At 42.6% G+C, this 72,089-nt stretch overlaps 3 protein-coding genes across 3 annotated transcripts; 2 read left to right on the plus strand and 1 right to left on the minus strand.

Annotated features, from left to right (window-relative positions):
• Window positions 1–10,886: 10,886 nt before the first annotated feature.
• On the minus strand, window positions 10,887–13,861 carry LOC311029445 (kelch-like protein 10; the record flags this gene model as incomplete). Its single annotated transcript, XM_084034586.1, has 5 exons — window positions 10,887–11,258; window positions 11,400–11,549; window positions 11,678–12,274; window positions 12,426–12,909; window positions 13,707–13,861. The coding sequence occupies 5 exons, from the start codon at window positions 13,859–13,861 to the stop codon at window positions 10,887–10,889; spliced, it is 1,758 nt and encodes a 585-aa protein (XP_083890712.1).
• A 547-nt stretch (window positions 13,862–14,408) lies between these two features.
• On the plus strand, window positions 14,409–17,374 carry LOC311029446 (kelch-like protein 10; the record flags this gene model as incomplete). The annotated part of the gene is made up of 5 exons (XM_084034587.1): window positions 14,409–14,563; window positions 15,361–15,844; window positions 15,996–16,592; window positions 16,721–16,870; window positions 17,001–17,374. The coding sequence occupies 5 exons, from the start codon at window positions 14,409–14,411 to the stop codon at window positions 17,370–17,372; spliced, it is 1,758 nt and encodes a 585-aa protein (XP_083890713.1). The 3' UTR covers window positions 17,373–17,374.
• Window positions 17,375–30,439: 13,065 nt separating this feature from the next.
• On the plus strand, window positions 30,440–56,329 carry LOC311029447 (AP-3 complex subunit beta-1-like; the record flags this gene model as incomplete). The annotated part of the gene is made up of 10 exons (XM_084034588.1): window positions 30,440–30,610; window positions 32,099–32,285; window positions 33,004–33,134; window positions 46,479–46,626; window positions 47,078–47,255; window positions 48,814–48,976; window positions 49,980–50,028; window positions 50,442–50,545; window positions 54,228–54,456; window positions 56,241–56,329. 10 exons carry the CDS (start codon window positions 30,440–30,442, stop codon window positions 56,327–56,329), a joined length of 1,449 nt encoding a protein of 482 aa, XP_083890714.1.
• Window positions 56,330–72,089: the final 15,760 nt, after the last annotated feature.

Consider the following 72,089-nt stretch of genomic DNA (forward strand, 5'->3'; position numbering starts at 1 on the left):
AGCAGCGTAACAACGCAGCGTAACAACACAACGTAACAACACAACGTGACAACGAAACGTAACAACGCAGCGTAACAACGCAGCATAACAACGAAACGTAACAACGAAACGTTACAACGCAACGTTACAACGCAACGTAACAAGGCAACATAACAACAAGTGAAAATAAACATCTACAACAGCGGTACAAGGTAGAAGTCAACGTTGACTTTTGGATTCAGGCGGGACACGAACACCGATCTCCAGGGTGAAAGTCCCGTGTTTCCACTCCATCACCTTCTTTAACTCTCCGGTAACTTTCAATAACTGTTCCTTGATGTGAGTCACTCGCTGACCGCGACCGAATGCAAAAAAAACCCTTGACATTTTAAAGAATCCGTATATTTGCCAAAACGTACAACGTTGTTTCCATGGCGACGGGGCTGAAGATCCAATTGTCGTTGTCTGGTGTTTTTGGAGGATTTAAACGATGAAGTGAAATTATAAGCCATGCTTAAAGGGCCAGTTCACCCAAACTACACAGAAACATATTTAGGAACACAATGTGGCGACAAGGGTTCGTCCTCTGGGAACCATGAATGTTTCACAGTAATCCATCTAATAGTCTAAAAGAGACTGTGACGTATTTTTGTAGATAATGGATAGAATAGTGTTTCTTTGTGATTTGGGTGGACAGACCCTTTAAAAACCTCTAACGAATGGATCTCTTGCTGCTACAATGCAAAAAAAAAATGCATTTGGAGAATTTGTAAAATAAAAACTGTAACGTGTTCTCTCCTGGTTTCGATCACACACAAAAAAACCACAAAGTACGGCACCGCTTCATTCCGTTGATTTAAAATCCGTTTCTACGCTGATGATATTTCGTGTCGGCGTGTGACGATCTGTCCATGCAGCTGTTTCCTCTTTGAGATTACGTTTGTTTTGGACGTTTCAAGATCCGGTTTCCTGTTTGATGCTTTCATCTCCGCCCGCCTGCTCGTCCGCATCGCCACCCGCGCCGAAACAAGCCCACCAAACATCACTGTTTCCTGCATGTTTGTTACTGAAGTACTTCTGTTATGTGTGTGTGTGTGTGTGTGTGTGTGTGTGAGTGTGTGCGTGTGTGCTTTTTTCCATTTTGGTGTCTTCGCTGTTCCTCCGCTGGGAGAGGAAACAGACATGTCAAAGGTCAAAGGTGAATGTATCATTCTCGTGAGTTTGTCAGAGTCGTCGTGGACAGGTGTTCAGTTTACCGAGCGGTGTAGTACATGATGTTGTCCAGCAGGGGGCGGCAGTCAGACCTGCCCATTGTGGAGGATTCCAGTTTGAGTCGGGGCTGAAACTGCTGTGACTTTGACATTTGAAAACAACATGTGTGTAAAAACCGATGACCTGTCCTCGATGTGATTTATTTTGATAAGAAAAGGCTTATGAAGAGTAAAAGGTGGATTCCTCCGAGTCCACGCATCGAATAAAGAGTTTCATTTGAACAGCTGTGGGGCAACTTTTTCTTTCTCATTGTGTTCAGTGTCCAGAAATGGTTTGCATCCACTTCCACCAGCAGGGGGCGCCATTCGTACAGAATGAACCAGAGTCTTTGTTTTGTTTTTATTTGACAAATCGGTGGTGGTTCTGGTCCCCGTGTAGACCTCAGTATCCGGTCTGAAGTGAAGCTGAAGTGACTGAAGTGATAAAAATTTTAAACAAAGTGACCCAACAATTTAATATCATCATGATGACAAAAGTCATGATATGATATTTTAAATATTTTGCTGAGTTTTTAAAAATAAAATGGCAAGAGAAACTAAAATCTCCAGCTTTTTTAGTAAACAAAACCTTTAAAACTGCGATAAATCATTAAAAAAATCTTAAATCTATAATTCTTCATACTTAATCTTCTTAATTATTCCAGAATCTTTAAGCTACAAATTAAAGAGTAGATGTCATGTTTTGTATTCAATTTTAAGGGGTTTCACATTAACACAAAATTATTAACTCTAATTAAGGTGAAATTTGTACATTTTAAGTGATAATAATAATTATTATAATAATAATCGCTGAACCAGTTTCGACTGAAAGGTCACATGATCAGCTTTAAAGACTAAAATACACATTTAAAGTGAAAACAAAAAATATTTTTTTCAAAACTTGCCCGTCAAGCTAGCTAGCTTGCTAAGCTAGCTAGCTCGACCCCTGGGCTCACATGAACTTACGTGGTCTTGGTGGTCTCTGCTTCCTCCTTGTTGGAAATTTGGAAATTCGCAAGTTGAAATTCAACGCAAGTGGCTTTATCGTGAACGCAACGGTTTGAAATTCGCAAAGCTCATCACATCACATGCACTCCTGTGTGGTGTACCTGGGGCGGGGATCGAATCCGCGGGGCCACATTGAAAGACGGCTTCCTGAACCACCAGACTAACTTCAGCGCTGCTGGACTCAGAGACCCAGAAGGAGGAAGCAACCTCTTCAGTTTACACACTTCAACCTGAATCCACCTGAACCAGGATCCACCTGAACCAGATTACATTTAAACAGAGTAATCTGAACCAGATTCGTGCTGATGAACTGACAGTCTAGTTCTTGTGTGTGAGACTCTCTCCATCTCTGGAAGTCCTGATGGCTCAGCTGGTAGAGAAACTTCTCCACATGTTGAAAGGTTGTTGGTTCTAAACCCTCTGAGGTATTTTGTCTTCTTTAAACCATTCTGTTTATCTTCTTTTTTTGTTAAATCTTACAGTCAAAGTAACAATTGACCGACTCACATCAAAGCTAAGGTTAAAGTTAAAGTTTATATTGTGTTGTTTTTTTACTCCAATGGGGCAGAAAACCAATCAAAACCCTTATATATCATCATGTGTTTATTTAAGCATCAAACTAGAAGAAAGCATGGTGGAGCAGCTGCTAGAGTAAATACCTCAGGATCTAAAGGTTGTGGGTTTAAGTCCCCTTTTTGTTCTGTTTTTCCTTCTGTTAACCCTTAAAAAGCCTTAAACTTACAGCTCAGTTACAAGTTAACTCTTAATAAGAAAACATTAATATTAATATTATTATTTAAAAAGAACTCCAATAGAGGAGATAACCAATCAAAACCCTTATACATCATTATATGGTTAATTCGGCGTTCACCAAGCTGAAAGCAGTGTGGTTGAGAGGTTAGTGGCTCAGCGGCTAGTCAATACTTTAGGATTTAATGGTTGTGGGTTCAAGTCCCCTCTGTCTTAAAAGGAGACACAGTGCATTAAAAGCCAGAAAAACATACTTTTTTTAAAAAAAAGGAACACAAAGGGAGTAGATAACCATTCACAATCCTTGAAAATAATATATAATATGTTTATTTCTCCATTAAATTCCCTGAAAGCTGACTTTGAACCAACATCTCAGAGGACTGAGGTGTCTCTTATTGTGAAAATCCTCTGGTGAACGAGCCGACCAATCAGTGCGTTTGATGAAGTGACTCAGCTGAAATGTATCAGAGCTGCTGGGGAGTCTGAACCTGCTGCTGGTGGAGGTAATGAGGTCAAACAATCAGCAAATACATGTCGTAGATTTCATGTGTTTGACAGGCGGGACTTGAAACAACAAGCTGACAGTAATGTTCACATTCTAGCAGTTTCTCTACCAGATGGTTATTTATTGGATAAATAACCGTATCACAATATATTGAAACCATTTATTTAATAAATCATCATATATTCATATATTCTTAATATTCTTCTGATTTTTTGCCCAAAAAGATCTGAATAAGTTTAATATTATCAAACTCTAAACTGCATCCGAGGGATTTGAACCAGCAACCTTCACACTGCAGAAGTGTCTCACTACCAGCAGAGCTGTCTCACATTCACCCTGAAAGCTGCTTCCAGGTGAAGATTCGGTCCTAGTCCTAGCTCCTAGGCTACGTTCACACCGCAGTTACAAGCAGGCCCGGTTCCAGAACAGAATGCCTTGGGGTGCATCTGAGATTACAGAGGGTGCACCAGTACTATACTAAAACCAGCTACCCAGCTTCAGTTCAGACTTCGCTTTTATACACACAGGCCTCTCTACCATAGACAAGCACTTCTGCGTAGTTCTACGTGACATGTTGGGACAACAAACATTTACTGTGCTTAAAAGATGGTATCATATCATTCAGCTGCAACATTAGCTTATTGATATCTTAGATAGCTTTGGATATGAGATAGGTTTTTGATATGTGTGATGTGTAAAAAAGAACAGAATTCTACACTAAAAAAAAACATGTGACTGCAATTCAAAAATAACATTTATTTTTTATAAATTGTGGCAGGATATTTGACATAACAAATAATTGAACATTGCCACTTAAAGATAAAACAGATTTTAGCTGAACAAGGAAAGAACACTTTCAAACTTTGAACTTTGAACAAAAAGTATCAGTAATACCTCTTAAAGTTAACACGATTGTAAATAAATACAATAAAAACAAATATGGCAAATATGGGTTCTTATGAACATAATACATTTAATACATTAATAAAATAAGCTGTTGTTGACATAGCTTTGTGAGAACAAATCATTTTACAATGTCATTCAAATTGTAACTTGTGCAGCCTACCAGTATGTAGACAACAGGCTGTCAGCAGCCATTTTCTCAAACTGTCCCAACTGTCCCTGTCCAGTATTCATGAACAACAAACTGGAGAGTGGAGATTGTAGGAGGTTCCAAGACATTGGCACACTTGATCCACCAGGGGGCACAGGATCCTTGTTGGACAGTCAAAAGTCAAAAGGTTAAACTATGTACATAACAAATTGTACATTATTATATTTTCAATACAAACGAGGTATTCCCCCCTCAGTAATGTCAATAATCATGTTAAAATAAACATAATACTTGATATAATAAAATCTGAAATGTGATTACAAAAAATATTTCTTACCTTCAGAAGAGCTGCAGCCTCCTTGAAGCTGTGCTGAATCTTCTAAGCAGCGTCTCTTTCCACTCTCCAGTTAACTTTTTGGTGAGGTCCTTCTCCACAGCAATCTGGATGAGACAGGCTTTTCTTTTGTGGAGCATGCTCCTTCTGTGTTCACTGAACACATTTTTTAGAGTTGAAAATGAATTTTCGCATGTTGCAGTTGATGCACCGAAGGTAAGGCTCAGCTTGAGTGTTTTTAGCACAGTAGGCATGGCTGCTAGAGGCTCACAGTATCTTATCAAAATGTCCTGTGTATTCCAGTTTTTATTTGATTTGGCCATTTCGTCCTGCAGAAACTGCTGTGCTACAGCAAACTCAGCTTCCTTCATCTCTGTGCCTGTGAGGTCAAGCAGTGGTCTCACTTTGTTTGCATCCAGGAAATCCTCACTCCCTGGGTGTAAGGTGCACAGGGCCTGCACCAGTTGGCTGTTTCTTACGCTGAATCTAGCTTTCATCTCTCCCACTACAGCATCCAGAGTACTGAAATACAGTATTTTGCACCCAGTCCTCTCATGCAGGCAATGAACAGGAAGCTGGGCTGGGTAACGGCCTTCAAAAGCCCTGTGGCCTCCATTCGCACCTCTGCTGCACTGGTTTGGGTGCTTTCGATCCCACGAAGCAAGTGGACAATGTTGTCAATTGATTTAAGGATCACTGTCACTGTGGCCAGGTGGCCTGTCCACCGTTGCTCAAGCAACCTCTTCAACTTCTCTCCCGTGTACACTGCAGCCACTGTAGGTTTCTTGAAATACTTGTAGAGTGAGGTGCATACACTGAAAAAGTTTTCCAGTGCGAAATCAGAAAACATGGCGTGCACCACTACCAAATGCAACTGATGATTAAAGCAGTGTACGTATGGCACCTCTCTCTGCAATTCTTCCTGCACGATTTTCTGCATCCCTCCGTGTACTCCAGACATGACACTTGCCCCATCGTAACACTGACTGAGCACCTTCGCTGTATTGAGCCCAATGTCTCTTAACTGTGCCAAAACCAGCTGAGTCAGAGACTTGGCATCACATTGTTTGGAAGTGGCCATTGAGACAAGTCGCTCCCTTACAGTGTTGCTTGTGTCCACGTAGCGAAGCACTATGGATATTTTCGCAGCCAGTGGGATCTTTGGTGCCATCAACCTTTAATGTGTACCAAGCCTCTCCTATATCTTTCACTATTTCCTCTGTGATGATTGTACTCATGATTTCAATAATTTCATTTTGTATGTGATGTGATGTGTATGTGACATTGGCAGGGATGGTGCTAAAAATCCTAGCAAGGTCCTTGTCCTTTTTAAGGGTGTAGTCCATCAATGCAAGAAAAATGCCACTGCCCACCTCACCTCTTGCATCCAAAGCATCATCTGAGCCACGAAAAGGCAGCTGGTTTAAAGCTATAAATTGAATGATGTCAACAATAGCTGCTACATAGGTGCGGTTCCTCTCCAGTTGTGCTGTATTTACAAGTGTGGAAATCTCTGTACCAGTCACACTCCTTGCACGCCTCTCCTTCCACAATGCCACTGACTTCATGTGCTCTTTGCTGGACTCGTGCCTTCCCAGCCCCTTTTCCACGTACAAGAGCATGGCGCCAGTTGTTGTAGCCAGCCGTGGTGAAAGCATCGGTGCTGTTTTATTTGACCCAAAGTTTCTGCAGGCATAGCAGAAAATGCTATCTTTTTCACATGAATACTCTAGCCATTCTCTAGCAGCAAACCACGAGCTGCAAAAGGACCGCTTTACCCCACTGTACAGGCGAGTCGGATATGTATTAAGAAATACCTGGGTAGGCTGTGTTGTTCCGAGATCCCCTGGCACTTGCGGGCCGCCAACGGGTGGCAGTGTCGAAGCCGAAGGCTGCTTGTCCGGGAGTGAGGGCGGCGCCGGCAAAGGCAGCGAGTCGGGCAGGATTGAGCTGGCGTTGCTAGTGCTAGCCTCCAAAACGGTTATAGCGCTGACGTTGACAGAAGCCGAAGTAATGTCAACTGTTCCGGCTGCCGCGTGACCCACATTGTCTCCATCCTCCTCCCTGCTCTGGTTAATGTCTTCTGCTGTGGGTTTTTTTAGCCATTTTCGGATATCCATTGCTAAATGGATATCCAACGTATATATAACTGTTGCTGCCGAAGAAGTTCAATGTCACTGCCGTGCGCGCCATAGATATACTAAGGGTGCGCGCATTTTGCACATGACACACGACGCGGCCGGCCACCGGCCGCCGAAGGCTATCACAGCAGCGCTGATATAGAGCGACAACATTGCGACCTCGAGCGTGATATTACTTTATACAACAGTTATATTTCGTAAAATGTACTGTTAATAATAATAATAATTGACAATAGATTGTGATTTGTTTGTTTATTTAATCATATAAACGGATGAAATTGCTTCCGCCAACAAAAATAGATCCCCACTGAGCGGACTGTTGCCAAGCAACATATAAACAAAACACCATACATAAATGCGGAGTGATTTTGACAGTTTGGTGAACAGTCAGAGTGATGTTGGAAGCTCATATCTCAACGGTATTTAATGGAAATTGTCACAAGTTTAACTACAATTTGTTTTGTGAGCAAGTATTTTATTATTTTTATCATATTTCTAAAAATGAAAATCTTTTTTTTTTTTTTTAATTGAGGGTGCAAACTATTTTTTTGGGGGTGCAATGCATGCTTATGCACCCCCGTAGAACCGGGCCTGGTTACAAGTGACCTGAATCTGATTTTTTCGCTCATATGTGACCCATATCTGATTTGCTTTTGACAATGTGAACAGCACAAGTCGCATTGAATCTGACATTTTCTAATCAGATTCAGGCCACATTTAAATGTGGTACTGAATCGGATACGTATCGGATTTTTTTGAATGCGACCGCAGTCTGAACAGCCAGGTCGCATTTAATGCGACTTTGACGTCATTCTGACCCGCGCTGCACTATTTTGTAAATGAATGACAAATAAAGTTGATTGAAAAGCGGGCGGGAGCCAAAACACCGCCACACACTGTTTTTAGCATGAAGCCATACAGTCCCACGTTACCGGTTGCCGTTGCCATGTTCGCTTCCGTAAACACCGCTGTGGCGTGATGTCATCAATGATCAACTGCGCATGCGGGTCACTTCAGGAGCGTGAGCTGTTCACACAGCAATCCGTAGACAGGCCGCATTTAAAGAGGTAATGTGAACAGCCAAACAAAAAATCGGATTTGAGCCATAAATCGGAATTGTGCATTAAGACCTGCGGTGTGAACGTAGCCCTAGTTACTGGATTCACTACAGGTTTCAGGTTGTCTGGTTAAGGTGGATCCGGTTAAGGTGGATCTGGTTCAGGTGGATCCGGTTCAGGTGGATTCAGGTTGAAGTGTGTAAACCAGGGATGCCAGGGTTACGGACCCGGCCCGACTGTACGTCACATCCGGCCCGCGGGGGATAAGTGGAGAATATTTTTTTTTATTAATAGGCGCGTTTCGAATCATGCATGCGCATGCATTTGCCTCGCAAAACCAGGCATTCTGGGAAAAAAAACGTCAGAAATGCTGGTGATAACTTCCCTTTGCGACATGTCACATGACTTTAAAAAGTCGCGTGATCTCCAGGGTACCTCCTCCGCATGCTTTTCTCTTCTGAAATAAGTGCGGACATAAGACACTCCCCTCAACGTTGCCCTAGTTGGTTAGCAAATGCATGCGATCCGAAATGCGCCCTGTGTTTCGAATCGCATGCATTTGCGCTGATACATGCACGAGACTTGAGAGTTTCCGCCGGAACTCGTCATAAACATGTCAAGTTCCCACCACGTCCAAGTCGGACACAGGTGCACTTCACGGACCGTTTTTTTTTTTATTTAAACTTTATTAATAATTGTATACATAACACAAAACTGTCGCTCCAGGGGAAACTTCACGGACTTTGGACAAAGAATATGGCCTGCTCAGTGACGCTGGCTTTCTTCGTCGCTGACGAACTCGAGCCGAGGCATTTGAACTCCCCTTGTTGACGGAGGCTGAGGAATTTTCTCACGTGGGAAATACCACGTGATAATTCTAACCAACTAGGGCAACGTTGAGGGGAGTGTCTTATGTCCGCACTTATTTCAGACCATCTGCAGAGAAAAGCATGCGAAGGGAGGTACCCTGGAGATCCCGCAAGTTTTTAAAGTCATGTGACATGTCGCAAAGGGAAGTTATCACCAGCATTTGTGACGTTTTTTTCCCAGAATGCCTGGTTTTGCCAGGCAAATGCATGCGCATGCTTGATTCGAAACAAGACAGTAGGCTTGTAAGATCTGCTACCTGATTTTGTTCAAACAAACTTTCAGCCAATCGTTGACGTCCATTATACTTTGGTCCCGCCCTCTGAGCTGTCAATCACATGACACTACCAAAATGCATTGCACGGCTTTTCACATAGACACTAGGCTCGTTCGGGATGGTCTTGGCTTGACTTGACTTGACTTATCACGCCGACGAGAGCTGCAGGTGTCTGAGGGGGCGGGCTCTAAAAGAGACGGCAGGCAAACGCCGTCAAGTCGGACAACAAAGTCAACGTGACTATGGTGCTCAAGCGATAGAATACAGCAGCAAACCAAAGAGGATATGTTTTATATATATATATAAAACATATATATTACACACACACACACACACACACACACACACACACACACACACATATATACATAAATACATACATACATACACACACACACACACACACGCAAGGCAACATGTGGAAGGCATTATTTTTCCCAGTATATTTGTATTATCATTCTATGTTTCTATTAACCAGACCTCACATATAATAGGCCTACTCACAACACAATGCACGGAACTTAAGATCAAGCCATGAGATCAAAGCGACCAAAATAAAAAGTATCATTTCACCACAAGGTGGCCGCCGAGTGCGGACCTGAACACACGTCATTGAACTTTTAACCAATGAGAACCATTCCGCTGTAGCGGAGGTGTGGACAAGCCAGTCGCAGCCACCGTGCACCGCGCTGCCAAGCGCTGCAAGAAGCGGCTCTGAAAAACTTGTTCTCGCGATGTTTTGGGTCACGTGATATGGTCGCGACCCTGTGACGTCTATGCAGTCGGCTGCTAAGTCGGACACAAATTCTAGCCATCATGCATCGCTTTCAACCCACAATACATCACGTTAGGTGGCGCGCTGCAGGCGGCTACATCAAGTCGAACGAGCCTACTGAATGGGAAGCGGGGAAACACTCCTCATTTGCATAAAGTTGAGGTTGAGTATACTTTATACACACGCTGGGTGGTGCATTTAATCACTCAATAATTAGATTTCTTTTAAAACATGCCAAGATACAGTAATGCTTACCATAACCATAATGCTGCTTAATTTGATTGCATTGTTAATTATTGTGTACATAAACTAAAAGCCACTGAGGTAAAGGTGAAGTGGCCAATTTTTTTTCTCCTAAAACTGACTTTGTTCCATTATCCAGAGTGAAGGTCATGTTGTTTGTTCTCCAACATTAGCCGTTCGTTAGTGTTCAACCGCTGTGGAGCTAAAATGTACAGGGATTATAAAAATGCTGGCTGCCATTTTTATATTGATTGACCTTTGAACTCATCACTCTATTGGTCTTTGAAAAAGCAAAAAATGAAAACCTTGGTGGCTTTTTAAATCTCAAACTGCCAAATACCATAGAAGCATATCACACTCTTAGATATTACATTTACATTTAGGTCATTTAGCAGACACTTTTGTCCAAAGCGACTTACAATAAGTAAGATAATAAGTAAGAATAAGATATGCTGGAATACACATTTAGCAGATAACAGCCAACAGTTTCATTTTTTAGTTTGACTACCTTATAAAAACCAACCTTCACATGGTATAAAACTAAAAGTTCACACAATCTTTCAGTAGCAGTTTGATACAGAAAGAATTTATTATTTATTATTTACATTTTTAAAAAAATCATATGAATAAACAGGGTGGATGGTGTTACACAGAACGTCCTGCCTCCACAGACTCCACAGGAACACTATCCAGATCTAAAAGAGGCAGTACATCACGTGGGACCAGATACTGGGCCATGTTGGGGAGTCCGGACACCACACAGCAGCTCAGAGCACTGCGGCTAATTTCCATGTCACAGACCTCGGACCACTCACCAGTGGTCACGTTGTAGCACTCCACGTTGGTGGAGGTGATGATGCCGTTGTAGCCCCCGGCAACGAAGATCCGGTCATCGATGACTCCGATGCCGAAGTTGCTGCGAGGGGTCAACATGTGGGACACCTGGTTCCAGGTGTTGTTCTGAGGGTCGTAGACCTCCGCGCTGCTGAGACGGCTGGCGCCATCAAAGCCGCCGACCTTTGGGAGGAAGAGGAAATGAAAAGGTCAAACGGAGATTGAACCAGTTTCTCTGAATCTACAAAAAACAACTGCTGATCAAATCTCTTCACCCTTCAGGTTATGTGTTATGTGAGGGTCAGCAGTGTTTCTTGGACTTACAGCATAGAGGCGGTCTGCATAACTAATGATGCCAATCCCACTGCGGGCGCAGGTCATGAGGCCGATGGTCGTCCACTGGTCGGTCTCTGGGTTGTAACACTCAGCCGTCTGCAGGCACTCGTTCCCATTGAAACCACCGCAAACGTAAACCTGGGAACAACAGGAAAGGACTTTAATAGGATTTAACGATTAAACACTTTTCTTGGCTTCTACTGGTAATAAATCATCTGAAATATCACTACACAACTGTGAGATAATGTGAGAATTATGAGACCCACCTTGTTGTGGAGCGTCGTGGAGCTGGCGTCACTTCTAACCTCCTGCATGGATGAAATGAGACTCCACTGGTTTGTCTCGGGGTTATAGCGCTCTGCAGTGGAGAGTCGTTGATGCCCGTCGTACCCTCCCATGGCATAGATGCACCCGTTGAGTGTAGTGACGCTCACACAGCAGCGGTGGAAAAACATGGGCGACACCTCATGCCAGGTGTTTGAGCCGAGGTCGAACCTGCACACGCTGTTGAAACGCTCCAACCTGTCGAAGCCCCCAAGGCAGTAGACGCTCCCGTTGAGGAAGGCGGTGCCATGGTAGGCGCGAGGACGCTCCAGATCCTGGGTCAAGCTGATCCAGTCTTTGGTGTGGACGTTGTAGGCCTCGATGCCGGCAGTCGTATTGCCGCCACTCCAGCCTCCGATGGCCAGCAGGACGGCGTTTGGAAGGCGAGGACGGGCGAGATGGTGGTAGACATCAGGCTGGTTTTGCGTGACTTCTATGGCTTCCCTGACCATGCGCTGGCAGTCTGTGTTGTTATTCACCAGCTCATTAGACATCACACTGATCCTCATGTACTCTGTACCCATGGAGGCCAGCCGCACCTACAGAGAAAACAGGACAGAATGTTTGAATAGAAGTTCATGGACGGCAGTACTTTAGGCTGGTCCTTGACTCTAGGGGTGGCCCTACAGACTACTGTTCAGTCAGGATGAAACCACAGAGAAGAAATCATGTGACAGGAAGTCATCCTACCTTAGATAAGAGCACAGCGATGTGGTCTCTCCTTTCCTCCAGTGAGTGGGCGATCCAGCGGAGGACGGCCTCATACACAGTCCTCTCGTCTCTCACTCTGAGGTCGTCTCGGTTCAGGATGGCGCTGAGTTGCTGCACAGAGAGCTGCGGGAACTCTTCAGAGGAAACGAGCTCCTCAAAGTGGTCGACGATGAAGCGGTAGGCCTGGCGGTGCAGTTCAGGGCAGAAGCAGACGGTGGTGAACTGGAAGATGCCGATGCAGTTCTCTGGGCAGAGCTGGCTCTCCAGGAAGTCGCAGCACTTTTTCACAACGCCCATCACATTAAACTGATCGGCTGCTAGAAGCAGCTCCTGAACGTTGTCCTCGGTCACTGAAACGGAGCCGGTGTATGCAAAGTCAATGAGAAGCTGCATCATGTCAGGAGTCAGGCCGGGGATGTTGAAGACCTTCTTGTCTGAAGAAGACCAGCGTTGGAAGAGAGCTCTGTGGGTCAGGATGAAAACACAAAGAAGAGGATGAGAAACTGACGTCAGCTGTTCCTTCTTTGCTTTACACTAATAACTAGGATAAGAATATAGTGGGGCACTTTTCAAAACAGCAGAGTGAAATCTGACTGATATGAAGGCTCCTCCCAGTTTACTTTAAACCACATCACTGACAAACCCAACACGCTGAATGACACACATGAAACCTGTTGAATAAATGACATCTGGAATGGAAATAGTGAATTATATGCATTTTGTAACAGATGTGTAACTTTTCTGAATGAACTCCATTCTAAAATCTGCTTTAAAGTACAGTAGTATGGAACTGAGAGACCAGCAGCTCAAATTCTACTTCACATTTTTAAAAAACAACAAAACAATAACACGTTTGGCAAACATCACAAATCCAACTTGAGCTGAGTCTACAACCGATGTACAAACTTCACATGTTGGAAGTTGATATGAGATGAATGGAAACAAGAAACCTCATTTGAGATGATATATCCAGTCAAGTCATTATATTTATAAAAACTATAGACAGACAGGGAAACTACACCACTGGTTGAATTCTGAATGATCCTTTCAAATATGTTACAAATATTCTCGTAGCCGTCTATCAGGTGTTTAATGTCCTCTTGTTTTGTTTTAAATCACAAATGCTCTATGAGCTGGTTACGTGTTGTGGCTGTTCTCTCAGACTTCACATCGCTAATCAATCAATTTGCTGATACTTTCTGCTCATTTGAAGGATATAAATTCACAAATTTCCCCCCTAATATCAGATAATGTACTCACTCGAAGTAGAGGCTGCATCGACAGAGGAAGATCTTGTGGATTTTAAATTCCACGTCTTCAACAGTGATGACTGCGTCGCAAAACGTTCCCTCCAGACGTAAATCATTGAACCCTGAGTCCGGAAACAGGAAAGAAGAGTGGCGTTGATTGGCCATCTTGATTTGCTGATGATAGAGTTGTTGTTGTCTCTGGTTGTTGGCTTGTGTGGAGATCAAGAGAGAGACTGGACACCTTCACAGATTTCACTTCTAGAATAGATGCTCATCACATCACTGTGGTTTGTGATTGATGCAGAATGTTATTGTTCAAATGTAGTTAGTATGTGTTTAACTGCAGCTTCCATCAGTCAGACAGGAGGTGAAGGTTCACTAAAGTGGCAGAACTCACACTGTATCATTTGTTTAAACTCTTGGGCCACTTTATTAACCATGACAACGGATGTTGCATTTATTTTTTGAGTTTTTCTCTACTTTTCAGAGGCCACTTTAGTGAACCTTCATCTCCTGTCTGACTGATGGAAGCTGCAGTTAAACACATACTAACTACATTTGAACAATAACATTCTGCATCAATCACAAACCACAGTGATGTGATGAGCATCTATTCTAGAAGTGAAATCTGTGAAGGTGTCCAGTCTCTCTCTTGATCTCCACACAAGCCAACAACCAGAGACAACAACAACTCTATCATCAGCAAATCAAGATGGCCAATCAACGCCACTCTTCTTTCCTGTTTCCGGACTCAGGGTTCAATGATTTACGTCTGGAGGGAACGTTTTGCGACGCAGTCATCACTGTTGAAGACGTGGAATTTAAAATCCACAAGATCTTCCTCTGTCGATGCAGCCTCTACTTCGAGTGAGTACATTATCTGATATTAGGGGGGAAACTTGTGAATTTATATCCTTCAAATGAGCAGAAAGTATCAGCAAATTGATTGATTAGCGATGTGAAGTCTGAGAGAACAGCCACAACACGTAACCAGCTCATAGAGCATTTGTGATTTAAAACAAAACAAGAGGACATTAAACACCTGATAGACGGCTACGAGAATATTTGTAACATATTTGAAAGGATCATTCAGAATTCAACCAGTGGTGTAGTTTCCCTGTCTGTCTATAGTTTTTATAAATATAATGACTTGACTGGATATATCATCTCAAATGAGGTTTCTTGTTTCCATTCATCACATATTGACTTCCAACATGTGAAGTTTGTACATCGATTGTAGACTCAGCTCAAGTTGGATTTATGATGTTTGCCAAATGTGTTATTGTTTTGTTGTTTTTTAAAAATGTGAAGTAGAATTTGAGCTGCTGGTCTCTCAGTTCCATACTACTGTACTTTAAAGCAGATTTTAGAATGGAGTTCATTCAGAAAAGTTACACATCTGTTACAAAATGCATATAATTCACTATTTCCATTCCAGATGTCATTTATTCAACAGGTTTCATGTGTGTCATTCAGCGTGTTGGGTTTGTCAGTGATGTGGTTTAAAGTAAACTGGGAGGAGCCTTCATATCAGTCAGATTTCACTCTGCTGTTTTGAAAAGTGCCCCACTATATTCTTATCCTAGTTATTAGTGTAAAGCAAAGAAGGAACAGCTGACGTCAGTTTCTCATCCTCTTCTTTGTGTTTTCATCCTGACCCACAGAGCTCTCTTCCAACGCTGGTCTTCTTCAGACAAGAAGGTCTTCAACATCCCCGGCCTGACTCCTGACATGATGCAGCTTCTCATTGACTTTGCATACACCGGCTCCGTTTCAGTGACCGAGGACAACGTTCGGGAGCTGCTTCGAGCAGCCGATCAGTTCAGTGTGATGGGCGTTGTGAAAAAGTGCTGCGACTTCCTGTTGAGCCAGCTCTGCCCAGAGAACTGCATCGGCATCTTCCAGTTCACCACCGTCTGCTTCTGCCCTGAACTGCACCGCCAGGCCTACCGCTTCATCGTCGACCACTTTGAGGAGCTCGTTTCCTCTGAAGAGTTCCCGCAGCTCTCTGTGCAGCAACTCAGCGCCATCCTGAACCGAGACGACCTCAGAGTGAGAGACGAGAGGACTGTGTATGAGGCCGTCCTCCGCTGGATCGCCCACGCACTGGAGGGAAGGAGAGACCACATCGCTGTGCTCTTATCTAAGGTAGGATGACTTCCTGTCACATGATTTCTTCTCTGTGGTTTCATCCTGACTGAACAGTAGTCTGTAGGGCCACCTCTAGAGTCAAGGACCAGCCTAAAGTACTGCCGTCCATGAACTTCTATTCAAACATTCTGTCCTGTTTTCTCTGTAGGTGCGGCTGGCCTCCATGGGTAACGAGTACATGAGGATCAGTGTGATGTCCAATAAGCTGGTGAATAACAACACAGACTGCCAGCGCATGGTCAGGGAAGCCATAGAAGTCACGCAAAACCAGCCTGATGTCTACCACCATCTCGCCCGTCCTCGCCTTCCAAACGCCGTCCTGCTGGCCATCGGGGGCTGGAGTGGCGGCAATACGACTGCCGGCATCGAGGCCTACAACGTCCACACCAACGACTGGATCAGCTTGACCCAGGATCTGGAGCGTCCTCGTGCCTACCATGGCACCGCCTTCCTCAACGGGAGCGTCTACTGCCTTGGGGGCTTCGACAGGTTGGAGTACTTCAACAACGTGTGCAGGTTCGACCTCGGCTCAAACACCTGGCATGAGGTGTCGCCCATGTTTTTCCACCGCTGCTGTGTGAGCGTCACTACACTCAACGGGTGCATCTATGCCATGGGAGGGTACGACGGGCATCAACGACTCTCCACTGCAGAGCGCTATAACCCCGAGACAAACCAGTGGAGTCTCATTTCATCCATGCAGGAGGTTAGAAGTGACGCCAGCTCCACGACGCTCCACAACAAGGTGGGTCTCATAATTCTCACATTATCTCACAGTTGTGTAGTGATATTTCAGATGATTTATTACCAGTAGAAGCCAAGAAAAGTGTTTAATCGTTAAATCCTATTAAAGTCCTTTCCTGTTGTTCCCAGGTTTACGTTTGCGGTGGTTTCAATGGGAACGAGTGCCTGCAGACGGCTGAGTGTTACAACCCAGAGACCGACCAGTGGACGACCATCGGCCTCATGACCTGCGCCCGCAGTGGGATTGGCATCATTAGTTATGCAGACCGCCTCTATGCTGTAAGTCCAGGAAACACTGCTGACCCTCACATAACAGAGAGAGAGATTTGATCAGCAGTTGTTTTTTTGTAGATTCAGAGAAACTGGTTCAATCTCCGTTTGACCTTTTCATTTCCTCTTCCTCCCAAAGGTCGGCGGCTTTGATGGCGCCAGCTGTCTCAGCAGCGCGGAGGTCTACGACCCTCGGAGCAACACCTGGAACCAAGTGTCCCACATGTTGACCCCTCGCAGCAACTTCGGCATCGGAGTCATCGATGACTGGATCTTCGTTGCCGGGGGCTACAACGGCATCATCACCTTCACCGACGTGGAGTGCTACAACGTGACTACTGGCGAGTGGTCCGAGGTCTGTGACATGGGGATCGGCCGCAGTGCTCTGAGCTGCTGTGTGGTGTCCGGACTCCCCAACATGGCCCAGTATCTGGTCCCACGTGATGTACTGCCTCTTTTAGATCTGGATAGTGTTCCTGTGGAGTCTGTGGAGGCAGGACGTTCTGTGTAACACCATCCACCCTGTTTATTAATATGTTTTTAAAAATGTAAATAATGAATAATAAATTCTTTCTGTATCAAACTGCTACTGAAAGATTGTGTGAACTTTTAGTTTTATACCATGTGAAGGTGAATTTTATAAGGTAGTCAAACTAAAAAATGAAACTGTTGGCTGTTATCTGCTAAATGTGTATTCCAGCATATCTTATTCTTACTTATTATCTTACTTATTGTAAGTCGCTTTGGACCTAAATGTAAATGTAATATCTAAGAGTGTGATATGCTTCTATGGTATTTGGCATTTTGATATTTAAAAAGCCACCAAGGTTTTCATTTTTTGCTTTTTCAAAGACCAATAGAGTGATGAGTTCAAAGGTCAATATAAACATGGCAGTACCTTAAGTCCTCTTCTGAGCCACTCAATTCAGCAGTTGTAGTAAAATCATACTTCTCGCATTCATTCTTGTCATCTGAAAGTACATAAAGCAAAAGTAAATTGCATACAAATGAGTAAGTCTTAATATACAACAGGTTTGGCTATTATATAATACATGTGTAACCAGCATGAAAAATCAGGTTACTAAACCTATATTTGGCATTTAGACAGTTCTACTAAACCCCCAGTAGATGGCAGTATTCCCCTGCTAGTGTTTGTATCCGGCTGAACCTAGGTCAGGTATCGCGTGAAGTCTGCACCTGAGAGCAGACGCCATTTTCTCTCAAGGCATAAGCCAGACAGCAGCAGAGCAGACCAGACCAGACCGAGGGAGTCGGTAGCTAAAACAAAGAAAACACGACGCAAAGAGTAGCAGAAAGCTGCGGATAACGGCAGAAACGTCCGCAGGCAGACCGATAAGCCGTGAGCAGACGAGAAAAACCCCCTTTGTGAAGTAAAATGCATGAGACTCCGGTGAGTTAGCACACAGTTAGCTTCTAGTTCGGTAGCCGTTCAGACGGAAAAAAATACATTTATTGTGCTATTAACTTGGGTTATGATGGTCTATGTTGCTTAAAATATGCCACATGATGCCTTCCAATGTTTTTCTGTTACTTTTGTGCAATTTCTACCGAAGTTTATCGTTTGTAAAAAGATCGCTAGTTTGAAATGCTAAAGCTACTAGCAACCGCGACATGCTAACTGCTAGGTTGGGATGCTATTGTGTCCATTGTTTTATGCTTAGTAATGCTAGTCGCCATGCTAATCGCTAAGCTAAGGCTAATTTTTCCATGCGGTTTACATTGAGAAGATGCAGTTTAATCGTTTTTTATGCCATTCGAGCTGTTTATTTGTGTTATTAGCCACTGCAAATGGTAACAGCACCATTCTGGTGTGGTATATTTCATTTATTGATGAAGAAAAATGCACTTTTGTGTATAAAAACTGTAATTAATTTTATGTTCAAGAGTTAAATATTAAAAAGGTGAATTAAAATAGTTAAAAACTGATGATAAAGGATAAATAGAGGTTTAAAAAGATGCATAAACTGTGTCTGTTAAAAATATCATTGTTAACATTATAATTCATGAATAATTGATTTCATTTATGGTCAAAACTAATTGTTTTAAGTCATATTAATTAATTTAATGTGTTCTAATGTATTTCCTAAATGTTGGTGAACCGAGAAAACGATGAGATCTCATAAGAAATAGAGACAGAATCAGATGAAGTTTCTTATACCGATGCACTTTCTGTGTAGGTTGGTTTTTTTTCTTTGCTAGTCTGAACTGAGAAACAAGCTGTGTCCCAATTCAGGGTCTGCAGCCTTCGGAGGCTGCATTCGAAGGCCAATTACGTCACAGAGCTGCGCGAAGGCTGTCCCAATTCGTCTAAATTCGAAGGCTCCTCCAAATGCGGCAGACAAATGTGTCCTCCTTTCCCCCGTATTCGGAGGATGCACCGCTACTATCCTTCGCGGCCTCCAATATCCCAAGATGCTTTGCGCGCCGCTGTTAAACGAACAATGGCGGCAGGAAACGGCAGCAGCAGCGGCACCGCCAGCAGTGCCGCGTACACATTTAAATGTAAGTAACAGGTTTTTGCTTAACGCCGGACGGTCAAGGGGCCTTAAAACATATTTAAATGTTAAAATGCGTGAAGTTAATAATGCTAATACGTGTAGCCACTGGAGTGTAGGGCCAGCTACGTGATGTAGCTTAAAGGCTCATTTATGCTCTAGGCTAGACACGCATAGGGATACGGACGGAGCCTTCTGTCCGTTCTCTGCGTACATTTCGTATTTCTGTCCGTATCCTGCAAGCTTGCGGATGCGAACCGGTACGGACCAAACGTTGCAGTTCCAAGGGGAATCGTGGGGGCAGTGTCGGGCATTGTACACAGAAGTGCCGTGAATAGCATACACAAATTAAAAAACGTTTTAAAAATGACTGATCCCTGACGCGAGACAGCGAATGGTGACCGCTAGTCGCTCAGCCGGCGTCACCGGTGAATTGTGCGAGTTCCCATGCTTAATGTGAGCAGCCACCCGACGAAGCCAGTTGTCGAAAGCCCCGACGGACATCCTGATACACTGAAAATGACGTTCGTCTTCAATTTCTCTCATCCTAAAACCAATGACTGGAATTCTCCGTCCACACTCGGGATGTATTCAGTGGTCTCACAGACCACCGCCGTCTACAACGCTGCCTGCCATCTTGCCTCCTTCTCAATAGATCCAGGATCATTATCTCCTCCATTGTCCAGTCGCCATGTTTGTTGTTATGATAAACTTATTTTTTTAAACTTTATTGGCGTAATGTTTTAATGTGAACGACGCCCTCTAGAGGATGTTTTGCTCAACGTCCATTCCAATGTAGAGGACGCATGAAAGCATGAGGGCAGCGACGTTTAGAACGTTGATAACGCACGTCTCTATTTACGCACGAAATAGAAGCATAAATGAGCCTTAAGGCTGTTGATACGAGGAGCTCAGTAACGTAAGCCTAAAACCCTTCACTTTCAAATGTTACAAGCTCCGATGGTAACTTATATCTTATGGTGACCGTGGAGCTGTTAAGTTAATTTGTTCTCGTAAGTTGTGTAGGCTACAGTTCGCTCCTCTCGCAGCTGAACATATAACGTTAACGATGGGTTGTGAGCCCCGCTGTATTTCTAGGCTGTAAAACTGTAAACGTTTGGATTGAATACAGAGCTAATCTTAGGATCATTATTACTGTTAATATCGTTATTATATCGTACAATCATTTTGCATGTTGACATAACTGCTTTACATGTCGTTTTGTTGTAGGGAGCAAGGAGCAGACGGAGGAATTTATTAAACTCCGGGGTGAGAACGACCACCTTTTTACAGGGGCCAAGAACAACGCCACACTTGGATGGAGGTAACTTTTAAGGCATAAATAAATAGACCATTTGTTCTCTATACATATCTCTATGTAAAAGTTACATACATTAACCCAAGTTCTGTACAGAGATGAATCTTTACATATTTGTTATGTGATCTTGTGTGTGTTTAACTTGTATCAATGCTTCTCTCTTGTATCAATGCTTCTGCCTTGTTTAGAACAATCCTGCAAAAAATGGGCCTGGAGGGAACCTTGGAGCCCCAACAGGCAAAAAAAAGGGACAATTTGAAGAAGAAATATAAAGTATGCGCAGGTTTGAATAATGATATGAAAACTACATTTGTTTTGCCAAGTTAATAAATACTTTGATAAAAGGAACATAGAAAAAACCTCCAAGGCACCTCATGGTATGGTCAAACTTCAAAAACACAGTCCTTCAACGCGTTTTGCCATCAAGCCTTCATCAGGAAGTTAAACATTCATTTTCTTCGTTTCTTTATCACTACATGAATCCCATTACAAAGAGTACCTGAAACGTTTTTTTTTGTCCATGAAGCACTCATTTTTCAAGACTTTTTAAATAAACACTTTACAGACAATTGCTGTTGTTTAAGTGATTGATTTCCTCTGCCTTAGGAATGCAAAGATCCAGGGACAGGGCAGGGAGTCGGTGGGAGGCCCACTGCTGCCACCTGGCCCTGGTTTTCCTCATGGATGAGGTATTGGGACAGAGGCCGTCAATTACGCCGCCTGTCCTAATTGCCTCCATCCCTGAGGACACACCAGGGCCAAGTGCTGCAGTGGGAGAGCAGGAGCAGCAGCAGCAGGAGGAGGAGGAGGAGAGGCAGCCAGGGCCAGCAGGAAGGAGAAGAAAGAGGAAAAGGGATGAATTGGTGGACTTGATAAGAGAGGACATGAGATTGCAGAGGGAGATTGAGGAAAGGAGAGAGAGAGCAGAGAGAGAATGGAAAGACTTTTTGGTTTGTTGGAGAGAGCAATTGAGAGGCGTTCATTTTCTTTTGGGTGTGGATGTTTTTTTCTGTTAAATTAAGTTCTGTTAGTAAGTTGTTAATGAAAAAATATTGTGTATATAGTTTAATAAAAATCTTATTACCTACACTATCTGTTCCACTTCTTATTTACAACTAAAGTGAACTTCTGAACTGCTTTTCAGTGACAGGAAAGTACATTTATTTTTGGTCATTAAATATTTACAGTTACAGTAAGACAAGTGGGTGTTAACATGTAGAACTAAAAAGATCATCAGAAAATAACTATTTACAGAGAACATATATACAGTGTCGGCTGAGCAGGAGTCCCTGGTGGTGCTGCTGGACTGGATGGGATGCCACAATAAGGACCCTGGAGTCTTCTGGCAATGAGTGGGACATCATCTAGGAGGTGGGGGTGTGGGATGCATGTCTCCACTGTCCACCACATCGTCCATCATCGGGGTTTGCAGGGCTGATGCAATCGACGGCTGCCATGTCACTAAAATGTTTAAAAGAAAGGCAACAATAAAATATTAATACTAAATACTACTGCACAACATTTTAAACATCCCACCACAAAATACAAACAAAACTGTTTACAAAACACTTAAAGGAAAAGTTCTGAATTTTTGACATAGGACCTCATTTCCAACTTACCCGAGGTGATATAGGTCGGTGGAGACCGTTTTCAGCACAATTGGTCCAGTCCTTATAGTTGCACAAATCACTGTTGCTAAACTGGTGTTGAGCTAGCGCACGTCAACGGTAACATCCAGCCTGTCTCTAAAAACAGCTTTAACTGCTCCACAGAACACCCGAGACAAATGTATTATAACGTCGGACTATCGATGTACATGTCAGTGTTGGTAGAATCATTTTAGAAATTAAACCAACCTTGCATTTTCAATGATAAAACATTTTGAGGGACTAGTTTCTCAGCAGCAGCGGAGTTTTACTTTGCGTGTTAGTAGTAGTGCGTAAAAACGAAACCTAAGCGCCCTACAGTCGTGACAGCTAGTACTCGTAGCAGCGTCGTCCTCAAACTCCGAAATCTCAGCATAGTTGGCAGTGGCCATAGTCTCCTGTTATCCTGATTCCTTCCCGCTAGCATAGGACTGACAGCAGCTGAATAAACTCGCGTGATTGTCAACGAAACCGAAACCGTCTTGCTCTGTAGCCTCACTAGCCCGGAGATAATATCAATCCGCCGCTGACGTAGCCTTAGCAACAACAGGGAACAAAGTATAAGCTATTCCAATGCCATGCAAGGTTGGTTTAATTTTTTTAATTATTCTACCAACACTGACATGTACATCGATAGTCCGACATTATAATACATTTGTCTCGGGTGTTCTGCGGAGCAGTTAAAGCTGTTTTTAGAGACAGACTGGATGTTACCGTTGACGTGCGCTAGCTCAACACCAGTTTAGCAACAGTGACTTGTGCAACTATAAGGACTGGACCAATTGTGCTGAAAACGGTCTCCACCGACCTATATCACCTCGGGTAAGTTGGAAATGAGGTCCTATGTCCAAAATTCTGAACTTTTCCTTTAAAATAGGAATAGCTTTAAAATGATTTTACTTGCCCTCTAAAGGTAATCATGGTCGAGTAAACCCTCCTCCAGGGCAGACACCTCGGCAGACAGCTGGTCCCGCCACGGTGCTCCACTGGCTACCTCCAACCCGTTCTCCCCCTCATCCTCCTGCATGTCGTCCTGCACTTCATCCTCTGGGGCCATGATGTCACCAGCACCCAGGCAAATGTTGTGCAGGACGGCACATGCTGTTATGACCTGTAGGAAATGAAAAGTAATAGTACTTTTATTTTAATTAACTTAATTTAGTGGTATTCACCATTTAACAATAATTCTATTCTGTTGGGTAATGACATACCCGAGGCACAAAGGTGTGGTGCACCTCCAGCGCTTGGAGGAAGATGGCCCTAAACCTGGTCTTCATCATCCCGAAGGCACGCTCTATGATGGAGCGTGCCCTGGAGTGATGGACATTGAAGCGCTGGGCTCCCACACCTTGCACTGGTCTTTTGTAGGGAGTGGATGTTGGAGGCATGGGTATCCACCGTCTGCCAAGATGAAGTACCCTGGAGGAGGGTAGATGCCACGCCTGAACAGTGGGCTGTGCCGGAGGACCCTGGAGTCATGCACCGACCCCGGCCAGCCCACATACGTGTCAATGAATCGGCCCTGATGGTCACAAACTCCTTGCAGGAGGATAGACGGAAAGAGTTTCCTATTTCTAAAGCACTGACCATCAGGGCCGCTTGGTGGTTTGATCCTGACGTGGCAGCCGTCGATTGCTCCAGCAGCTTTTCGAAAAGCTCTGTGTCTTGCCAGCCCTGCAAACCCCTGAGTTACTGCCGCCAGGTCGTCTGCGGTCTTGGGGAGGTAGATGACCCTGTGGTGAATGGCCACCACCTCCTCAGTAACTTGATGGACGATGCGGTGAACAGTGGAGCGAGGCATCCCAAACACCCTTGAGACCACCCTGTATGATGTCCCACTCGCCAGCCAGAAGAGAAAGACCAAGGTCTCTATTGTGGCACCCCATCCATGTCGTCTTTCCTGGTGAAGAAGGTCCAGCAGCACCGCCAGGGACTCTGCTCAGCCTGAAGTCTTTGGTCGTGTCGTGATTGTCAAAGTAAAGTTGAAAAATGGGAACGTTGAGGTTGATGCGGCAGTACAGTGGTTTTGTCTGGATGGATAAAGGGGGTAAGAACAGGAGGACATACATGATTGAACAATAGCTATTGAATTTCAGTCAATACGACTATTCTAATTAATGTTAAAGCTTAGACCAATAATGCTTTATCTGTCCATCTATACACTTTGGCTTCTCAATTTTTACAGGGCTCGTACACATTTTACTATTCAATTCATTCACTTTATAAACCAAGCATTTAAACTAAAATTCAAGCACTTTTCAGACCTTGAAAAACACAGCATTAAAATGTCTGCATTTTCAAAGATTTTAGATTTGAAACACCTGTGCGAACCCTGTATTACGTCTTATGATTAAATGACATTAACCATGTAAATCTATACTTAATATGGCTTGTCACTTAACGGTATCGTTTATTAACAGGAATAGTAATTACCACGTACTACGCTAGCTATGTATGAACATTAATATAGGTTAAAATAACGGCTTTAACGTTACCTCCCCACGGCTCTCTCCCAGCCGGAGATAAACGAGCCGCCGGTGTCGCCGCATCCGCCTCTCCTGTTCCTCCAACAAAAAATAAATGAAAAAAAGCAAAAGCAAAACCCCTGGCTCCATGTCGTCTGTCAGTTGTATTGTCTGTCGTCTGTCAGTTGTGTTTTCTGTAATGTCGTTTGTCAGTTGTATGAATGTAATGTCGTCTGTCCGCTGTATTTAAGTTGTGACCGGTGTTTTTCCCGGGCTTGGCCGGCAGAAGTGATGACGTCGCGACGCAATCAGGAAATACTCCGTAGGTTAGACCGTCCCATTTACCGACGGTTGACCCAGCCTCCGGAGGAGTCTCTGGAGGAGTCTCCGAAGGTGTTGCCTCCGTAGACCGCGTAGGCTGGGTCCTCCGAAGGCTGCAGACCCTGAATTGGGACACAGCTACAGAGAGAACGAGACAAACAAGATGGCGAGCCCAGCCCAACGCTTCTGACGATGAGACGAACGAGATGGCGAGCCCAGCCCAGCGATTCTGAGAGCGAGAGAGGAAAGTTGGAGAAGCAGTGTGGCCAGCTGCAGAACATACCTACCTCAACGACTCCCGATCATCTGAATCTCACACATTGAGAGCAGGTAAGATATACACACACACTTCTCACCTACCCGGGTAGTAGTAATAAAAGAAACTGAAGACAAGGAAACTCAATTGACATTGACACTCAGAACACACATTGGATCCCCCTCAACGGAACACACATGAACGCTGAGCAGGAGTGCTCAGTGTTCCAGGACTCTTTTCTTTTCTTTTTTTATTTTCTGGCGCCTTATTATTGTGAAAAATGGAACAACCAAGTTGTTTATGTTTATTATTTTATTTCTCATTGATATTAAAATATCACCTGTTCAAACCACTCCTCTTTTTGAGTCATTCTTATCAAGATAAAGCTTCTTGCAGTGTAATGATGGGTAACCTGGTCCTGTCAAACAAACCTGCTGAGCTCTTCCATTAGAGGAGAATTGTGTTGAATAGATGTCAGTCTGTCTTGATTTTATCTTAATATTTCGTTTTTTGATGTGTCCTTGTTTATTTTATCTTATATCATCTAATAACAGGTTATCTTATCCTAAAAGCTCAATTGCACTAAATCCTATTGGAATTGCACAAAGAACTTCTCAAACCAATAAAAATAGTTAACTTTTGATGAGGAGTCTAATTCAGTCAAATAAATGCAAACACACAGAGGGGTAGGATTTAAAACAAAGTTTTTTTATTTCAGAAATTTATAGAATACTTGTTTTAAGTAGTTTAGTTGTGTGTTGTTTTATTATGATTTATCAAATATTCTAAGTGTTTTTTTAATGTATAATTAAACGTTTTAAGTAGTTTTTATACAATATATGCCATGCTTTATGCTGTTTAAATTTTAAAAGTGACACAAACACTCATAAAAGATTATTAATTTATCAATTAACATACAGCACACCTTTACAAACTGTAACGCGAGACTCACCTGCCGGCTGAGCTGTTTGCTGGGAAGTTGGGAGCGGGTTCAGATCCAGAATTCAATGTAGTGAAGAAGATACTGGTCAGAGAACAACTTCCCAACACTCCCAGTATGAATGTGAGGAAGACGTACCGGGATAAGAAAATCATGAATTTGTGGCGACTGTTCACACAAACTTTCAGCCAATCGTTGACATCCATTATACTCTGGTCCCGCCCTCTGAGCTGTCAATCACACGACGCTACCAAAATGCATTGCACGGCTTTTCACATAGACACTGAATGGGAAGCGGGGAAACACTCCTCATTTGCATAAAGTTGAGGTTGAGTCTACTTTATACACACACTGGGTGGTGCATTTAATCACTCAATAATTAGATTTCTTTTAAAACATGCCAAGATACAGTAATGCTTACCATAACCATAATGCTGCTTAATTTGATTGCATTGTTAATTATTGTGTATGTAGATGTAGCATGGAGAGATGTTGTTACCCTAGATTATAACAATCAGTTTTATTTTGATAGGAATCAATACATGCTTCAAGAACTTTTATTTTGAAATTCGGCACTTTAGAAACGGTGGGTAACTTCCGCATTTTTATATTTATTTTATTGGAGCTATTCAGTTGTTAAAAATGTAAAAGTAAATAATTTTCTTTATTTTGAATCACATTGAACCCATGGGTTGTAGTTTTGGGTGGCTAGTACGTGTTAAAGAGAAATTAGTTTAATGGATTCTTCCATTGCACCGAGATGACCGGTTTCCGGAATAGCAACGGTCTCTTGTTCTCTGGATTCAATGGGAGAAGGTATGCGGTTCTTCGCTCGATTAATGTTGTTATAATAATCGGAGCAATGTGATTTTTGTGTTGCTGTTTCTTATAAGACGTGTTAAAAAGTATTGTGAGTTGTAAAATGTAATTTTTATGCATTTGGGGATGTTTACGGTCGGGAAAATGACAGCGTGGTTGCATCGAGTGCGTAGGGCTCCGTGTTGCATTGCTAGCGATGGCTACTGTGTTCACATACTAAAAAAAGTACTCCTGCTGGTCAAACAGGCGCAGTAATCCTTGTGAAGAAAACCACTGTGCTTTGCTGTTTTCGTGCAGGTATGTGAGGGTGCGCTGTGTTTTGTTTTATCCCACAATGCGAGTTGTGTTGTAATTTCCTGAGTGTAAAATATTGATGGGAATGTGATGGATATTGTTTTATTCAGATTTATATATATTTTTATTTTATTCTATTTTTCAAATTGAATGTATGTTATTTATGTGTTCTCGCTCTTCGTTCTCTGAATTCAATGGGAGAAGGCGCAGTAATCCTTGTGAAGAAAACCACTGTGCTTTGCTGTTTTCGTGCAGGCAGGAGCAATAAATGTGTTTGAATCCACGTGGTCGTCCTGTCCTACCTTGAGCCAGACACAACGCAGATTAGACCCCGCTACATAAACTAAAAGCCACTGAGGTAAAGGTGAAGTGGCCAATTTTTTTTTTCCCCTAAAACTGACTTTGTTCCATTATCCAGAGTGAAGGTCATGTTGTTTGTTCTCCAACATTAGCCGTTCGTTAGTGTTCAACCGCTGTGGAGCTAAAATGTACAGGGATTATAAAATGCTGCCAAGTTTATATTGATTGACCTTTGAACTCATGACTCTATTGGTCTTTGAAAAAGCAAAAAATGAAAACCTTGGTGGCTTTTTAAATCTCAAAATGCCAAATACCATAGAAGCATATCACACTCTTAGATATTACATTTACATTTAGGTCCAAAGCGACTTACAATAAGTAAGATAATAAGTAAGAATAAGATGTGCTGGAATACACATTTAGCAGATAACAGCCAACAGTTTCATTTTTTAGTTTGACTACCTTATCAAATTCACCTTCACATGGTATAAAACTAAAAGTTCACACAATCTTTCAGTAGCAGTTTGATACAGAAATAATTTATTATTCATTATTTACATTTTTAAAAACATATTAATAAACAGGGTGGATGGTGTTACACAGAACGTCCTGCCTCCACAGACTCCACAGGAACACTATCCAGATCTAAAAGAGGCAGTACATCACGTGGGACCAGATACTGGGCCATGTTGGGGAGTCCAGCTCAGAGCACTGCGGCTGATCCCCATGTCACAGACCTCGGACCACTCACCAGTGGTCACGTTGTAGCACTCCACGTTGGTGGAGGTGATGATGCCGTTGTAGCCCCCGGCAACGAAGATCCGGTCAACCTAAACAACAATGACAGACTGATTAACAAATCTCTAAGCAGAAGTGAGTGTCTAATGATTGCACAGAGCTTCATAAAGCATGTACAGTAGTGATTTACTCCAGTGTTAATAAGCAGACAGAAAGTTACCCTACTTTAAAAAGGAGAAATTAAAGTGTTAAGGTCAACACCATAACGTGAGCTTCTTTAGTTGTGTATATAAATATACAAAACTCTTTCTTTTCATTTTTCATAGGTCAAATTTATGTAAATCAAATTTAATTTGTACCCCCAAAATATATTCATTCGTCATTATGATGCGTATTAAATCAAAATGAGCCAATGGGTTCATACTTTTTTATGAAAATGAGGAAAAATGCATCTCAGCTTGCAGGTGGACTACACGAACATGCTTTGACTGGTCTGGGTGAATTAATCCGGTGTTGATTACTGTAAATGACACTGTTAGCAGTGATATGCACAGACTATATTGTTGTGGAGCTACAGCCGGGTTTCTACTGTGATCAGTGGTTTATTTATATGGTCACATGTTAATATGCACAGGTTTGTGTGTGGAAGGTGTATTCGCAGCCAGGTGACTGATATTATTTGTTAAACCACCTTAAATATGTTTGGCCAAGTGAGTCTAAGCGTGTTATTATCTTACCCGGATGTAGATTCATGGAGAGAGTTTAAAAGAGATTAAACTACTCAAATTTGACATGAAACCCCTTTGGTCCCAAAACCCCAAATCAGTTTCTGATTTAGCCGTGTGGGTGTCCAAGTGTTTTTACAGGCCAAACAGGAAAATGAAATCTTTGAGAGGAGATGACGTTTCTTAGTTTCTGTATTTACTTTTTTTCTACATTAACTTCATTTTTAATCACTTGTATAGAAGTGAAACTGGATTGTCAGCATGTATCTAGTGTCAAACTCAGAAACCTGCCACTAGAGGGCAGCCACACATCACTGGAAGCATCCTCTGCATTTTGTAATTTCCTGTGCAGCTTAGCCACTCTGGTTTAATACCTTCTGAGTGGGAGAAAAGCTGCACACCACATGAGCTCCACAGGTGTAGCTTTGAGCAGCTCAGTCTTGTTTTTAGAAAACAACATGTTTAAATCAAGAAATGTTTTGCTAAATGTCCTGAAATCCGCACAAAACGTTGTAATTTAGGTTTTCAAGAACGATTTTGGCCCATTATGAATATATTTTCTGTGATATTCTTTTTGCCGCCATGTTAAAATGTTGCTTAATATGCTCAAGTGAACCTCTTTGGCTGTCTCACATGACATTCTGCTCATTTAGGCGAGGCTAGGTCATATGTTTTCTTGCTTCCAGGCCCAAACTGAGACACCAGAAGGGAAAATAAAAGACATGAATAATGCTTCTGTTTGCACACAATTCACAATGTCCAGACCTATAAGCACAATCTTTGTCCTTCTCAGCATTTTTTGTGTGTTGCATATTTGTTGATTATAGTTGAGTTTAGGATGCAGGGCCTCCTCGTGTTGAATCAACTAATGTTTGTCACGTGTGAAGCATACAGCAACATTCCTGCACCGTAGTAGTCTAAAAGGACTGACTGAACCCTCCAGGCCTTAGCGAGGCATACGAGCATGTGACTAATTAATGATCTGTGTTCTAAAAAGGATATTTCACTGTGGCTGAGTGGTTTGGGTTGTATGGATTTGTTGTATTTGAGCTGCAAAAGTAAGAATTTTGTCCTCATAACAGGGTTTTTAGCTTGTTTTTTTTATTTTGGCCTACATCTCCTTGTAGAAAGGTCAACCAAGAAGCACGGCAAAAAATGTGAATAAGGAGATACTCGCATCGACACGAGTCCAACGCCCGTACTCTCGGTGACCTCTTGTCCCCTGACCCTGCAGGTGTCCATGGCCCGGGCCAGCATCCTGTGGCTGATGGGAGAGTACTGTGAGAGGGTGCCAAAGATTGCCCCCGACGTCCTCCACAAGATGGCCAAGACCTTCACGGCGGAGGAGGACATCGTGAAGCTGCAGACGGTGAACCTAGCAGCCAAACTCTACCTGACCAACTCCAAGCAGGTATTTAAACACGGAAGACGTTTACACTCGCTTCCTGTTGCTTGAAGGTTCTTTTATTTATTTATTTTCATTCAAATTACACGTTATACAGCTCAACATGTATACATCATTTTCTTTTTCCTTAAAAAAAAAAAAAAAAAAAAAATACAAATGAGGAAAACATAATAATAATAATAATATACGGTCGTTGTATCGGTCCGTCGTGGTGAAGAGAGAGCTGAGCCGAAAGGCGAAGCTCTCAATTTACCGGTCAATCTACGTTCCTACCCTCACCTATGGTCATGAACTTTGGGTCATGACCGAAAGAATAAGAACCCGGATACAAGCGGCCGAAATGAGCTTCCTCCGCAGGGTGGCGGGGCGCTCCCTTAGAGATAGGGTGAGGAGCTCCGTCACACGGGAGGAGCTCGGAGTAGAGGCGCTGCTCCTCCACATCGAGAGGAGCCAGTTGAGGTGGCTCGGGCATCTGTATCGGATGCCCCCTGGACGCCTCCCTCGGGAGGTGTTCCAGGCATGCCCCACCGGGAGGAGACCCCGAGGAAGACCCAGGACACGCTGGAGTGACTATGTCACCCGGCTGGCCTGGGAACGCCTTGGGGTCCTCCCGGAGGAGCTGGGGGAAGTGCCCGGGGAGAGGGAAGTCTGGGCGTCCCTGCTCAGGCAGCTGCCCCCGCGACCCGGTCCCGGATAAAGCGGAAGAAAATGGATGGATGGATGGATGGATAATAATAATATAATAATAATAATATACTGTATGTCGGTGCCACTGGGCTGTCTGTATGTATTACCTAGAAAACAACTGGTAATACATGAAGTTTATGGCAATAATCCATTTTGGGGCATAGCAAGGAATAGTTCAACATTTGGGGAAATATCCAAATTCTCTTTCTTGCCAATATTTAGATTTAATATTTAGAACGGAAGATCAATTAGTACAGAACTGGAGACAGTTAGCTTAGCATAAAGGCTGGAAACAGGTGGGCTCCATCCAACTAACACCTCAAAAGCTATTTAATAAACTTTACATTTTATATGACGGCCATGTCTAAAAGCATTGTATAATTATTATTATTATTATTATTATTATTATTATTATTATTATTATTATTATTAATATAATTAGAATTAGAATTATAAGCACTCATAAATATCCATATATAATATCCATAATACTTTATAACGATAAACATATTATAAAACATTTTATAATGCTATACAATTCATTTTACACATTTTTGTGTTGTTCTTGCATCGATTTATTATTTTTTCCACTTTACTTAAAGCAGACAAAGACCACTTATAATGACATTATAACACATTGTACAGGGATTATAATACATTGTAAATATATATCTTACATCCTACAAGAATTATAATACACTATGATGATACTTTTTTACCTTATAAGTCATTATAAAATGTTTACTATGTACTCACACATGCTGGCCTCTTATCTTACATGACCTCCGACCCCTCTGACCCCCCCAGACTAAGCTCCTGACCCAGTACATCCTGAACCTCGGCAAATACGACCAGAGCTACGACATCCGAGACCGAACCCGCTTCATCAGGCAGCTGATCGTGCCCAACGGGAAGAGCGGCGCCCTCAACAAGTACGCCCGCCGCATCCTGCTGGCCCCCAAACCGCCGCCGCTGCTCGAGTCCACCTTCAAAGGTATCCTCTTAGTCTCACATGACGTCCTCTTAGACGGGCTGAATGTTTAAGATTAAATACCGATCCTCTGCTCTGGCTTTTGCTGCGTCTGAATCCACATTAAGTGGATTTCACATCTATTTCCAGGAGTATGCAAAGTGAATTCAGGGTTGGTTTTATTATTCCGGTGTGCCGGTCTCTCTCTGAAGGGCAGTTAGGTCAGACTCCCCTTTACCTTGGACTAATGAGATGGGTAAATTATTGAGCTAATGCTAACCTTTTTCAGACACTCGGAGGGAGAAAAAAATCTCCCTCATTTAGCTCTCTCTCTCTCTCCCTCTTGACTAAAGGGACAGAAACTGTCTCCTCCAACATTAAGATTCAGAGGCAGTTTACACCTTCTGGATGTTTATGGAAAGCGTTAACCACCCCTGTCATTCTTAATATCCACAACTGAAGTCTGTTTTTTCTCTTTTTGGGGGGGTTTGCAAAGCACAGTTTGTATCATCTTCTGGTGTCACTGAGGAGAGAGAATTAAAAACAGAGAGCTGATTTATTAATAGATGTCTCCATGTATACAGGGATATTTAGTGACCAAGGTCCAAGGTGACTTTGAATCATCCTCCATCTGCCAATTTCTTCACCACTCTTGAAGCTTCCTTTGTTTTTATTTCCCCTACTCCTTTTGCTTTACGCTGCTCCCAAACCGCGTTTTCAACCCTTTTTCATTTCCGATCAGATCGAGACCGTTTCCAGCTGGGAACTCTCTCCCACAGCCTCAACACCAAAGCTTCTGGTTACCAGGAGCTCTCAGACTGGCCGGCCGTTGCTCCTGACCAGACTGTGAGGAACGTGGAGGTCATTGAACCAGTAAGAAAATCGGCCTTCCTAATCTCTGCGTCGTAGTTTTTACTTCACACATGTCTGGTTCCTGGTTGGACGTCCACCACGACATGAAAATCAGGAACTGGACAGAAAAGGAAGATTCGCTAGAAAAATAAAGTGAAATCGAAATTTGAGTACATTATACATAATTTTCTAAAAGATAAAAATTAATACAAATAAATTAAAAAATAGATAAAAATAAATATTCTGGCAACAGAAAGGATGATGTTGACTGAAAATAAATACTTTGTCGTGATCTCGCATTGAAAAGAACCCCACAATTTAAAAATGTTTCCGACGAGGATGAGCCTGATGTACTTTTTTATCATAAACACGATCATTTCCCATCATTTATGAGTTGTCTGTCTCAGAAAAATGAGTGTTCATTCCCCAAGAAAGCAGAAATGTGTTTGTTCCTCATACGTTTGAGCACAAGAATGAAAGGGTTTGTGGATTCTGGGTTTCTTCTCTCTGAGCAGCAGCTTTATCATCGTTACTTCGTGGGCAGCTAATGTGGGCTCTAAATAAAAATAATAAACAACCATTTCAACAACACTTTGCAGGTTGATTTAACAGACAAGATATCTGGTGGAAAATCTTTTGTTGTCCCGGATTTAATGCCTGAAGAACTGTAGGCGGGCGCATTTATGAAAAAAAAAACCTCTTAACCCTAAAATAATTCTAACAAAGTGTTTTTCAACTGTTTTTTTTTTAGTTTTAGGCTACCTTAATAACATACTAAAAGTTTACAAAATTCTGACCACTACAAAGGTGTTATTTTCAAGATGGCATCCAAGATGTGTAGGAAACCCTTAAAATAGCCTGGCTCCTTCAATATCTGACCTTGTGAAGTAATCTTGGTGTCTAACCCCATGTTTTATGGGTCTATGAATCCATTGGACTTGTCTAAATTGCACTGACATGATCACAGACTTATGATTTTGTGAAATTACTGTACTTTTTTCCGGATCACGCAGCAAAGCTTTATTCTGATTGGCTGGTTAGGTCTATCATCTGGCTCTCATGCGCATGTCACGTGAACAAAAGGCCTATTTCACTCAAATGTCACCTGGAAGTCTGCAAAATGGAAACAACACTCCCATCATTAGATTTGAAATAATGAACAATATGAACACAAAAATGTTGCCTCTTCTGTCTTATTTATCCAACCACAGTGACCGATTTTGTTTAATGGCTCCTATTTAAAAAACTACAGTTAACCCTTAGTTTTAGTTGTTTTTTTTCTTTTATTTTTGTTCTCATGGTTAGGGCCTATAACCTGGGGTACACCTGGCTCCAAAGCCATTGGCTCTTAGTTTTGATAACAAACAGCATGTTTAGTAGAAAGTGCAAATTTCCTATGTAAGTTAATATTTAACGCTATGTTGTGGGCTGTTAGGCTCATGTTTTGCAACACAAGTTCAGTCTGTTAACAAAAATATCTCATGTAGTTGATAATATTAATAATAATCATAACAAAGACAATATCTATATAGTCCTCATCAAAACAAGCAACAGTGCGCTTTAAGAGGCAGACATAGGAGGTGCGTATTACTTATTAATTAAGGCTTATTTCAGAGATCTTGATATAAAGATATAAAAAAAAAAATTTCTTCATATTTTTATTGGGTTTTTTCTTTTTATAAACACAACAAAAACACCCACAAGGAACAATTGTCTCGTCATGAGTATACATTGCAAATTTTAACAATGAAAATAAGCATAGATTATACAAATATCAAAATATCAAACTTATAACACAAAATAAATAGTTCAAAGAAAGTAATGAGAGAAAGAGAGAGAGAGAGAGAGAGAGAGAGAGAAAAAAAATAATAATATATATATATATATATATATATATATATATATATATATATATATTAAAACAAAAAAAAGAGAAAGGGGGGCAGGGGGATTAGTCCTGGGGCAGGGCTGATAGTGAGTTAAAGTAAGATATAAAAGAATTCCATTTTTTTGTAAATTTAGTGGAGCAGCCTTTTACCGACAGGGTTATTTTTTCTAATCTAATAAAGAACATAACGTCCTTGAGCCAGACCGATATGGATGGGGGATTGGGAGACTTCCACATTAGCAAGATTCGGCGTCGTGCCAGAAGGGAAGTGAAGGCTAGCACCTCCGATTGCAAAGAGCCAACACGGAGCCGTTCTGTTGGGGTCCCAAATATAGCAATCAAGGGGTCTGTCCTTATTTGAACCCCAAGAACCCCTGACAAAATCGCAAAAAAGTCAGTCCAAAATTTAAGTAATCTGGGACAGTAAAAAAACATATGACTAAAGTTACATGAGGAGGCATGGCATCGGTCACATTGGTCCAAAACATTTGGATACATTTTAGACAGTCTAGCTTTGGTGAAATGGACTCTATGTAACACTTTAAACTGAATAAACTGCAGCCTGGCACAAGGAGAAGATGAGCGTATACTATGCACAGCTTTATCCCACCATTGATCTGTCAGATTTATCCCAAGTTCACTCTCCCAAGCACTTTTGCTTTTGACAGCTGAATCATTTTCCAGAGCCATGAGTTTGTCATAAATCTTAGATATTAGTGATTTCTGTTGGGGTTTTAAGGTCAAAAGGTCTTCCCATGGCTGGTTAATAGAGAGCAAAGGATAACATGAAAAAAGAGAAGAGGCACAATGCCTAATTTGAAAGTACATAAATAAATGGGATGTAGGTAAATTAAAATCTTTAGACAAGTCTGAAAAAGTAGCAAAAGTGCCATCTTTATAAAGGTCTCTAAAAACTTTAATGCCTCGGTTTTGCCATAAGATGTAGGAGATATTCTCAACAGATGGGGGAAATAGATGATTGTTCACTATGGGCATCAGAGTGGATGCAGAAGAAAACTTAAAATGGCACCTAAATTGGAACCAAATCCTCAGTGTAGATAGCACAATAGGATTCTTAGTGAAACTAGAAGGGTTAATGGGCAATGCAGATGTGAGTAAAGCCGGTAGTGTAGAGGAGAAACACGACTGGGTCTCAAGCTTACACCATAATAGATCGGGAGATTGAAGCCAATAAGTTAATTTATGTATTTGCGCTGACCAATAATATAGAAGAAAATTGGGTAAGGCAAGACCACCGTCAGATGTGAATTTTTGCAGTAGAGACTTACCTCCCCACAAGAAGGAAGTAATAGTCTCATCCAATGACTTAAAAAACTTTTTAGGCAAAAATAAAGGAGTGCACTGAAAAAGAAAAAGAAATCTTGGCAAGACATTCATTTTTACCACATTAATCCTACCTATCAATGACAGAGGAAGAGAATTCCACCGCTTGAAATCTAGTCCAAGCTGGGTAACCAAAGGGTAATAATTGGCAGAATAGAGAGAAGGCAAGGTGCGGGTCACATTAATCCCTAAATATTTAAACCCAGAGGGGCTGAGCTTAAAAGGAATATCGGACTGTTGGAGTTGTAAAGCTAGGGTGTTTATAGGATAGCATTCACTTTTAAGTAGATTAACTTTATAACCTGAGAAAGAGCCAAATCTCTCCAGTAATGATAAAATTGGCGGAATAGTAGTCAGGGGGTCCGATATATACAAAAGAAGGTCGTCAGCATAGAGAGACAGTTTTAAGTCAATGCCAGAACGAGGAATGCCGTGAAAGTGGGGGAGAGATCTTAAAGCAATGGAGAGGGGCTCTATGGCCAAAGCGAAATGTAAGGGGGAGAGGGGACAGCCCTGTCTAGTACGTGATAATGTGAAATATTTAGAACGGGAATTATCTGTGTGGACACTTGCTTGAGGGTTGGTATACAGAAGTCGAATCCAATAAATAAACCTGTTCCCCAGGCCAAACTGTTGTAGAACTTCAAAAAGATATCGCCATTCTACCCGATCAAATGCTTTCTCAGCATCGAGCGAAATAACAACGTCGGGCGTTGAGGCGGAGTGACCAGAGAAAATTACATTTAAAAGTGTTCGGACATTGAAAAACAGCTGGCGCCCTTTGATGAAGCCATTCTGTTCCTCCGATATGATGACAGGAAGAATCTTTTCAAGACGAGTTGCTAAGGTTTTAGCTAAAATCTTAACATCAACATCAAGAAGTGACAGAGGCCTGTACGAGGCACAAGAAACAGGGTCTTTTCCTTTCTTCAAAAGAAGGGATATGGACGCTTGGGTTAAAGTGGGGGGCAATGAACCACGTTCTAGGGACTCGTTAAAAACAGAGTTGAGGAGAGGAGCCAGCTTATTAATAAATTTCTTAAAAAATTCAACTGGGAATCCATCGGGGCCGGGTGATTTATTGTTTTGCATGGCTTTGATAGAGGATTTAATTTCTTCCACATTTAAAGGTACATCAAGCTCATTAGCAGTAATGGGATCAACTTTGGGGATATCAAGATTCTGGAGGAAAGAAGTCATTTCTGTCGTGTCTGATGATGATTCTGATTCATAAAGGGAGAAATAGAAATCCCTAAAGATGTCATTTATAGAAGTGGTATCAGAGACAAGTGCGCCAGAGGAATCTTTAATTTGTGGAATTAATCGGGAAGTAGTTTGACGTTTCAATTGATGAGATAGGAGCCTACTCGGCTTATCACCATGCTCATAATAAGTAGCACGAGAACGTACTAAAAGTCGCTCAGCGTCGCTTGTTGTAAGGAGGTCCAACTCTGCCTGCAGATCAGGGGTTGAAATTAAGCTGTTCTACTCGCCAAATGCGAGTAATTTTTGTATTTGTCGAGTAATTTATGAAGACCACTCGCCACTCTGGCGAGTAATCTAAAAAAATAAAAGCCCATCATATCTTTCTTGTGTAGAAGCTTTTAATGTGAAGCAGCAAAAACAGGAAGTTGTGTGTTTTGATCAGCAACTTAACACGTCTCCCGTCAGTTCTGGGATGGACGCCTCTCATTGGCGGTTAGGTGTAGGCATGAGGAGTGAGGAATCAGGGTAAGCCAATCAGAGGCAGAGTAAGGCGGGCTATCCCAGATGATCCCGCGAAAATCAACACCACTTCCCACACTTGTTCATTCATACTTTGTAGACCTTTTTACCGCAGCCTATAAACTATTTTTTCCCGATTTAGCTACTCCATTATGTGGAGATTTCTTGTGGGGGGGCAGCCCCCAAGAAAAAAAACGAGGACGGAGGAAGAATCGACCGACAGCGTCTCAGCGCCCACCTCGTCTCAGTCAAAACCGGCGAAATATTATTCAGTGTTTCCCCTACCATTGTACAAGGAGACCTGCCGCCAGGCCCAAAAAAAAATTAATATACCAAAAATAAGCCACCTATCAATTCATTCATAAATCAATAATCATTTACATTAGGAGCGCCTCCGCGCAGCACAGCAGACTTGCTCCGCAAGACGCGCGCTCCCGCTACGTTCTTCTTCCGTGTACTTGTCGCTTTCTACTTTGAAAACACGGAACGTTGACACTGTATTTTGATAAGCTGTTGCACTCTTCAGACTCGTGGTGTGAGCGGAACCGGTCAATAGGGTCCATAATATTTATTTTATTACATTACATTATTATTTATTTTTACATAATAAAAATGCCGCTGTGTGTCTCCGTCCAAAACCCGCTGCGCTCGCGCTGCCTGCTCGCACAGATCCGCTCGTGCGCACATGCGCTGATGCAGGTCGAGTGTTGTCGAGAAATATAAGCAGAGACGGCGCTCCTTAAAAACAACATCACGCCATGTGTGTGTAGTATTAGGACGTGATGACGTATGTACAACCGGCCAAAGCCCGTTTGCCCCCCCTCCCCGGGGGGGAGGATTGTTTTTGATAAGATGTGGAACTTTGAGTTAACTGCTGTTGAGTAAACCTATAACTTATATTTTACTTGATAAAATAAGACAATATATGCACTCATATGTCGTTGTAGTGTTTTACAGTATCTGTAGCTATTAATGTGATGCTCATCATTTTCCAGACATATTTTTCTGGACCCTGATCATTTCCATCAACCAGCACCTTAATAAGTCACTCTCTCCTTGTGATCTTGAATACACTCTGGTTGAACAAAAATGTTGAATGCAAATATAATAATTGCAGAATTGCAGACTGCTTGCTGTGCCACCTGACTTAATCCAACTGCACCAATACACCATCCCACACGTCTCATCTGTTTAGGGTTTTTTCGGTGGGTACCACCGGGCCTGAAAAAAATTCTAGGGGAAACACTGAATTATGTTCGGAAATTTAATGAGAAGTGGCGCTACACGGTGTCGGTTGAGGCAAGAACATGGCTTGAGTATAGGGCCAAAGAGGGCATGAAATGTTTCTGTATATATACTGCTAATAAATATTGTGAAGAAAAGAGACTGCGATTACTATGATTGAAAATCAATTTAGACAGACATACGAAAAAGTAATTCTAACAAATGGCAATTTAATATTTTTGTCTGGTAAAAAATCTGTTTGTCTAGTAAAAAATTTCATCTACTCGCCAGTTGTCTGGTAAGCCAAAAAGTTAGTTTCAACCCCTGCTGCAGATCATATCTGTTTTACTAAACTCTGGGATGGGTTAATAGCATTTTGTCCATCAATATCCCGGATTTTAATTAGGAGTTCATTTAGCCTAGCCTTACGGGTTTTATTGCGATGAGCTGAGTAAGAAATAATTTGACCACGCAAATAGGCTTTGAGCGACTCCCATAATAGTGAGTAAGAGACATAGTCATCTTTGTTAATAGTTATAAAGTCATCAATTGAGGACAATATAAAGGTGTTGAATGCATCATCAGACAGAAGCAGAGTGTTAAATCTCCAGGGTGAGGAGAAACGGGGTTGGCCCGAAAGCTGTATATTGAGACTAAGGGGAGCATGATCAGATATAACAATTGAATGATACTTGGAGGAGGTCACTTTGGAGAGCAGGGAACCATCAACAAAAAAATAATCAATGCGGGAATAGGATTGATGGACTTGGGAGAAAAAAGAATATGCTATGGTTTGGGGATTATGAAATCTCCAAGCGTCTACAAACCCATTTTGGAGCATAAAATCAGAAATTGATTTAGACATGGAAGATTGGTTGAGAGTACGTGGATTAGAGCGGTCCAGTGTTGGATTCATAACACAGTTCAGGTCCCCAGCAAGAATTAAAAGATGGGTGTCTAGGAAAGGCAGGGTGGCAAATAATCTATTTGTAAAATCTGGGTTATCAAAATTTGGAGCATAAATGTTTACTAATAAAACCGGATTCTGGTATATAAGGCCTGCAACAATCATATATCTCCCATTCTTATCAGATATGATCTTAGAAGCGGTAAAATGTACCCTTTTATTAACCAAAATAGCTACCCCTCTAGCTTTCGAATCAAAAGTTGAGTGAAAGACATCACTGACCCATGGACTCTTAAGTCTAACTTGATCCCTATCACGTAAATGCGTTTCTTGTAAGAATACTATGTCGGCATTCAATCTCTTCAAATGAGAAAGTACTTTCGATCGTTTGATGGGGCTATTCAGACCTCTCACATTCCAGCTTAAAAATCTAGTAGTGGATCCATTGTCTGAGTTTGGGCAAGTTGTATTCCCACAGACTATACATCTAGGAAACGTTTATACATGCATTTACACCCACCCACCAGTTTCTGTGATGGAAAAGAATACAATAAAAATAATAAGGGTAGTGGCATGTGGTTTATATACATTTCTTTTTTAGGGAGAACATATTGGCACACAAACCTAAGTAGGCTATTGTTATCAACTTCAAACAGATACAAAAATATAAAAATAAAAATAAAATATAAACAGTACAGCTAGAAAAGTCACCAAACGTACTTAATTGTCCATAAGTGGAGTTGGACAAATATCAAAGTCGTCCAATATAAACAAAAATATTAGTTGACAACTGGAGGCTTAAAATAGTTATAGGGAAAAAGTCATTTTACAACTCACCAGAACTGGAAAAGGAGGACCGGAGCAAAGGACATTAGATACGGGACTCTATTTATTCAGTGTTTTAATAAATGTCTTAGCCTCCTCTGGGGAAGTGAAGTCGCGCTGTACACCTGCATAGGTGATGCGAAGTCGTGCAGGAAAGAGGATGCCAAACCTGACTCCATCGATGCCTCGTAGGAGGTGCCGAACCTCGGTGAAGGCTGCGCGAGCCCGGGCCGTCTTGGGGGTATAGTCCGGGAACATGGAGATGGACATGTTGCGCAGAGTAATCCGTTGTAACTCTCTCGCCTTGAGGATCTTGTTGCAGTCAGTATAGTAGTGCAGCCTTGCGACAATGGCGCGGGGGCGGTTGCCCGGTGCGGACTTTGGCGCCAGAGCGCGCGCGGTGTGATCTGTCTATCAGCGGCTCCTTCCCGAGTGAGAAAGCCTCCATCAATAGCTTGGAAACGTTAGCCGCTGATGCCGAGTTAGGGTCGTCCTCCGGGATACCGATGATACGGATGTTCTGGCGACGCGATCGGGACTCCAAGTCATCACACTTATCCTCCATCTTAGCCGCCTCCTGTGTCAAGTGCTCCGCTTTAGCCCTGAGGGCCACGATGTCATCAGTGCATGTAGAGAGGGACAGCTCGACTTTAAACATTGCCGCGACATCAAGACGAAGAGCAGACAAAAGCTCATTTCTGAGCGAGGTTACGTCCATAGTGTCCGGCGGTAGACTCCGCGGGGGAGGAGATTCAGGAGGGGTCGGGGACCGAGGGCGCGCAACAGGCCGCAGGTGAGGCGTAATACTGTTCTTCCCTTTTTTCCCCTTAGGCGGCATAAAAGTAGTAGAAAATAAACCAAATGTGTAAATAAAAGTTCACTTAAGCTGCTGGACCGTAGTGGGGGTGAGAAAAGTGCCTTGAAATTGAAAAAAAAAAAAAAATCTGCAGGAGCTCAAGACGACGCGACCAACATCTCGTTTCGCCAAGCCGGAAGTCATAAAGATATAAATTTGAATAATCACAAATATTTGTTATTTATTTTGTCCAACACATTTATATTAATGAGGGTGGAGTCACACAAACAAACAAATATCACTGTGTGACATCGTTCCTTTCCATGTTCTTTCCCTATTCTCTATTTTTTTCCCTTCATTGGTAATAATAATAATAATAATAATGATAATAATAATACATTTAATTTATTATGCACTTTACATCAACTCAATGACCTCAAAGTGCTACAGTGCACAGAAAAGAAGGATACAAACATTGTAAAATAATTTAATACTAGCATATTAAAAATAATTAAAACCAACATATTAAAACAGATAGAAATAGTTTAGCTAAAAGGCCTTTCTATAAAGATGTGTTTTCAGGCATTTTTTAAAAGAATACACAGTGGTGGCTTTGATGTTTAGGGCTAGCATTCCATTTCATTGATTCCATTTCATTCTGATGACATCACTGGGTTTTTTTTCCTTCTGAGATTCCATTCCATTCTGATGACATCACAGTAACATCAAAGCAGTGGCTTTGATCCAAGCACTTTGGAGACAATAAATATATTGCAGGTACTGGACAAACACAACCTTTGTTCGAGGTGTTGCAGGAAAGTCCAATCTAGAGATAGGATCTCATACAGAAAGGATCAACTACAAAACCATAAAGGAGTACTCTAACGTCGCCCAGCTAAGGAAACATCTTCAAACCCAGGAGGAGAAGACAGACAAAAGCTACGAAACCATGCAGAAGCAGGGGGCGAATGTCATCCAGCTGAGGAAACATTTTCAGACCCTGGAGGAGAGCACCCAAACCATGCAGAAGCAGGAGTCGAAGCTCGTTCAGCCAAACAAACGTCTTCAAACCCAGGAGGAGAAGACAGACGAGGGCTACGAAACCATGCAGAAGCAGGGGGCGAAGGTCATCCAGCTGAGGAAACATTTTCAGTCCCAGGAGGAGAGCACCCAGACCATGCAGAAGCAGGAGTCGAAAGAAATCTCTCAACTCAGGAAAGAAAAGGAGGGTCACTCTCAGCAGCTCACAGAGATGACAAACCTGCTTGTGAGAAAAAATGAGGAACTCAGCGTTGCATCTTCAAGATGCAACACTGTGGAAGCCAAGTTGAGGAAGGAGCTGGACGAGAAAGAACGGAGTCAGGAGAGGAACGTCCAACTGATGGAGGACCAGAGGAGGGAACTGGAGGACAAGTTCCAAAAGGACCTGGCCAAGTCCCAGCAGAGCATGGAGACAAGCATCCACCTGCTGGAGAAAAAAGTCCAACAGATGGAGGATGAGAAAAAGGAACTGGAGGACAAGTTCCAAAAGGACCTGGCCAAGTCCCAGCAGAGCTCGGAGACAAGCATCCACCTGCTGGAGACAAAAGTCCAACAGATGGAGGACGAGAAAAAGGAACTGGAGGACAAGTTCCAAAAGGACCTGGCCATGTCCCAGCAGAGCTCGGAGACAAGCATCCACCTGCTGGAGACAAAAGTCCAACAGATGGAGGACGAGAAAAAGGAACTGGAGGACAAGTTCACAAAGGCCCTGGCAAACGAAGCACAGAGCTGTGAGACAAGAGTCAGAGGGGTCCTTGAGGACAACAGGGTCCTGGAGAAGGTCAGTCTGAACATGAAGCAGAAGAGGAGAGAAAACTTCTTCTCCATGACAGAGATCCAGGATGAGCAGGCAGAGCTGCAAAAGATAAAGGTCAAGATGCATGAGAAGGAGCAGGAGGAGAAAGAATGTGGGGAGCGGTGGAAGATGATTCAACTCATATGTAAGGAGGCAAAAGAACGTGAGGAGAAGCTGAGGGAGAAGGAGGAGGAAGAACAAGAGGAGAGGTGGAAGAAGATGGAAGTCAAGTGGAAGGAGGCGAACGAACGTGAGGGGAAGTGGAGGGAGAAGGAGGCGAAAGAAGTTGAGGAGAAGCAGAAGAAGAAGGAAGCTAAGCTGGAGAAGGAGGAGAAAGAACGTGAGGAGAAGCAGAAGAAGAAGGAAGCCAAGCAGGAGAAGGAGGAGAAAGAACGTGAGGAGAAGCAGAAGAAGAAGGAAGCCAAGCGGGAGAAGGAGGAGGAAGAACGTGATGAGAGGTGGAAGAAGATGTTGAAGGAGGCGAAAGAACGTGAGGAGAAGCTGAGGGAGAAAGAGGAGGAAGAACAAGAGGAGAGGTGGAAGAAGATGGAAGTCAAGTGGAAGGAGGCGAACGAACGTGAGGGGAAGCGGAGGGAGAAGGAGGCGAAAGAAGTTGAGGAGAAGCAGAAGAAGAAGGAAGCTAAGCTGGAGAAGGAGGAGAAAGAACGTGAGGAGAAGCAGAAGAAGAAGGAAGCCAAGCAGGAGAAGGAGGAGAAAGAACGTGAGGAGAAGCAGAAGAAGAAGGAAGCCAAGCAGGAGAAGGAGGAGAAGCAGAAGAAAAAGGGTTTCTTGAGTTTCTTCATGCACCGAACAAACAGGCGTGACGGCGACAAAAAGGTGGAGGAGGCTTCTCATTGATCAGCTTTCTCCCATAATATATACATATATTATAAAAAAAAAACGCCCTTCATCCATCTACCTCACCTCAGTCCTTCTCACCTCCAACGTAAAAGGGTTTTCTCCTGGTGCTCAGGTTTGCCCATAATATATACAGTACATAATTATGTATGTCTATATATATATTAAAAAAAACACCCTTCATCCATCTACCTCACCTCCAACGTAAAAGGGTTTTCTCCTGGTGCTCAGGTTTGCCCATAATATATACATATATTATATATAAAAAAAAAACGCCCTTCATCCATCTACCTCACCTCAGTCCTTCTCACCTCCAACGTAAAAGGGTTTTCTCCTGGTGCTCAGGTTTGCCCATAATATATACAGTACATAATTATGTATGTATATATATATATATATATATATATATATATATATAAAAAACACCCTTCATCCATCTACCTCACCTCCATCTCCCTCCACTCTGTCCTTCCTCACCTCCAACGTAAAAGGGTTTTCTCCTGGTGCGCAGGTTTCTCCCACAATATATACAGTACATAAATATGTATATATATGTATATATATATGTATATATGTATATATATATATATATATATATATATATATATATATAAACACCCTTCATCTACCTCACCACTCCTTCCTTCCACTCCTGCTCCACCCTCCTCCTCCTTATTCAGGGCAGCACAGTGCCTCAGTGTTTAGCGCTGCAGCCTCACAGAGATGCCTCCACCCGTCCCTCTGTATGGAGTTTCTCACTGTGTTTGCATGGGGTTTTTTCCTGGTCGTCAGGTTTTCCCACTTAATAAAAAAAAATGCGCATTAGGTAAAAGGGACACTGAAATTACACTTTGCTACAATGTAAAGTCATGAGTGTACAGCTTGTATAACAGTGTAAATTTGCTGTCCCCTCAAAATAACTCAACACACAAACCACTGGCAACAAAAATGAATACACCCCTAAGTGAAAATGTCCAAATTGTGCCCAAAGTGTTAGGGGTCGGGTTCTAAAGCCTTTGCTTCTGGGACAACAGCCAGAAGTGTGTGGAGTTTCCATGTTCTCCCCGGGTTCTCCGGCTTCCTCCCACAGTCCAAAGACATGCAGGATGGGGATAGGTTCACTGATGACTCTAAATTGCCAGTAGGTGTGAATGTGAGAGTGAATGGTTGTTTGTCTCTACATGTCAGCCCTGTGATAGACTGGTTACCTGTCCAGGTGAACCCTGCCTTCGCCCAATGACAGCTGGGATCGGCTCCAGCCCCCCGCGACCCTGAATACAGGATAAGCGGTAGAAAATGGATGGATGGATGGATGGATGGATGGATGGAAAGGGGTTAGCGGTACTGAGCCTTCACGTGGCAGCCCTGTTTTGACTAATTTTACAGTACCACAGTTCTAATTAATTTATTCTTTGTTGGAATCAAAAGGATGGTTATGAACCACAGAAACCACCAATACAACACAAAACAATACGAGAAATATGGCGAAATATGCAATTACTTCAGGGAACATAAATATGCTTGTAAACATTCACTTTAATATATAATTGTACTTGTAATCACTTATTTATTTCACAAATATGAAAATGCTAAAAAATGTATCAGATAGCAGTATTCCTGGTGTAGGAAGAATACAAAGGAGTAATGGTCATTTGAAGGACCTGGCGGTGGCATTTTGAAAATGGGGCCTTTCTGAGTATCACACATTGGTAAACTTTTAGTATGTTTATAAGTACATCTGATACTACTATAATCCACTGACAAACCTTTTGTTAGAATTTTTTCGGGGTCAAGTCATATTTGCACCTGACTACTGATTGAGTTAATCTGGTTAATTGACTAACTCCATGGTAATTTATTGAAAGTAAAAACGTGCGTAGCCACTATATCAAGGCTGCTAACCCTAACGACTTGAAAATGTCTCTGAATAAAGTGTAATTGTGAATGTTTGATCTGATTAGGTGCAAGAGTCGGCACCGTTGTTCGGGAAGATCAAGAAACCCAAATCTGATAAGTTCTACTCAGATGAAGAAGAGGAGAAGGAAGACGAGGACGGGTCTGAAAGCAGTGAGGGTGAAGGCGGCAGCAGCAGCAGCAGCAGTAGTGAAGGTTTGGCGCCACCTGTGGTCATTGGTGGTATAGCAGAGGAGTTAACACTGTTAATAATGGACAGTTAGTAGCTGCTAGTAGTTATTTTAATAGTTTTTTTGCATTATTTATTTTTATTTTTTGTTATTTATTCAAATTTAAAACCTTGACAGGTATTTTCATGCACAGTTGCAGATAAAAAGATTACCACACTTTATTAATGTGCAGAATTATGAGTACAGCTGCTGTCATTTCCCACGTTTTGCCAGAGAAATGCTTCTAAATGTGAAACAGTGGTAGAAGGAAATAAGGAAAGTAACACATCTCTGATAGGATGTTAGTAGAGTGGCCAGTAAAATTGAAAGTGCTGACCATAAAAGTGATCAAAACTGGAATTGGATTTCATTCCAAATCTAAGGATTCTAACTTTAATTGGCTGGGCTTGTGTTTGACGTACTGAACCTTTACACAGAGTCGGGCAGCGAGAGTGAGGAGGGAAGCAGCGAAGGGTCTCACAAGACCTCCAGCGATTCTGGAAAGAGTTCTAGTGGGTCTGAAAAGAGCTCCAGCGAGTCTGAACTGGAACAGAAGAAGAAGAAAAAGACCAGGAAGGCCCCGCCGAAGAAAAGCCAGCCCACCGCTGCCTTCAGGTACAGTTGGACTCCTTCCCTTCAGCACGTTTCTGTTCCCTGTGAATGTTGTCCAGATGTTACCTTCTTCTGCTGCATCTCAAAAACCCCATCTGTTCACACGTTGAACAGTTTTATAATCGATATGACAACACACCTTCTGTTGAGCTTCCTCCATCGTGTTCGCCAGGAAGTCCTGCAGGACTGGGCTTCTCCTGTCTTTGGATTTAAGGATCTCTGCACTGAGATTTGTGGAGTTTTTTAAAGTGTTACTTTGGATTTAAACAATAACACTAACTAGGCAGCTGTATACCAGCAAATTCTGCATTCTTTTTAAAATGTCCTGGTCTTTAAAGAGAGCATAAATAACGGCTTCAGCTCCCCACGTCTGATGGCAATACATTCTATAATAATCTAAATACAGTGTACAGAACAGATTTATTCAGGTGAAAACTATACAAATTGTTCCAAATGCATTGGAAATTTGGGAATCAACATGACACCCCCCCCCCCCCCCCCTTCCTTGGCAAATTTAGTTTCTTACGCACTCTTACTTCATTTTTTTCTCGCGGACACAAACTCACACCTGATTTTTGCCGTCTGACAGGCCGCCGGCTGACCCTGTTCTCTCCATTAGAGAGTATAATTAGAGCAGCTCACCCCTGTGCTCACACACACACACACACACACACACACACACACACACACACACAGTAATTAGAGCAGCTCACCCCTGTGCTCACACACACACACACACACACAGTAATTAGAGCAGCTCACCCCAGTGCTTCCACAACAAACACAGCATAATGCCCTCATTATGGCCCAGTCATTCCAGGCAGGCCCCCTAATCAGGCCCACAGTGATTTATATCACTTTTTTTCCTGTTCGCAAGCAAATGAAATCTGTAGGCCAAATTAATACTGGCTTTTCATCATCGCCCCAAGTTAAAAAGCCAGTTACCGTCACAATTCCCCTCATTAATTTAACGGCTGAGAATCCCAGGCAGGCGGAGTAAACACTCATTATCGGGACAAATTGAAGAGGGACGGAGCGAGTGAAAATGAGAGAGGAGGAAGATGGAAGAAGTCTTTTTTTTTTTGAGTGAATGCAACACCGAATTAACTTCACGGAAAGCAGATTGATCGTTGTTTTTCTGGTCCGGGGGGGGGGGGGCTAGCCTCAGCAGAGGAAGTATTATTAAATATATTGTACATTTATGCCTGATGTTTTCAAAATCACCTACATAAAAAGTAAAATCCACACGTATGTACAGTATGTGCACCTAGATGTACAGTAAGTATTATTTATTTACTGCTATTATTAAATACTATTGTAGGTATCAGATGTATATAATTATCTGTGTATATGTGTAGATGGGATATCCGTTTATTTACTTTACATTACACTCTGAAGTATTTATTTATGAATACATGTCTAAAGGAGGAAAAACACAAACAAGGAGCATCGGAGTAATTTCATTGTATGTTTTAAATGTAACAGCAAGGAAACAAACTTAATTAATGTATGTAATACTGACACTAATACTTGTTTTCATACATGTTCTTGTTGATTTCAGTGACTCGGATGAGAATGGAAATGGACCCGCTGTGACCCGAGCCAGCAGCTCGTCGGCCGAAAGCTCCTCCGACTCGGAGACGGACTCGGAGGACGACTCGGACTCGGACCCGCCCACTCCGACACCACAGAAGAAGAAGAGTGACGTCAAGTCCAGACCCAAGGTGACGACACAAGTGTTAAGGGCAATACAATGACAATTTTATGATTTTGTTGAGTCCAGGAAACTTGAGTTAATGGTTTAACTGAGTAGCAGAATGATTTCTACAAAAAGCTCTAAAATAAACATGTCCCTTTATCAGTACACCATGTTTTAATCCCTGCATGTCTGCTTTATTAGGATGTTGTTTACTGTGTTGATCAGTCGTGTAATGAAAAACAACAAGATTTCCTTTCATTTGTGGTCCTTCTGTAAAAAGCTGTCTCCATACATCATGTTGGTTGTTTATAGGACAATAACATCTCATTTGATGTGATGAACAAGTGACATAATAAGTAGACTGAATACTGACCATTGGATTGATACAAATATGGAGTTTAACATCCAGTTTATCCATCCTTAAACCTGACCATCCTGGTTTTGCATGAACATCCTGGTTCTCCAGTCATAACCACAATTTATGTATCGCGGGATCATTTTGCTTCTGTTATGAGCTTCCATTCGCCCCTCAGCGTCGTGTTTGTACCCCGTTATGCTCCTCACATTATCTCTCCCCTCCCGTTCCTCTCCTGCACTACCACATCCTCATTTCACACAGTTTGTCATTTAAACCTATGAATTATGCATCTTTATAACACTCTGGCTCTCTCAGACATCCGTGTACTAACAAGGAATCCGTCTCCATTACGACCGCCGCGCGTCAATCAAGAGAAGAGCCAACTTCTAACTGTAACGTTCCTCCTTCCTCCCCCGTCTGGAGAACCCAGAGTGGGATTTTATGGTTCTTTATGTGACTGGAGTCGGTTAGGAGGCTGAAGGAGAAAGGGTGATAAAAGCTTGTGTGTTTTTAAATGTGTTTTTTATTGGAGCTCTGAGTCGTGTGTTGTAATTCCCACCATATCGGGTCGGCCTCGGGCGCCGCCAGGTGGCGTGACTGGTCATCTAAATAGTGATAATACACTCCTACTGTCTTTCTGTGTGTCTCATTGTCATGTTTATGGATTCAGGGGGAAGTGAAGTCCAAGATGGAAGTCTCCTTACTGGATCTAGATGACTGTGAGTTTATCAGCACAACACAAACAATGTATATACAAAAATAACAATTAAAAATAGAAAATACAATAAAAGGCTCTCTAGTGAGAAAAAACGATTCTTAGAATTTAAGAGATTAAACCGTAATAAAAAAACATAGTTCTGCATCTGAATGCTGAATCGGTGACTTCCTTTAAATCGCTCCTTAAAACACACTTTTATACACTTTCTTTTCTGTGATGTCGCCTTTTTTAACTTATTTTTATTTTATGTATTTATCTTTATCTTAACTCTATCGTTTCTCCTGCTCTGCTGATGTGTATATCAGTATTTATGTATAGAACAGAGTGTGCCTTGTTCTGCTGTTATTAAAGGTGCTATATAAATAAAGTTATTCATTTGTATTTATATGATGAATCCCTCTTTCTGTGTCTCAGTTTCTCCTGCACCCTCGAACGCACCAAAGTGTCCGGTCATCTCGTCCAGCCTGCTGTCCGACCTCGAGGGCCTTTCTCTCTCTAACATCTCCTCCACCACGCAGGTGTGTGTGTGTGTGTGTGTGTGTGTGTGTGTGTGTGTGTGTGTGTGTGTGTGTGTGTGTGTGTGTGTGTGTGTGTGTGTGTGTGTGTGTGTGTGTGTGTGTGTGTGTGTGTGTGTGTTTGTGTGTGTGTGTGTGTGTGTGTGTGATGACATCTCCTCCATCCACTCCATTGTTCCTGACACGGACGGAGCGGTGAAACGAGGCTCTCCCTCCCTCGTGGAACATTCCGGCTCCCAGACGCCGACTGTTGACCTTTTCCCGCCTTCCTTATATTTATAGCCGGCGAGGACGCAGCGACTGCTCTTCCTGGCTTCCTGTCTCTCTCACCGTCTGTCTCCCCTTCTCCCCCTCGCTGTCTTCTGCTCCTCCACACCCCTGAACTCCATTTCTGTGTCTCATCTATGAGTGTGCCTCCCCCTCCCTCCCTCCTCCCTCCCTTGTCACCTTCCATCTCCCTGTCAGGTGTTGTGTCCCTTGTGTGTCTCCGTGTTGTGTATATCTGATGGTTGACCTTTCCTGGTGTGACGGCTCCTTTCTCTCCGACTCTACACATCTGTATATTTGTTCCCCCTCCCTCACCCCCCTCACCCCCTCACCCGGGGGAGGGAAATGTCCGGATCATTCTTTCTGCTGCTGCTGTGTCTATTTTGTGTCTCGGAGGTCTGTGGTACATTCAGTGTCTGTTTGCTTTGTGTTCAGCATTCACACAGGGAAACATAGTTATAATTACTCATAATTATAAAAAGGAGTGATCGATTAATCATCATGTAATGATTAAAAGGTGTAGCGCAACGTTTTGTATGTAAACTAAGTCCAAAGAGATGACATTTACAATCATTATTTATATTTTGAGTTGATAAACTGGTAGTTTGTGTCTTATTATATTATTTTTTTTTCAAGATAGTCCCAGTTAGTTCAGGTGAATCTCTGTCCCGAGGGAGTCACATTCAAGCACAAATAACGGACTTTAAAACAAGTCACGTCAAATACCAAAAAATATGAAGTAAAGAATAAAGATATATACTAAAAACTTATGAACATATAAACATATGTCCAAAAGAACAAAAAGGGTTTACAGACTGTACTATTTAGTATGGATATTAAGAACATAAAAAGTTTAATAAAAATGTAATTAGTTGTTGTTAATTAATCCTGTTTGTTTAAATCTTGCATGCTTTTAACATAACCTGGTTTAAAATTGATTTAACAGGGATGAGGGTGCATGTTCAAACAATGACATTACATATTATTTGTCCTGACAGAACCTTTAACTATCAGCTGATTGACTTTGTCCCCTAATAAGAGTTATTTCTGTAAATCAGGGTGATTTTATTTTGTAGGACCGTGTGTGCGGTGGTAGTGGTGGCGTGGGGGGGTGAGCGGGCGAGGGCTGATAACTTTTCATTCATAATTAGCAGTCGGCGAATGGGGCTGCGTTGGGGGGAAATTGAACTGTCAGCGGCGGGGCGTACGCCGTTTGACCCCATCACGCCCAGAGGGGGCCATCATAATTTGTTCATTTGGTGTCCATCAGGCGGGAGCCAGCTCCCTCCCCCGCCTCCCTCCTCACCCCTCTGACCTCCCCCGTAGTGGTGCGCTCCGGGTTCACGTCTAATTATGAATCAGCAGAAGGACCCCGAGCGACCACGAGCGTAGCCCCCCCCCCCTGAAACCCGCTGCCACTCAAACGGCGGAGATTGCCTCTTAAATGGGAATAAACGCCCACACAGAAAGCATGAAGTGGCCGACACTCCGTGATACTTGTTTGTGTTTTAACGCTGCATTCTTTTCCCCGGGAGTTTAAATACTCCGTGTATTTGTGTAAAGGCATTTAGTCGTGTCTTCTTCCCTGTGTGACTCGTGTTTGACCTTTTACAAGGTCATGACAGCGGCCCTCACCAATCTTTATTATCTTACCGGCGTTTTTTATTGTCTGCTGAAACAGCAGGGTCTCCTTGTCCTTCTCTCTACTCACTAATTAATTATCAATATAATTCCATATTTTTACACAAGCTAAAGTAAAAATAACAAGTATAAACATACTCCATTACAAGTACCCACAAGCTCCTGCATTTAAAGTTTTACTGAGTGTGTAAGATTGTTAAAATACAACAAACTCTCTATATAACTGCATTTCTTTGGACAATGACAATAACGTTGAATCTCATATTCAAGAAATAAAACATTTACTTCTATTAAAATAGAACCACTATGTCACATATATTTTCACCAACGTTAAGAGAATAAGACGTTTAGGACTCAATCATGGAGTGGGATATAAATATATTAGTAGATTTTCTTGTGAAATGTTGTAGATTAGAAGTGTAAAGTAGCAGAAATTGGAAATACTCAAGTAAATGCTGGTTTCTTCCATGTTATTTTATGTATAATAAACTTAAGAGAAGAATAATACTGCATGTTGGTTGTGATCGAGTTATGCGATTTCACAATTAGAGGCAAACATGTATAAACATATATTTTCAGATCTTGTATATTGTGATATTGTGATGGCCCTATTTTCTCCCATTTTATTGACCAAACAATAATAATCAACAGCTGCAGCTTTAGTTAGATTAAACATCTCACTAATACAAAGAAACAGTTGGCAGTTTGTTAACAATAACTTGCAAAAGCTAAACGAAGGACAAATACCGTTTCTGAATAACAATCCTCTATTATTGCTAATCTTTGCTTTAATGGGGAAAAAATTCAAAATTAATTGTGTAATAAAACCCCCTCCTCCTGTTTGTTCCGCTTAAAGAGATGAATACACAACGCTGCTTATGTCTCTGATAATAGAGAAGTTGGGCATTGTTGCCAAAAATCTTTGTTTGCACAAAACTTCTGTACAAAAATCACACTAAAGCACGTTTTCCACCGTTTTGTCCTCAGTGGGAAAAGATGAGCAGAATTAATTCAAATGGCTCTGCAGGAGTCTTTGGTATTTATCTGCTCCAACTCTGTGATCTGTGATTTTTTTAATCTTTTTTGCACATTCCTGTACAGCTCTTCAGTCTTTATTTACCAATCATCCCACACTTATAAATCTGATTCTGATTCTCCAGCGAGTAAATATATCATTAATAAAATAAACTGTGATTATAATTTAGTAATTATTTTCATTAATTAAAGAGGTGCCTTTCAGCAAATTCAAGGTCACCTTACAAAACAATAACTGCCATAAAACCAGTTGCAGAACAGTAAAACAAAAAAAAACAGACCAAACATAAAAACAAGGCTGGACAACAACAGACTAAAATAAGAATTGAACAATCATATGCTCTTCTCAAAGGCAACATTTGAACTCTCTGATCATCCAAATACACTCCAGTAAAATAAAATAAAACCTTTTAAATAATCTGAGCTACCAGCAATCATAATAAAACCATAATTCTCTGAGTTAGATGTGAAAAGAAAAAAGCTTTTATACATGCTCCAAAATAGGACCAGACTCCATTGATAAAAGCAGTGTTTTTTCCTTGCTGATGGTTTTAAATCACTCTGGCAAAGAGAAAGAAGTCCAACCCTTTATGTTAGTAGGTTTCCCCATGTTTGAATAATCCTGTTTATATATATATATATATATATATATATATATATATATATATATATATATATATATATATATATATATATATGTGATAATATTTGGTGGTAATGAAACGGTTCCCGTCTCCTCCAGGTCACCACTCCGTCTTTCGGCCCCGTGAAAACTTACGAGCTCCTTCATCACATGACTGGGAAAGGTTTGTCGGCCAAGTACCATTTCCCCCGGCAGCCGTGTCTGTACCAGCCCAGCATGGTGGCGGTGCAGCTCACGCTGACCAACACCTCGGACCACGGCCTGGAGGAGATCCACGTCGGGGACCGGAGCCCGGCCGGCCTGAACATCCACTGCTTCAACACCATCGGTGAGGACCACACATTCTATTTTACATAACAACCAGCCTTCGATGGTTACACTTGCTGCCAGTCTGTTGGGGGTATTTTTGTACAATAATGATGTCATAATTGTTGTTTTTTTAACACATTTATTGGAATATAAAATATGTGGAATATTTAGTTGCCTCTCCATTCATGATAGCTTTCTGGAATTTTCCACAGCTCCACCTACACTCTGATTGTTTTCTCAGACCGATATTAAACGTTCATTTTCAGCCCGGCAGATACCCAACCCCCCCCCCCCAACAGAAAACAGCCAATATGACTTCAGCTAATCCCTGTTCATTAGTATCGATCAGGTGAACAAACACGCAACCATCTCCATATTCCTTGTCACACCGTCGTATGATTGCAACGCTCACATTATAATATAACACCGAGAACAGTGAGTCCCCCAAGATTTTCCCTTTCTCTCTCTCTCTCTCTCTCTCTCTCTCTCTCACACACACACACACACACACACACACACACGGCTGGTGTGTGCGTCGGAGCACGTTAAAACCGTCGATTGCAGGCGATCGATTGGGCATCGAAGGAACTCAAGCAGCCAAACAGTGGGGTAATTTGGATCGATTGGGCCCGGCCGCTGGCTGGAGGAGGCTGGTTTGGAAACAGACGCAGCTTTGTGTATCAGATATTACACAACGTTGTATTTAGATGTATAGCACGGTATCAAAGGTGCATCGCTTTAAACCTGCAGTTTAAATGTATTAAAACACCAAGTAGATTAATGAGGACAGTTCAGTGTTTAGAGAACGGCTTTTATTTCATTATAATAATCACATTATTCTTAGAGAAGTAATTTGGAGATCTGGAAACAAAGAAGTTCAACAGAAGCAGGAAACATGATCATAATTTAGACGAAAAGCTGTTAAATACTTATCTCTGTCTCCATGGATTGTATATTCATTTTGTAAACAGTAGTACAGTAGTAGTAGTTTTACAGTTTGACAGGCTGACTTCCTGCTGTAACTTTGACCTTCCATACTCTTCTATCCCCTCCAACGTCTCCAACTCCACGGGTTCGGATTCATTTGTTAATTCTCTAACATTTGAACGTGTCTCCAGATGTTCTTCTCCAGATGTTGTTCTAGAAGGGTTAATGTTGTGTGTTGTACCAGCGTGGAGGAGGGAGGCGGTGAAGCCTGGAGGTGATGGCTCTGTTTCTGAGGCTTTCCTCCGGAGCCTCTCCTCCGTCTGGATGGAGTTATACAGTAGAACAGAGGAACACTGGGGAGGATGGAGGATGTTTCTGTCTGTCTGTGTTCCTCTCATCCTTAACCTCCTCCTCCTCCCCCACCTCCTCCTCCTCCTCCTCCTTCCATTCAGCTGTCCAGACTCCCTCCTCAGCATTTTTTTTTGGCTTTACTTAACTCCCCTTGTCTTGCTCGCATCTCGTCCCGCTCTGTCTTCCTCCCTCACCTCGTCTCTCTCTCGATGCTCTCTTTGACAAGCCTGTTGTTTTGGAAATATCCTGTGTGTGTGTGTGTGTGTGTGTGTGTGTTTAGCTGGAGGTGTGGTGGAGGGGGTTAGATTGAAGGATAGATTTCTCACACACGGTGGCCTTGCTTTGTGAAGTAGAAAACACAAGTGGTGTGGATGCCTGTCTGTTCCACTCTGCTGCTGCCCTCCCTCCCTCCTCCTCCTCCTCCACCTCCCTTTGCTCCATCCTTCCCCACTTTGCACACCTTGCCCTTGTCACTCACTCTTCCTTTTTTTCTCCTTGCATCTTTCCCTCGTTTCCCGTCGTCAGAGCGGCTGGAGCCCGAGGCCTCGGTGACGGTTTCCATGGGGATCGACTACAGTGACTCCACGCAAGCAGCCAACTTCCAGCTGTGGTAAGACAAGCTGACATCCATTCATATCAGGGGTTCAGGTGTACATCTTTTTCTGCCACATCCCCCCCGACACGTCTCTTCTTCTGTAACGTTTGCATCCTCTCCTCCTCTTCCTCTCTCCATTTGTTCTTTGGTAATTCTCTGTGGCGGCGCTCTGGGTGAGACATCAGCCACCATTGATCTGGAGGTTCACTGGGATAACAATTATTCCTCCAGTAATCAGCACCGGCTCAAATCAGCCCTGCTGCTGAATGCCATCGGCAACCGCCGCTCAGCTGATCGATCACCTGATCAGAAAATCTGTTTGGGTTTGAGGGGAAGGGGTAGGCTGAGTGAACCCTGCCTGAACTTCCGGGAAATTTGGATTTCGCTCGGCAGTTAGGCTGGACACCCTCAGGCTTACTTTCGCTGTTACATTGCCAGAATCTTTGGCTCCAATCAGAAACGGCCATTCTCTCCTGGCACGCTATTGGCCGGTGACGTGACGATGACGAAACATAAGCGACGCGAAGCAGCAGTTGTGTAAACACTCAACATGGCAGCCACCGAGGAGAAGCAAGCTATCGATGCCGCTGTCGCGTCTGTTTTGGATGATTTTAAAGGCAAGTTTTCTTTGAAAAAAGAGCAAAAACTTGCCCTGGAACAGTTCCTTCAGAAGAAGGACGTGTTTGCCATTTTACCTACCGGCTTTGGTAAAAGTTTAATTTACCAAATAGCCCCGCTCGTGGCAAAAGTAATGGGGCTCAGCGAAAAGCCCATAATAGCGGTCGTATCGCCATTGGTTGCCCTCATGGAGGACCAGGTCCAGGAGGCAACCAACCTCGGATTATCTGCGGCACAGCTGAGTTCGTGTGCAGGGGACTTGGTCAAAGGAGGCAAGTACCAGATTTTATTCGGCAGTCCGGAGTCCTGGCTAAGTAGAAGATGGCTCGACATGCTTGCCACTGAGGTGTACCGGACCAACCTACTTGGCATCGTGGTCGACGAGGTGCATCTCACCTATAAATGGTAAGTGATAGAAAGTAAATTCGCTAAAATGTAGCCCTAATGATTCAATTGCAAAGGAGAGTAACATGTGATCTGGCGTCAGTTACGTGAGCACTAATGTCCCTGATTTTATAATAAAGTTGTGTTATGCTGCTGTGTAAAATTATATTGTGCTTCTATATTTCTCAACCAGGGGAAGGGCTGCAAAAGGACAGGCGGCATTCAGAGAGACCTTCTCCAGGCTGGGGGAACTCCGGTCTATCGTCAAACCAGGTAATTGAAACAATACTAGTTATCCTGTGTGTACCATGTCACTGAACAGGTATTGTCTCAGTAATAACACTTATGTAATCTAACAATTGATATCTGGTTTACGTTTTTGGGGTGCTTACCTCTTCTCCCTTGATAACCTCCCCCACCCTAACACCTATTACCACTCATCAACCTTACCTCTTCTCCCTTGATAACCTCCCCCACCCTAACACCTATTACCACTAATCAACCCCAACCCCCTGTGCCCTTTGTCAAATTCAGCCCAGTAGCCATTAACAATCTGCTTTAAAACATTCCAACATAACATTTTAACAGACTATTTTCCTGAAATAGAATTTCACATTGCTGCCATGTCTCTTTCAAGTTGATCTTTTGTAGGCAACATGCACAGAGAAAAAAAAATTCATTTCATGTTCTTTTCAACATAATAATTACACCCTTTCATTCATTTGTGTTTTAGGTACACCAGTGTTGGCATTGACCGCATCAGCAGAATTGCACTCAATTGCGGTAGTAAAGAAACAGCTGCACTTGGACTCTGCCACTACAATCACTGTGAGCCCCAATAGGACCAGCATCCGGCTTGGCCTGAGACGAGTCGCCACTGATTCCCTGGACTGTCTGGACTGGATTGTGGGGGAAGTCAAGGAGAAGGGCCTGAGCATGTCACCGGTCATCATATATTGCCGGACATTAAAAGTAGTTGGGCGAGTGTTCTGCCACCTAAAGGCTGAACTTGAAGAGGATGCCTGGGTAGCTGGAGAACAACATACAAGTGACAACTTAATAATAGGAATGTTTCACAGCCAGACACTCCCTGACAACAAAAGCAGAGTGCTCTCTTCCTTCTCTGGAGATGGCAGTTGCAGAGTTGTTGTAGCCACAACTGCTCTTGGGTTGGGTGTGAACTTTCCCAATGTGTCTCATGTCGTCATGTATGGGCTACCGGATGATGTAGAAGCCATGCTGCAGCAGGTTGGCAGGGCTGGCAGAGATGGCACACAGGCACATGCTGTTGTCTATGCAACCAAACCGCACCCACAGACGGATGAGGCAGTACGGACAGTTATCAAACAAAGCATAAATGGCTGCTTTCGACATGCACTGTACTCTCACTTTGAAAATACTACAAAAAGAGTGGAACCTGGACATCATTGTTGCACATACTGTCACTCTGTCTGTAAGTGTAACTCTGCAGGTTGTACAGTGCCACTACCCAACTACGAAGAGTTACAAGACATTTCTTCATCTCATCTATGTAGGAAAGTTACCTCGGAGGACAAAGAGCTAATTAGAGATCTGTTGCAGAAATACAGGGAAAGTCTGGTTGCAGAAAACGCCCACGGTGCACTAGTGCCACAGCTGGCACAGGTTTTAGCTCGGAGCTGATTGATGCTGTTGTTGAACATTGCAGTGCAATCTACGATCTCAAATACATCATGCATAATCTCCCTGTGTTCAAAAAACAACATGGGCAAGAAATTCTTCGCATAATGTATGAGGTATTTCGGGACTTTGAGTTCTGTGAGTCTGCTGAGCATCCTGATGACACCTTCATGCCAGACATGGATTTCACGGGCTACTTTGATGGGGAGGAGGGGGAGCATGAAGACATGCTATCAGCATGTAGCAGCTCTGAATCTGGTTTTTCTTTGCTGAAGAGCTCAGAGTAAATATTGGCATACATTATGTTAACTGCTGAAACATTGTTCATAATTGTAAATACTCTGCATTGATAATAAAAATCTTTAGTTTTACTACTGTGCCCTGTGTTGAAATTACTCAATGAGTTTCCTCGGTGCCAATCAACATAGTTTTAATATAGACAACATACAATAATACCAGAATAACAATCTTTTTAAATAACATTGCTGTTAAGATAAACAAATTCAAAGAACTATTTACAGTTAGTGTCCATCCTACACTGTGATGTTTAAATTGGTACTTTACGGCATTCTTTAATTTTGGCCCTCTTCCAATTCCACAGCTCTCTGGAACTGAGCTTTGACAAGAGGTTTCTCTTGAAGCCAGGGACTGGTGAAGATGTTGTTTAGTGCCATCTCAGTATCAGTTGTGTCCTCTGGTTGATCCTGAGTAATGCCCGACACTGTTCCAATGTGCAGGAAGTGTTCATTTTGCTGCTTCAACTGGAGGAGACGAGTCGCACATGTGTTTGCTAATTCTTTTTGTTTTCCTATTGCACTTTTGTGAGAGGTGGTGATTGACATTTTGGACAGCCTGTTGAACACTGCCTTCTTTGCCCCACCATATGAAAGGATGCTATTAACATAGTGGGCAAATGCAGACAAACGGTTCTGTCTACCTCTGAGGGCGATGGCAGCTGCAGCACAGGTGGTGAGCTGGGACTGGTTGGTAATAGTGTTGAACACAGACAGCAAGAATGGAGAGAGGCGTTGGAGATCTGCCTCTAATGCAGAAAATGAGAGTTGAGTCTGAGCTGCGTTTCAATAACGGTTTGAGTCGCCCTCGCTCACTTGCCCTAAGCACTTGCCCTCGGGGGAATCCCTGCCGCCATCTTAAGGGCTGTTCCAATTCCCTGAACAGCTGAAGTGAACTCCGTGAGATCGACCCTTGAGGGCTGAGTGATCGAGTGAACAACGATAGTCACTTCAGAGCTGTATATCACCCACAATGCATTGCAGTGGTGCACGAAAAATATGTCCATGCGGTGTCGATAATGAACCTCAAACGCCATTGTCTGCTGTCTATTCATCACCAAGGAAGAAGAAGAAAGAAGAAAGTAGAAAATTAATTATATTTAATTCATTTTCTTAAATTGTGCAATTAGACTGTCTGTTGCAGAGTTATGGCAGAGCCCAACGTTTACAAGTGTAAGTATATAAGCCGATGTATTGCCATCAAGCGTAGAATACGTCTTTGTCTCAATGAAATGAGTCTCCACATATTCTGTGTAATTTGGAATAGGCAGTATAGCGCTACTCCAACAACGTGTGGTTGATCCATGATTGTCTGGGCTGTTAGTGAACGAGGGCAGGTGTGTTCCATTTACCTCTTTCACTCCCCCTCCGCCCTCTTTCCCTCCGCCCTCCAAGGGGCCTCCGTGTGACGTCATAGCAAGGGCTGAGGGCGAGTGAGCGAGGGCGACTCAAACCGTTATTGAAACGCAGCTCTGGTTTCCTGTTTTCCTGTCTAGAGATTTCGCGTCGCTCTGCAAAGTACGTCACCCGGAAAGTTGCTCTGATTGGTTGTAGGACTATCCAATTGCGTACGGAGTCATTTGAACGATGCCCATTGATCCCGCCTCTTGAGCAGTAGAAACAAAGCGCAGCTTCCCCAGACTAATGTTCAATCTTAAAAGATTGACCTTAGTATGGTGAAAACCAGACTAGGTGCGCAAGGCTGCACGGGTCGAAACTTGCACTGCGCCGGCTGCGCCACCCTGCGCCGCCCTGCGCTGGTCTACGAAACTAGGGCCCATACAGTGCATGACTGCACTGTATATGAAAAAAAAAATCCAAATGCATCTCTGGTATTGTTCAGGGGGCCGGGCCAAATGTGGAGGCGGGCCGTATCGCCCGCGGGCCGTATCCGGCCCGCGGGCCGGATCCGCACTCAGTGGGCCGCTACTTATAACGCGGGCCGCTACTTATAACGCCATTATTCCCATCACTGTCTATATCTAGGTTTGTCTCTGGGAAACATGGGAGGAACTGTGCTGTGTGCCTGAAGAGGATGAGGATGGCAGGTTTTCTTCTCATTAACTAATGCATGTGTGGATTATTTGACTAAAGATGTGTTTCTAAAACACTCCTCCTACAGTTGATGCTGATCAGAGTCAGTCCAACTACTTTAAAACATGCCTGGATAAAAGTGATACGTTTACATTCCAGTGTGTTCATTTCCAGGGAGTGGAGTGTGTTCATGCATGTTAGCATGTCTGGCTGCAGGCTGACAGCTTACTGATGGCTGAGTTTTGTTGTTTTGGTTTCCTGTTTTATTTTGTAGTCCTTCTGTCTTGTGTTGTCATGTGCTTTGCTTCCTGTCTTGGTTTCACTACTTTTCTGTCTCCCAGCTGTGTCTCATTGTCTCGTCAGCCTTGCCTCTCGTTCTCCCCAATCACCATAGCCTGCCCTTGTGTTTCCACACCTGTCTGTCGTTGAACCTAATCCACCCTTATGTATTTAGTCTGAAGCTGTGTCCCAATTCAGGGTCTGCAGCCTTCGGAGGACCCAGCCTACGTGGTCTACGGAGGCGACATCTTCAGAGACTCCTCCGAAGGCTGGGTCAACCGCGGTAAATGGGACGGTCTAACCTACGGAACATTTCCTGATTGCGTCGTGTGAACGAATGTGTACGAACCCTGTAAATAACCCTGACTTAATTCAATATTTTATTCTTGCCTCTCTTTTAAACATTTTAGTGACATGGCATCCGTCGATTGCATCAGCCCTGCAAACCCCGATGATGGACAATGTGGTGGACAGTGGAGACATGCATCCCACACCCCCCACCTTCCAGATGATGTCCCACTCAGAGCCAGAAGAGTCCAGGGTCCTTAGCATCCCATCCAGTCCAGCAGCACCACCAGGGACTCCTGCTCAGTCAATACTGTATAAATGTTCTCTGTTAATAGTTATTTCTGCTGATCTTTTGTAAATAGTTCTACATGTTAAGAACGCCCACTTGTCAATAGTTATTGTAACTTTGTAAATATTTGTTAATTACACAAAAAATAAATTATTTTCTTTTCACTGAAAAGCAGTTCAAAAGTTGACTTTAGTTGTAAATAAGAAATGGAACAGATAATGTTACAAGGTTATAATATTTTAATTTAACTATTTACAATATTTGGAACAGAAAATGGAACAGTACAATATTTTTAATTAACAATTTAAATTACAAATAAACACAGAACTTAATCGAACAGAAAAAAACATCCACCACCACCCAAAAAATTCAACGCCTCTCAACCATTCTCTCCAATAAACTAAAAGGTCTCTCCATCCTCTCTCTTTCTCTCCTTTCCTCGCTCTCCCTCTGTAACTTCATGTCCTCCCTGATCAAATCCAGCAAGTCATCCGTTTTCCTCTTTCTTGCTGCTGTCGGTGGCCCTGTGCTCTTGGCCTCAACAGGTGGTCGTTCTCATCCCGGACCCGGAGTTTGATCAAATCCTCAGTCTGCTCCTTGCTCTCTACAACAAAACGACATGTAAAGCACATTTCCTGTTATGTCAACATGCAAAATGATTGTACGATCTAATAACGATATTAACAATTATAATGATCCTAAGGTTAGCTCTGTATTCAATCCAAACGTTTACCGTTTTACAGCCTAGAAATACAGCGGGGCTCACAACCCATCGTTAACGTTATACAGTATATACATAAATATATATAGGTGAATAAGCCACAAAAAAGGAGTTAATGTGCCTGTTTGAAAATATATAATAATTTAATGACCTGTCCCAAACAGACAGTAATGTAAAAATAAAAGAGTGTTTAAATAATTTGTCTGCGTTTTGTTTTTGATATTCTTGCACCAGAATGAGAATTGTATTGATTTATTTCTGAAAAGATGTACCGATATACATCGCAAGTAAACAGCCATAACTTGGCGCAATGTCAACGTAGGAAAAAAACAATGCGCATGTCCGCAGCTGGAGCTACCATCTGATTGGCTCTTTGCCAAGCGCGTTACCGTCATTTGCCCGATAGTTGCAATACATCACGTTCAAGTGCTCTGTGTTTTGAAAAAAATAATGGCGTCAGGTTATGTAAAAACTGACTATAGTCCATTCGTTATGGTGCTATATCAAGTTAAATGTACATAGATTACAGATTTAATCAATGTTCAAAAGCAACAGCTAATACTTGACTAAATCTGTCCACTTCTCCGCCATGTTGAACACTTCTTGTCATCCCAAACTCGGGAACTCGTTGTATCAAAGTTTTCTCCCGAGTTTCCCCCACGTTCATCTGCAATTTCCGAGTAGGCAACTCTATTTTCCCATAATCCCGATATCACGTGAAGGCAGCATTAGCGTTCTTCTAGAAGGGTATGCTAGCTGATCACCGTTTAGCAGAGTATGCTAGCTGTGCTCACCGTCAACATATGGATTTTATTTTACAACAAGCGTTTGTAAGTCAGCCCTGTATAGAAAAACTACAAATTAAATCCTTCGTAGCACACCAGCCGGGGTGTATTGTTATAAACTAAACCGCTGGTAAAAAAAAAAACTCGACACAAATACCCGGATGACCGACGGCAGACACAAGCGGGAACTTGAGCAGGAGAACAGGTATGAGCCGGTCTAAAAGTGTGTTTAAAAACTCTCTTATTTTCTGTGTTAGCATCTGTCCAAAGTCACGTTAGTCACAAGGCGGTATGTTCATCCAGTGGGGGCATCTAGTTTCCATTTTACATGGAGATAAAACAATTATTATTAGATGTAGACACTCTGAATTACACAGACAAATGCAGAGTAATCAGCTGAAGAATGCAGTGTATTTTTGACTGAATTTGAACAGATTTGCTGATATATCTGAGTTGGCTAGCTTGTTATTATCAATGTATATGTGTAGTGGTGTATCCCTGTATCTCACTATGTGATTTCATACTTTCCATGATATGTTGCCCAGCCCCTACTTTGCAGGTATGCATTCATATAGTTTCGGATAAACAAACATTTTGACCTTTATCACAGCTTTTTACTCTGGGTTTTACCACTGTCTACCAAAATGTAATCACAATCAATGATTGTTGATGGATTTTAATGGAACCAAAACCTTATTGTGGCACTAGCAGAAAAGTCAGCATCCATCCTCTTGGACCCATGAATGTCATGTCGGTTTTACTGATTAAGTGGAGAAGTTTACCTGCTGGTTTCTACATGGTCAAAGAAGTAAAGCTGTTGTAACTTTGGCAGAAAATAGTGTGTTTATATAGGAAATATGACCTTTTTTTTATTGCATACTGATGGCCTTCAAATGAACGGCAAATCACACACAAAGCAACAACTTCCCTTCTTACAAAAAAAGAAAAGATCTTAATTCAATTCCCCCCGAGTGTAATGTTGTCCTGAGTCAGCACAGCTGGTGTGTCTGCAATTTGTCTGTGCTAGTGAGAGGTGCGTCTGCTGTGACCTTATTACCCATCTGTTTCCCAGTGAGCGGTGTGGTGCTAAGGCAGAATTTAACCTGCAGTCAGCAGCCCTGCAGCTGACAGAGAGGGGGGGTTCACAAGAGCCCCTCGGCAGATATAAATACCATACCCATCTATCAATATTACAAGTACACCACCTTTAGAACGGCCGAAGCAGATTAACACGATCTCAAGAATTAGTTTCACATGTTTTTGTGTAGCTGAATTAAACCTGAGTCTTACGGTTAATGCAGTTGCGACTTCAGGTATTTTATATTAAATCCTATTACAAAACAGTGTCGGCACAGGGTGTAGGGAGACTGGAGAGGACATCACTGTTACACACATTACTGCTGTATCCAGACAAATAAGTGCTTGAGAAATGCATTAATCTGGTCTGATTTAGACCTCTTGGCTAAAAGAGCATTAAGTGGATCTGAAAGGTACTTCTACCTCTCTGCTTTCATTGTTACTTCATCGACTTCATCGCCGTAAATGTGGTTAAAAGGAGAGTCGGGAAGAAAATACATAGACCAACCATGTTTTGAATTAATTGTAGCTTCCTTTCTGAAAACTGAACAAAATGAAATCCCTCCTGCGTCCGAATTAGCATATTGTACACAACTTTTTTTTCCTCATTCGATTCAATGGATTAGGATTGGAAACCTTATAAACAAGTAGCAGTCCTTCATACAAGCCAAGGCCTTACAATTCATGTAATATTCATGCAGCTGCAAACCTTTACTGTATAATGATGAGGAGTGGCAGATCAATACTGTTGACATACTGTAACACTGGCTTTAGCTTTGACTCTCAAAGTGGCAACAGACCTGGTTATGAATATGTAATACTTTCTAATCCCACAGGAGGGCAGTCTGGTTGTTGCACTCGCATGCTGATGTTCTGCTGCACGAAGCAGCTTCAACAGAACATTGAGGATGAGTAGAGATCTCACACACACACACACGCATAGATCCTGTATAGCTGATGATGCATATCAATGTCTAGCTAATCGTTGTCGCCCTGTTGCTCCCAATCAGCTAATTTGATCCATACAAATGGATGACAAACAATCCAGTATGTGCTCAAATTACTCCGATACTACATCTTCTAAAACCTGATCATATTGACGCGTGCTTCTCTTTGGGATTGAGATTTTTCAGTGACGACCAAATATGTGCAGCTGGCCTTAGTTTGCATCACAAACTTAAAAAAAAAAGAAACAAGAACTGCTCGTGTGTCACCGCTCTAACTAGGCCACCTAGGTTTGTTTCAACGCAGGTGCAACTCACCCAAAAAAATAAATAATGTTTTTGTGCAGTTTCAAAGAAGCACATGGGTATCTCCTAATTCAGCCAGTTTATCTCATAAATTTCAATAACAGAAATGTGGCTTGATGAAGTGAAGGGCAACTACATATTTACATAGTTATCTGCTTTATTATTGCTCTGAATGTTGTATAGAGAACACTTTAACAAAATCGGCCTTCCAGCACAGCCAAAGATCACGCATGAATGTTATATCTCCAATTGTTGATTCTCTACAATCACCAAATTGTGAAAACGCTGAGTTGTGGTTTTAAAAGGGTGTGCTGCACTATTTCTTAGAGCAGTGTCTTCCTGCAGTCTCCGATTGTACTATTTTACTTTTTCATAAATATCTCAAATCTGAAAAATCAACCCGAATTGAGCTTGCTTAACTGAGCATGTTGTTGTCTTTTAGATGTCAAAATGAAATTACACTATCACCAAAGGAAATGCATCCAAATCATATATTTCTCTTTATCCCCCCATCACACTATATTGATCCTGACCGACAGAAGTGTAGCCCCCTCCCTCCCCAGTTTGACAGATTTGGCCCCTTGTTGACACTGTGGACTCTGACTGAATTGAAAGGGTCCGACAGTATAGTTTCACTTTTGTAATACACAGATTTAATTTATTATTCTGAGTCGATATTTGTCATGCCTGCTGGAGAACAAAGCAGGTCTCTCCATCCTGAATTTTTAATTAGTCAAAGGAGGGTGTGACCTACATAGTCTCACTGAGGCAACACAGGAATGTGGCTGGTCACCTGATCCCTCCCCAGCCCCAACCTCCTCGTCCCGCTCCCCCCCTCTAAAATCAGAGGAGCTCATTTCATCTAGACAGTGAGTGGATGAGGGCCGCCGTGAAAACAAGGGCACTTGGGCGCGGGTCAGTGGATCGCTGAGGTAACGCACTGATGTGATCCGTGCCTGTGTTTGTTCTTGAATCCCGGCTGGCACCTTCTCTTCTCTTATTACAGGCCAGGACAGGCGGCGTGTGACCCATGTACCTCGGAGACACTTAAGACTCTGGTACAGTTTCAGTCGGTGACGTGATATGCACCTGTTTGCCTGCCCGCCAACCCACATTCAGGCTGTTGTGATATGTGCCAGATAGACGACTGGAAGGAGTTGAGGACCCGTTGAAAGGCTTTAGGTCTGATATACGATTCTCGCGAGTGCCAGGATGTACAGTAACAGCCTGAGCAGGTTATGAGAAAACATTTACCGAATTTACCGCACTCAGTGCACTCTTAACAAGAGTACCGGTGTGTGATTGAACCGTCTCGATGGCATTAAATACACTACAGCCAGAAGGCAGTAAGCTCACCGGTTCTGAAAAGTGAAGCCAATGTGGATTAAGTACCTTAAACCTGAATTCTCTCTACTGGCCAATGAGGCGACTCCTCTGGTTGCATAATAAAATTACCCTTCTCACTAGATTGATTACCTCTTTAAACATTGTAATTATGTTTAAGATATGTTTTAAATCTTCTTCAATACAGCATGATGTTCCTTTAGTAAATTATGGTCCATTTAGAGTCAAATAGAACATAAAGCAGGGATGCTATCTTGTGATTGACAGGTCGCTACCAATGCAGTTTGCTATAAGATGAGTTTAAGACTTAGCTGTAAAGTTGACCTTGAACTATGAAGCTAACTTTGTTAACAGCTTCACACCAGAATCCAGATGTTTCCAGATCCAGTAATAACAGGGCTGTACGTTAACTTTTTCAGCACATAGCACTAGTGCTACAGAGGCTGACCGTTTTTTAGCACAGGCATGTTTTAGTGTAGCACGTGCAGAGGTGGGTAGAGTAGCCAAAAATTGTACTCAAGTAAGAGTACTGTTACTTTAGAATAATATGACTCAAGTAAAAGTAAAAAGTATTGTCACCCTGTGTTACTTGAGTAAGAGTAAAAAGTAATGGGTGAAAAAACTACTCAAGTACAGAGTAACTGCCGAGTAACCTCCTTTATTAATCAGGTCAAATGATGTCAAATAATGCACGGAGAATTCCCTTAGACAACTGAAACAGTTTATAATAAACAATAATAAATAAATAACTCCACTTGTTTCGGGAGACACAAATGGCAACGCATAATGTAGCTGGTTTTTTTTTTTGGCCTGGAGTGTGAACATTTCTTTTATGTGGGGCCAGGGGTGTTGTGCCTCCTCCTCTTCGGCTTCTTCGGAATTGCATGCCGTCTCCATCGTTTTGTTTCTGCGCTCTTTTCCGCCCTTTTTGCCGCGGGGAATGTGTGTGCGGTCATGTGATGGCTTAGGCTTTGCCTGATTGGTGAAACGGAGTTAGACGTCGCTAGGATTCAATTTCAATGTACGCACAGAAACGGCAAAATACAACAACAAATGGAAAAATACTTTTTTAAGACAAAATCGAATGTTTTCAGTATCAGTGAAATCAGTAGCGTATATCATGGTGATCGGCCCGGTGCAAATATTTTTTTTGTGCCCTCCATCCGCGCCCTAAACACAAGCGCACGCTTGTGAGCACTCCACGCAAGCACGCACACACACAGTGGGTACAGGATTCCGGCTGACGGCGCCACTGGCTCTGGTCCCCACATAAACAAATCAGACCATGCAGCAGACGGATCGATAAAAAAAAAAGTAGCGAGCATGCAAAGGCATGTTTCCATTTTGGAGAGAACGACCGAAAGCTGCGAAAAGCTGGCTTCGCTCGGTGACGAAGTCCAGGTCGTAAAAAAACTTAAAGACTTCACAAAAATGCTGGAGAGTTTTGGTGAAGCGGAAGCCAAATACACAGCTGTGACACAAGAGAATGAGGAGCTCGAAGAGAAAATTGAGTTCCTGTCTCTTGAAAACCAATTAGCCACTGTGCAGGAGGATGCATGCACTGCAATGCAACAGGAGACATATGCATTGGTCCAGAAAAATGAGACCCTGCAAAATAAATTCAAAGAGCTCAAGGAGAGCCAGCAGAATATCATCACTTTGGCTGAAACACGCAACTTTACCAGAGCTGAGAAAAGGGCCGTTCAGTGGAAGAATGAAGTCTTGCGACACCAAATTCAGGAGTGGTATGACCTGGTGATGACTGAAAATGAGCGGGTGGGAAACAATGACACATGGCCACCAGCACACACAGCCTTGATCCTTGAAAGACGTGCCCTGCTGCAGGAATTACAGGATCTCAGCGAAGAATACCAGCATGTAAAGACCTCTGATTTGTTCGAGGAGGAGACACTGGTCTACATGAAGGCTCTGGAGGTTGGAAACCACATGTTGAAATTGAAAATTCATACCGTCAATGAACAGCTCAGCCTCAGAAAACATTTTAAGGACAATTACCCTGACAATTACCCGGAAGCCTTAGAGGTCTTGACGGCTCAGCGGAGTAGCCTGCTCAAAAGTCACTGCCGCGCCCTTGGCAAGCTTGGAATGGAACAAGACTGGCAGCAGAAGCACAGTGCACTGAAGGAGCATACAGACGCCTTGAAGCTTCAGAACAGCACAGTGACTGGAGAAATCCAGACTCTGAAAGACAGACTGGTAGCTCTCAATGAGTTAAAGGTCAATTATACATCCATGCAGGGTGACAAAAAAACTCTCACCAGTCAGAATAAGTCTCTGCAAAAAGAACTTCAGGAGCTGATGAAAATGCTCTCGAAAGAAAAAACTGTGCAGGACTTAAGCAAAGGCATGAAGCAAGAGATTGAAGCCCTGAGCCAAGATAACGGCCGTCTTCAAGCTAGGGTTCAGACGTTCTGCAACCTGCTCCAGGGTGAAGAAGGTCCGGCCGACATCTTGGAATCTCTGAAAGCAGAGAAGGCCGCCGTCAAACGGGAGAATGCTTTGCTTCAAAAGGAACTCAAGAAGCTCAGCAAAAAAATGGACAAAGACAAACATCTGATGGCAAAATGTGAGGCAATGAGGGAGGAGAAAGACCGGCACTGCAGACAACTGGCCGTCCTCAAAAAAGAGATTTGTGTCAAAACAGTTTTGGAAACTGTGGTGTGACATGTTGGTGTCATACCTGGGGCGACAGAGCCTTTTCAATTGCTGCCCCCTCCCTCTGGAACTCACTACCCTCACTACGCACACAACCCGCACACATCCCCCAATAATCCACTACATCTTTCATCAGTATATAGATTAATTAATTCCTTGATGGGTTTTCTCCGGGCGCTCCGGTTTTCCCCACATCAATTAGATTTCTAAATTTGGCTATAAATTCCTAAAAAACATATAGATTAATTAATTTGTTAACGGGTTTTCTCCGGGCGCTCCGGTTTTCCCCACATCAAAAAAACCTCTCCGGGAACCATCACCTTAACGCGGTGGAGTGGTTTGTGTGTCCCTATGACTCTGAGGACTGTGTTGTCTGGAGCTTTGTGCTCCTGGTAAGGTTTCCTATGGCAAATTGGTCTCAGTTGAGGGGCCAGACTAAGAATGGTTCAAAAAAGACCCTATGTATAAATGATGTGTATATATATGTGTATATGTGTATGTATGTATATGTGTATGTATTTATATATGTATGTATGTGTGTGTGTGTATATATATATATATATATATATACACACACACACACACATATACACATGAGCGCGCGAGTTGGCCGCTCCTCATTTCCCTAAAGTATAAGTCGAATCGACTTTATGCTAATCAGAGGCGCCGGGCTCGACTCGCCGCCTCAGGAACGCTCGCAAAAATGTGTTGTTTGAAGGAGAGCGCCTGTCAATCATCCTCTATTGGCAGCCCACCAAGCGTGCAATACTGGGAAGCGGCGCGTCCACACGCGTTTAAAATCGCCCCTGTGGACACGCACCTTGAAGGTGCGTGTCCACAGGGGCGATTTGTGAACGGCAAATTCACCTTCAAAAGACTGCCAGATGGTTCAGTCGATAAGACCAAAGTCATCTGTGCGTACTGTGGGTATGAAATGAGCTACCATAGAAGTACGTCCAGTCTGAGATATCACTTGCAAGCCAATGCACTTATATCCTAACTGTACTTATCTCCTGTTACACTATCTCCTGTGACATGTTCACTTTAATTGTTTGTGATATATTCTTATAACCCTATTTTGATCCCATGTTTTGGTAAGGGGATATTTGAAGTGTTAAATAAACATTTTCATAAATCAAGTATATTTGCCCTTATGTTGTTAAAAGTATTAAGAATATGAAAAAAAATACATTAAGGTACATTTAGAAGAGAAAAAAAATGTGCCAAAAAATGCGATTAATTTGCGATTAATCACGAGTTAACTATGGACAAAATGTGATTAATCACAATTAAAAAAATCAATCTTTTGACAGCCCTAATATATATATATATATATATATATATATATATATATATATATATATATAATGTATATGTGTATGTGTATGTAGACTGTCCTGCCCTGGGTTAGCCACTCTGGGTGGGTCCCATCCCTCAGCAGCTGGTTCATGAACGCCTAGCAGCACAGATGAACCAGTCCTAATCCTGAAAGACCCCCAGAAGGGTGCCGTCCCATCCCATACCGGCCAATCACCTGTCTCTGCACAACATGGAAGGCCCGGTCAGGCATCATTGCGGCAAAGATGAGTAAGCATATGGCTCAATACATGAGCAAGGCACAGAAAGGAATTGGCAGTAACACCAGAGGAGCCAAGCACCAGCTACTGGTTGATCAAACAGTCGCCCGAGACTGTAAGAAGAGACAAACCATATGACATATGTCGCACTGTACAGCCCTGAATGGTGCTGCTCGGTACCGCTCTGCTGCTTGTGTTCATCAGATCTACCCATCGCTCCTCTACAGAAAACCCCCAAATACACACACACATGCATTGCTGCTTAATTCAATTTTTTATTTTTGTATGACTGAGTAAATGTTGCCATGATTACGATCTTTGAGTTCCCCCCAGATGGCCCGTGGAGTTAAATGCTGAGGTGTGCCGTGGGACTTAAGGTGGATCTAGGTGGCACTAGCTGGAAACAAGGTGAGACTGATTAATAATGCAACAGCGTCTGGGGTAAGGTATTATTGGTGCAAAAGGTTTGAGCACCTGTAACAGTGGAATTTGTATTACCGTGATT

Source organism: Eutrigla gurnardus, assembly GCF_963514095.1.
Source record: "Eutrigla gurnardus genome assembly, chromosome: 19".
Lineage (NCBI taxonomy): Eukaryota > Metazoa > Chordata > Actinopteri > Perciformes > Triglidae > Eutrigla > Eutrigla gurnardus.